Here is a 72,089-nt window from a genome sequence, read left to right as displayed (position 1 = left end):
TGCATGCTCCTATTTTCTGCTATGATCCCATCGATGTTCCCACTCACAACTGACAACCCATTCTGAATCCAACGAATACTGTCACCCGACAGCCTAAGAGACACATCCATCATACAGAGCATTCAATGGTCTTCCCGAGGCAACTGAACCCAACAAAGCAAGACTCTCCAAACCCGATGAAGGATAAATCCTTACTTTCATACAAAAAACCACTTCTACCTTCCCGAGATCCGAAATCTATAATGGTCTGTCTCCCCGACAGACCGCCTAAGCTAAAAAATACCATGCCAAAACCTCAACGAATAACTGACCAACCATAATACTTGCAACCCTGATTATCTTGATGCAACCTACGAAAACCAAGCCACTGACCATAACCAGCTGCAAAATACTTATACTTGACAGAAGGCTCAGATAATCCTTCGAGTAGAAGATTCATCCCTGCAACGCTTAGACTCAGACGAGAGTTGCGCCAGGGTCAAATTAATTACTCTAAGATTATTTAATCCAACTACAAGTGTCTTAGCATCTTCCTGTCCACAAGCTACTCTACACAAATCCCAAATCACTACCGCTATCTGGAATACCGGATTCCTACCCGGTTGCTGAGCCAAAGAGCAACCTCACAGTCACTTACCGCGACTTCCAAAAAGAACTTCGGCTATCGAAATCTGCCCTAACCATATTGCCACTCATGGATCCATTATTCCTTTTGATCATCCCAATCATAACAGTCCGACTACCCGTTGCCCCCGAATCTAATACGAAAAATGAATGCTACCAGAACCACCATAGCCTGACATCACGCCTAGTCTCCAACGACCTACCATTCCTAGAATCTGATCATATTGTGGCATACTTGTAGGGTTTTGAGCATTCTAACACTCCTATGGTGTACATGCAACCCTAGAAACCTTGGATCTATGTTTTATCTATGATACATGCAAATTTGTTTTTCCAAGGTTCATAACCTATCTAGCATACATGGGGAACTTTTAAACATAAAAGATAGTAAGAAATACATACCTTTAGTTGCTTGAATTCCTTGAGAACCTTGTGAGCCTAGCACCTCAAGTGTGATGCCTCAAATGTCTCACACAACACCAAATACATTTGGAATAACCGTGAGAGAAATAGAACACTTCTAAAATCGGATATGCCCTCTTGTTCTCACTAGTGCCGATTTTGGTCTACAACATGTTGCTTATATAGTGTGTGTGTCATAATTAGGGTTACACCATGTAAACCCTAATTGACATGACTCTTCATTTCTTGGATCCATGGGTTCAAAAACACTATGGAGCCTCCACAGAGCATCCTATGGGTTTTAGCCCAACTTGATAATCCATGAAGCATTAGCCCACTATACAAGTATGAGTGATTTACACAATCAACCCACATATTTAATTAGTCTTCTTTTGATCACTTTATTAATTCCAAATTAATTCTTGATCAATACTAATTAAATAATATTATTAATATATTAGAACTTATAACATATTAATAAACCTTAAGTGTTATTTCTCTCATTTTAGTCTATCCAAATGCATGATGCCATGCAACCCAAATGGACCATGCTAATCGGGTCAAGTACATTCCAGAAATAGTTATGAACTTAGACACCTAATCCAACACTACTCACATTCGTGCAGGTTGTCCCAGCCTGGTCTAAACCATCTGAAGGAATCCGTGAATGAATCATAGATATGTCACATTCTCACTGCCGAATAGGGACCGGTGGATGCTACAGGCCACCCCGCAGTCTTACTACTGCCCAACTGATTCTCCACTTCCTTCTTGAACTCTTTGAATCTATCAAAGGTCTCTGACTTATGCTTGATTAGGTAGACATATCCATATCTACTAAAATCATCAGTAAAAGTCACATAGAAGCGGTTAGCATCTCTTGTGGCGGTTCTGAAGGGTCCACACACATCAGTGTGTATGAGGTCCAACAAACCCTCACCCCTAGCACAAGTGCCAGTGAAGGGTGACTTTGTCATTTTCCCAAGAAAACAAGATTCACAACTATCATCTGACTTTAGGCCAAACGACTCCAAGACTCCATCCTTTTGGAGTTGGCCTATGTGTTTATTGCTTACATGTCCACGACGACAATGACATAAAGATGCTTTATCCAAGCTAATGGAAGAATCGATACACAATACATTATTTCCTAGGTTATGAACAACCAACACAGTTTCATATACACCATCACAAGGTAATGCTTTAAAATAAAAAACATTATTAAAGGAAGCATTAATACCACCACTATGATTATCAAATGAAAAGGTAAAACCTTGTTTGTACAAACCATGAAAGGAAATAATATTTCTCACCATTTCAGACGAGTAACAACATTTATTCAAATCTAATACTAATCCACTACTTAGCAATAAATAATAAACTTCAATCTTGGTGACAGGTGAAGCTTTCCTATTCCCCATGATCAAGTTTATTTTCCAATGCTCCACATTCTCACTTTTTCTTAGTCCCTGCAAATCAGTACATATGTGAATACCACATCCTGTATCAAGGACCCAATAATTAGAATGGGGTGAATTATTAGACAATATAGTGTATATACCTACATGGTTGGGTTTAACTTTCCCATCCTTCACATCTTGCTGGTACTTTGGGCAGTTTCGCTTCCAGTGCTACTTTTCATGGCAATAGAAGCATTCTGCCTCTTTAGGGTTAGCAGAAGGAGTGACGAAACCTTTCTTGGTTCCACTTGAAGAGGAGCCATCAAGGGTATTCCCCTTTGTGCCCTTCGAAGGGCTCTTCCTCTTCTTTCCTTTGCCTTGCCCGATTGCCAAGACAGGGGCCGCGGTAGGAGTAGAAGTGGTAACAACCGATTTACTCTTAAGACCAGTTTCTACGGTCTTCAAGAGTCCTTGAAGTTTTCTGAGTGTAACTTCCTCCTTGTTCATGTAGTATGTCATATGAAATTGATCATAACATGAAGGTAAGGAGTGCAAAATGATGTCTATTGCTAACTCCTCAGGGAAATTCACATTCAGTTTCAGCAAACGGTCCACATACCTTTGCATTTTCTGCATGTGGCCCATGATGGGTTCACCATCCTTCATCCGGGTTGTTATCATGGAGGAGATGATCTCATATCGCTCTTGACGAGCACTCTGATGGTAGCGGTCCATCAAATCCTTGTGCATCTCAAAAGGATAGTAGTCCTCATAGGACTTTTGGAGCTCGGCTGTCATAGTGGCCAACATGATGCATGCCACTTTGGTAGCATCTCTTTCATGTGCCTGATATTCAGCGATCTCCTCATGAGTAGCAGAAGGCTCGAGTTCTTTAAGCTCCTTGTCGAGGACATATTCTTTGTCCTCATACCGAGTGACCATCCTGATGTTCCTGATCCAATCCATAAATTTGGATCCATCAAAGATGACTCTCCCACAAAGGTTCATGAAAGAGAAGGAACCGGTAGGGTTTGAGCCAGAAGCAGCATTGTTGGAAGACATCTGAAAAGAAGAAAGACAAGTTTTTGATTAGATATAAAGATAGTCCTTAATAAAACACCCAAATGTAATATTAAGGCTAGGACCCAACACAATATTTTATAACTTAGAAGAGGGATGCCGTAATCCAAACTATAAAATATTTGAACGTAGGTGAATAACGATTCACCACCATGAAAAACGAAATAAATTATTAGGTTTTAATTGGTTTTGAAACTCCTATATTTTTTGAGATTCATTGAACTTTTCAATGGCATGTTTCAATCTCGAGTGTGCCCTTCAGGTTTTGTGACTAACCATGCAAATTACTTGGTACCCTTAATATTTACCCCTCAATCGATGTGTCGGTTAACCACACGCGCTCCACCGATACTATGATAAATATTAAGTTACCCTTTGCCTACCTTGTTACGTCCAGGTTAGTGTGCCGATTAACCACACACGCTCCACTAACGACTTAATCAAAGTGTAAAGTGTAATTTCATGGGTTAGCACCTTATTCACATTTTCCTAAAGTAACTAAAATTGGGAATTTATAAAAACATTTAGTTACTTTATATTCATCATACTTTTAATGAAGATATAAAGTCCTTGTCTTACCCGTTTAGCTAACGACCCTCCACCGATCAAGGAAGCGGTGGGTGAGAGTGGACACCCATTAAGCTGCCATTTTATAGGCAGCAACATTATACACCCCCCCCCCTTATAGACCGACTTCGTGAATGAGGCCTACTAACGGTAAAACAACTTTTTCTTATACATATATAATTATTATTAAAATTATAATATTATAAAGTATAAGGGTTGAATTTTAACTTTTAAAAATTCTAGGGGTTGGAACTAAAGGCTTTAGAGTGACTTTACATGTTCCAAAACTTGAGGGCAAGTTTTGTAACTTTACAAAACTTTTCATTTAATAACTTATGAGTTAATGGTTTAATAAAATGAGTGACTTTTCATTTTATGTAACCTATGTGTTTCTTTAATGGTCTTTAAAAGTGTGACTTTTGGTAATCCATAACTTGAGGACAAATTATGGATTCCACTACAACACATAATTGATCAAGAATTAATCATTAACAATTTAGCAAGTAATTCCTATGATCTAACAATAACTCATAAGAACATGAATATCATATCAAAATTTCAAGAATCATATGAACACATATAAAACATGGAATTTTGATATTAGCCATTGTAAATGGATCATTACACCATCTAAAACAAGTTTTAAAACACCAAAACAGTTTAGGGTAATGTTTCGAGTCCATTTCCAGCAGCAAAAGTCGAAAAACTACATTCTTGGGCTCCTAATCGTCGAGTGCATGAACCTACTCGACGAGTAGGATGAGTTTCCTCATGGACTCGTCGAGTCCCCCCCCCCATGGACTTGGCGAGTTCATGCTTCATAGTGCAGAAAAACTAAGTTTTTTCACAATTTTGCATCAAGTATCAAACAAACAAGCCTATGCTCTGATACCACTGTAGGGTTTTGAGTATTTTAACACTCCTATGGTGTACATGCAACCCTACAAACCTTGGATCTATGTTTTATCTATGATACATGCAAATTTGTTTTTCCAAGGTTCATAACCTATCTTGCATACATGGGGAACTTTTAAACATAAAAGATAGTAAGAAATGCATACCTTTAGTTGCTTGAATTCCTTGAGAACCTTGTGAGCCTAGCACCTCAAGTGTGATGCCTCGAATGTCTCACACAACACCAAATACACTTGGAATAACCTTGAGAGAAATAGAACACTTCTAAAATCGGCTATGCCCTCTTGTTCTCACTAGTGCCGATTTTGGTCTACAACATGTTGCTTATATAGTGTGTCATAATTAGGGTTACACCATGTAAACCCTAATTGACACGACTCTTCATTTCTTGGATCCTTGGGTTCAAAAACACTATGGAGCCTCCATGGAGCATCCTATGGGTTTTAGCCCAACTTGATAATCCATGAAGCATTAGCCCACTATACAAGTATGAGTGATTTACACAATCAACCCACATATTTAATTAGTCTTCTTTTGATAACTTAATTAATTCCAAATTAATTCTTGATCAATACTAATTAAATAATATTATTAATATATTAGAACTTATAACATATTAATAAACCTTAAGTCTTATTTCTCTCATTTTAGTCTATCCAAATGCATGATGCCATGCAACCCAAATGGACCATGCTAATCGGGTCAAGTACATTCCAAAAATAGTTATGAACTTAGACACCTAATCCAACACTACTGACATTCATGCAGGCTGTCCCGGCCTGGTCTAAAGCATCTGAAGGAATCCGTGAATGAATCATAGATATGTCACATTCTCACTGCCGAATAGGGACCGGTGGATGCTACGGGCCACCCCACAGTCTTACTATACCCTTATACTAACGGTTAACTAACGAATGCTACGGGCTACCCTGTAGTATTACAACATTTCTACTATATCTACCAACTAGTGAATGCTATGGGCCACCCCGTAGTCTTACAACACTTCTACACTATCTGCTGATTAATGAATGCTACAGGCCACCCCGTAGTCTTACCACATTTCCCATGCTATCTGGCCGCTGGTAAATGCTACTGCTATCCCGCAGTCTTACCACACCTTCCATGTTGTCTGGCCGTTGGTGAATGCTACGACTATCCCGCAATCTTACAACACTTCCCATGTTGTCTGGCTGCTAGTGAATGCTACGGCTATCCTGCAGTCTTACGATACTTTCCACGATGTCTGGCTGCTGGTGAATGATACGGCTATCCCGCAGTCTTACAACACTTTCCACACTGTCTGGCTGCTGGTGAATGCTAAGGCTATCCCGCAGTCTTACAACACTTTCTATGCGGTCTCAACTGCTGGCCATGGTCTTACTGCTGATTGCCAATCCAATCACATCCAAAGTCGAGCACACACATGATCTAACATCCCAAACTGAATTCATGTCCTATGCTCTCACGTCGTAGCAATGATTAGGTTCTAACACTTATGAAATTTTTAATTAGTCTTTTTTCATTCAATTTCAAACAAGTATTTACAGAAAATATGGATCTAGGGTGAATGTAATCATGAACCAATGGTTGTGATACCACTGTTGGGTTTTCTATGCATCAAATACACTCTAAATTAGGTAGCGGAAAAATCGAAACTACAATATACCTAAATGTACATGCAACCTATGGATATATGGATTCATGCTAGTTACATCTACCCTAGAAAACATAAATAAAAAAAAGAAGAAAACATACCTCTTACGTAGCCTTTGATCTCCATACTTGAGATCTTGATCCTCCATGAAGTTGCTTGGATGAGAGGACCCACACCAGAATCCCTCTAATGGTATCACACCCAATGACACCAAAGAGCGGAATAAAAATAACTAGGAGAATGGTCAATTTTACAAACCCTAAGAAGGTTAGAAATCGTCCCTAATAGGGGAAGGAAGAAGAGTTGGCGAAACTTCAAGCCAAGGTGCAAGGAAGAATGAAATCCCTAAGGCCCTATTCATAGCCTTGGATCCCTTCATAGGTTTAGTACTCCTTCCCATGTGGGACAATGAACCTAGAACGAAATTCACTCATTTTCCCATTTGGGATGGAGTGATTTTCATCAAATCCTAATCTCATAAGGGTTTTGGAATATTCCTGATTAATTAACTATCGATTAATGAATATTAAACCCTTTAATTAATTAAACTGTTAATTAATTCCCAAAATATATTTCAAATTAGTTTCTAATTAATTATTAACATAATAATTAATAAACCAATTTCTTTTTTATTTATTCTACTCAATTTGGGTCTTGAGGGCAACCTAAAAGGACCATGTTATTATTAGAAATATTACTAATAGTTAATGACCTTGGACACACTTTCCAACATAGAAAACCTAACACCTTCATTGGAGTAATTTTGTCTGTTTATAACCATTTGATTATAGTCAGTAAGTGGTGAATAAAAGGCGTTACAAGTTTGAAATGAATTAGATATGAAGTTATTGAGGTGAGTTTCTACCTGGAGACACATCCCTACATGGTTTTATACTTATCTTTAGAACATGTTTGTAGAATAATACTTTATAAGTTATATTATATGTACATGTTTTTGCATCCATAAAAAGAAAATTTCAAGAGTTTGAGTTATGTGTGCATTATAGTTTTTTTGACAAAAAAGTTTTCTAGTCTGAGTGTGTACACCCATACTAGGTTTGACTTGAGAGTTCACTTGGATTGGGATCCTGAAATTTTACTAAGGGTTTGTGATGACATTCCATTAATGTCTCACTTATGTGTATAAACTTAGGTGCTGTTTGTTTTTTTAATAAAAAAAATCCATAAAGTATGCGGACCACCTCTGCAACCCTCTATAGTAGAAGAGGTGGACCAAACGGTTGCAGACTGTAATAAGAAGTGTGTTTGTTTTTTTTAACATTTGCATGCTGTTGCAGATATTAAAAAGTTAAAATAAACTGATTTCATAATACAAAAATAGTTTTTTAATACCGAAAATTTAATAATGTATGACATTTCGGCAAGAATTAATGATATTTCAACAAAAAATAATGATATTTTAACAAAAAAAAATAAAGATATTTTAGCATAAAATAATGATATTTCATCACCAAATTATTATTATTCAATATAAAAAAAGAAAAAAAATCAACAAGAATAAACAAAAAAAAAACAAAAAAAAAAATATGAAATAAGATTTCAGCAATATATAATCAATATTTTAGCAAGAAAAAAAGAAGAAGAAGAGGTTGGAAGAGGCAAAACAAGTGTTGCGCCATGAAGAACACGCACAAATGTTTTTTAATCCGAAGACTTCTGAAAAACAAATAGCTGCGAGATGAAACGTGTTGCGCGTGTGCTGCGCCGCACAACAATAAGAGGCCTGAAGAGACTTTTTCCAAAAAACAAACAGCACCATACACATGTGGGTAAAATACTAAAACTTAGTATGTAATGAGCAAGAGGGAGTGTACATATGTCATTAAGTACTACGGTGAGCTCATTGGGATTTGATGAGAAAGAAGACGTGTATTAAGGTTGTGAAAATCGTTTGACGGTAGCTCGACGGTTGACTGATGTTAAGGGATTAATCAGTCTTGGCGGGGATTAATCGAGGATTAATCGGGGACCATAGATTATTAATAAAATATTAAAATTAATTAAATATTAATATATCTTAAGAAAAACAAGTACTTCAAAATTAGAAAATAAGAAAAATTATAATTTGGAAATTTGGAAATACGAAAATATGAACATTTTGGTATAATATTTGAAATTTTGAAAATTTGAAAATTTTGAAGTAAAAAAAGAAAGTTGGTTTTTTGAATTTTTTTTGACCTTTTTTTGACTTTTTTTTGACTTTTTTTTACTTTTGTTGACTTTTGTTGACCGATTAATCCCGCCAAAGCCGATTAATCCTAAATTTCCGATTAATGCCCTAATCCTCGACGGCTGGAGAACGCCAAGAGATTAATCCACGATTAATCCTGATTTCTACAACCATACGTGTATATGTGTGGTAAAATACTATAACGAGTTTATTAGGTTAGGAAAAAAAAATGTGGGTTACCATACGGTGAACCAATTTAGGAAAGATGACGTGGTACATCACAAAGTGGGTCTAGGGTTGTTAACATGGTAAATTGGATTAGGAGATTGAATCATGTTAAGAATAATTGTATCCATACATTACATTCCTGATTTATGAAATATGTAATATATATTTTATGTGGCATTGACTTTTAAATGGCTGGAAATTGATATTTAACTTCCTAATGTGGGAACTTATTTCCTTGTGATTTGAAAAACTCTTGGGAGCTGATCTTGAAATTGGATACTCGATTTATCCACATTCCCTTAACAAGTCAACTTCATTTTCTACATTTTCTTCAATTTTAGTATCGTTAGCATCTGCAAGCGTGTACAAATCAAACATTTTATCTTTGTACTATTTGTTGGGTCAAGTTGGGTAATGCATGGTATATCCAAGTGTTGGGTATTATGTGTTGCGTCATGGGCTATTCTTTTGTATATCCGGTATTGGGCATGTCCAACCGTGATTATAGTTAGGGTTACGTATTATATATAGTGCATGCATGTATGCCTTAGTACATTAGTCATTGATTATCTTTTGCATTGTAACCCTAAGCAGCTCTACAGTAGAAGTTCTTCATCGAGCTCTTCTGAGGTGTTAAAGTTTAATCATTCGACATCGTTCAAACCATTCTTGTGTTCTTTTTTTGCTTCATTTATTGTTTTTCTGCTTGAATCTATCGATCATTAAGGAATATAATTCCAGCAATTGTTATCAGAGCAGGAGACTGTGTTTCTCATACGCATTCCTTATGTGTGAAGAATTCTGTAGGGTTTCCTCTTTTATCAACTATATAAAGGTCCTCTACTTTCAGTTGACAACTTTGTCTAGTGTTTGATAAAAACCCTAATCTTTAGATTACAAGTCTGATTCTAGCGGATCCGAAAAACAAGCTCATCATGTCACACAACGACTCTCAAGCCAATCCCATTAACATCTCAAACAACATTGGATCCACAACAAGGGTTCCTATTCTCTACACTCAAGACTACGAAGTATGGGCGCATCACTTTGAAGATTACGTGATTGGATCTGAAGATAATGGCTATCTCATCGGGGAAGCTATTACGATCGGTCCATTCATCCATTCTGGAACCAACAGGACAGTCAAGACTCAAAAGGAATATAATCAGCTTTTATTGGAAGTAGAAAAGATACCACAAGACGAAAAAGATAAGCTGATGTGTAATCTCAAAGCTTTAAGGATGATCCGGTTTTCCCTACAAGCTAACACCTTCCGTCTGGTCAGTTCATGCTCTATTGCAAAAGAGATATGGGACAGACTGAAAGAATTGTATTCAACCGATGAAGATCTAGAGCACTCAATAAAAACCTTGTTGCTCTCTGAGTTCGGTGCCTTTGCTCAAAAACCTGAGGAGACTCTTCTTCAGACGTTTGATCGTTACAATCATCTGCTCAGCAAGATGATGAAGCATGGTATTGAAAGAAAGAAGATTGAACAGAAAGTCACGTTTATGAATGGCCTAAGACCTGAGTGGATGGCAGTGGTCTCAACTGTAAAGGCTCATGAACAGTTTAAGTCTTACTCGTTGGCAAAACTGATGGGCATCCTAAAATCCCATGAAAGCACAGTAACAAAAGAAGCGAAGGTTGTGTCTGGCATGGGCTCTTTAGCCCTTATCTCGAAAGGGAAGAATGTGACGGAAGAAGAAGATGACTCAAATTTGTCTGAGTGTGACCTTACAAGTGAAGAATATGCAATGATGGTCTCCAATCCTAAAAAGTTTGCAAGAAGGAAATTCCCTGCCAATAAGAACCGAAACTGACAAGGGAGTTACAACTCAGAGAAGGTGAAAGAAGAACTGAAGAACGTCTCTCAAAAGGATGATGATAAGAAAGAAAGCAAGCTAGCAGGAGATTCTGGATACGATTGCAATTATTGTCATGGCAAGAACCACTTTGCCAAGGACTGTATGCTGAGAAAGATGGCTGAGAAAAAGGATGGTGAAGATGATGAAGCCTATCACCTGCGAAAGTTGGATGAAATAAACAAAAAGAAAGCAACAAACAGTTCAATGAATGCTTTAATTGTGCAGGAGAATCTGGACGATGATGAGTTCGGTGGAGTTGAAGTCTGGTCAACCGACTATGAAGATGAAGAAGTAAGAAAGCCCTCGCATGGAAGAGCATATGTGGCTAGAGAGGGAGTCAGCAGTTCGGCTGGGAAGTGTCTGATGGTATCTGCAGAAAGATCAACCGAAGGTGAGGATAAGGAGCCGAATCTGAAAAGAGACAAGTGTTTTGCAGCTAAACCCGTGAGCGAAACGATCAACGACTACGATCGATTGATCAAAAAGGTACAATCCATCCTAGAATCATTGAAAGTTCCTGTCACTAATTATGAAGAAGAACTAACCGAACTAAATTTTAAATTTTCTAACTTAAGTCGTAGTCTCATGCAAACCCGACTAGAAAATTCTAACCTAACTGATCAACTCAGCAGGGAGTCTTCCAAGAGTGAGGAAAGGAGAGCATGGATACAGCTAAAGGAGCAAGAGTTAGCTAGGGCTAGTGATGAGATTATTTATTTGCAAAGAGACAATTTGAAGTTTTTAAAACAACGAAATGTTTTTTGTTTAATTGCAAAACGCTTATATACTAACATAACTCAACTTCATCTAGATTGTGAAATAGGGAAAAAGATTCATAAGATGATTTTACCATTCCTTGAATTTAAGGAGGATGAAGTTATTGCTGAATGTGAATCAATAATGTCCTCTGACAAAATTTCAGTCACTTACAAATATGGACTGGACAAAATTGAGACCTTTATCGACTCCAAAGAACACAAAAGTATGCTTAAAAATCTGTTGGATGAAAATGATAGGTTGAAAATTAAGTCCGAAACCATACGAACATTTGACTTGTCACATGCCAAACTTTGTTCAGATCATAAAATTAATGTCGAAAACACATCAGAATTCGATGAGGAAAGTGAATTGAGCGAAATATTAGTGGAAGATGTAGTTGATTGTTCTGAGTTCTTAAAGAGCGAAACAGAGAAAGAAGAACCCCTTATATCTGAAAACTCTGTTGAGTATGCTCGCTTGATGAATGACAAGTCCAAGAAACACAAAGAGAAAGCAGTGGTTTACCAGAAAGTTCAAACCGAGCCAAATCAGGTTTATGCAGTCACAGGAGTCACTGGAAAACAAACAGCAGAGCTAAAAATCTTGGTTGACAAAGACAATGCTGAAGGATGTGATAACTATTTCTGGTCCGCTCCTATTGATAATGCAGACGAGACCGTCGGTCTGTCAGAGCAAACCTCATGGAGGGTAAAGGGCAGATATGTAGCCGAACCAATCAACAAACCCTCCAGCTTTAACAAACCAAGCACAAGTGGAACCAAAGAGATACCGGAAGAACCGGGAAAGAAAACGGAAGAATCAAAGAAAACTTCGAATTTCTCTCCTAATTCAACCGAAGCTCAAAAGGAGAAGCAGAAGTCAAGCTTCAACATTCATAAATCTCAACAGCAACTGGCTGAACAGAAATGGGAAAGAAAACGGAGATACATGAAAAATCTGAGTGAGCGAAAAAGGTTTTGGCAGTCTCAGAACCCTAACCACATCCCTACTCAGAAAGAAACAAATGTCAAAGGAAGTGACAAGTTCAAAAACAAACAGCCGTCTAGTTTCGGTCCAAACTCTTACTATTCACGAAACAATAAGCCCAGTTTCTGTACCCATTCAAATCAGAACCAAACTTCAGGTTTCGGTTCCTCTACCAAGAATGAGAACTGAAAGTCAGGTTTCGGTTATACTCCAAGTCGTCAACAGACTCGTTCAACGAAGGACGTTAAAGGAAAGGGAAAGCTTGACTCGAACACTAACATAAATAATACGAAAAAGTCTGACAAACCCATAACTCAAAAGAACATTTCAAAACCATCTAACATTACATCATCTGAAACTCTAAAATTTAAACAAGACAAAAATAAAATTAAAGTGTACACCATCAAAAGAAAAGATGAAACAACTTTAATAAAAAGAACTTATTTAGTTGATCTTTCTGTTGTTATTCCCTTCTCTGTAAAAGACTTACCTGGGCCCAAGAAACTTTGGGTTCCTAAATCTGCTTGAATTTGCAGGTTATCAGTGACGAGCAGTGCGATGATGAGTGGTATATAGACAGTGGCTGCTCGCGTCACATGATAGGGAGAAAGGAAGAATTAAGGGAGTTTTGGTCCCTTAAGGATGGTGGATGTGTGAAGTATGGAAACAACTCTTATGGTACAATCAAAGGTTATGGGATGATAACCAATGGAGATTTCACAATTCGAAAAGTGGCATATGTTGAAGGATTGCAGCACAACCTCATAAGCGTATCTCAATTGGTTGTGGGAACGGGACTGAAAGTCTCCTTTGATGATGAAGGTTCAGAAATTATTGAAAAACAATCAAAAAGAGTCTTGTTAAAATCTGAACGAAAGGGTGAAATGTACCCCCTTAATCTCAGTCCAATTAAAGGGAAACCAGCTATATGCCTACTGTCCAAAGCTAATTTTGATGAAAGCTGGTTATGGCACCGACGGTTATCACACCTAAACTTCAAAGACATTAATAAATTAGTGCTTGGAGATCATGTTCGAGGCCTCCCTCTGCTCAAATTTAACAAGGAACACCTATGTCCAGCTAGTGAGAAGGGCAAACAAAGCCGAAAGAGCCATCCTACACGTATCAACACCAAGATCGTTGAAGCTCTTGAACTTCTGCATATTGATTTATGTGGACCTTCGGCTATCGAAAGCATTGGTGGTAGTAAGTTCATACTTGTCATTGTCGATGATTTTTATCGTTTCACCTGGGTTCACTTTCTTAAACAGAAATCAGAAGCAACTCCCAAGTTAAAGATGTTTATCAAGCAAGTGGAACTGCAGCTACGAAAAGTGGTAAGAAAAATCAGAAGCGACAATGGGCTTGAATTCAAGAATAAAGAGTTTGAAGACTTTCTGGCTGACAAGGGAGTATCTCATAACTTCTCTGCTCCTTATACTCCACAACAGAATGGAATCGTTGAAAGACGGAACCGTTCCCTATGTGAAGCAGTCAGAACCATGCTGAGCTTCGCATCTCTCTCATTATACTTCTGGGCTGATGCTGTTGCTACTGCTTGTTATACTCAAAACAGATCCTTACTTAACAAGCGATTCTCAATCACTCCGTATGAGATTATGAACAACCGAAAGCCCAACGTCAGGTTCTTTCACGTGTTCGGTTCCAGGTGCTTCATATTCAACTCTAAAGAGAACCGCAACAAGTTCGATGTTAAAGCAGATGAGGGAATCTTTCTGGGCTGTTCACTTACTTCAAAGGCTTATAGGGTTTTGAATAAACACTCCAAACGTATTGAAGAAACCTATTACGTAACCTTTGATGACCTCTACATAAAGAAAGCTCGAGCAAAAGAAAGTGCCATGGGTGAAGTTTTTCCTAAATCAAGACAAGTCTCGGTTCCCATTTCAAATTTGTTCGAAGAGTATATGAGGTTATTTGATGAACCTGAAAAAGCTATACACTCAGAGGCGAATGCAGCAGACAACAAAATCGACCATCTGAAAAAGATTATTGAAGATGCTGCGAAATACATGGCAAAGGATCCTTCAAACCAAGCTAATGATCAACCCTCAAATGAACCTCCAAATAACAGCGCAGTATTCGAGGGGGAGAGCTCATCTGTGTATCATCCAACCGAGCAAGAGAATCCAACTCCAACCAAGCAAGAGAATCCAACTCCAACCGAGGGGGAGGATCTTGAACCTGACAAGGAAAACACTTCGCCATTTGAGGGGGAGAATGAAAATTCAACTGACGAAGATGATCGATCGGAATTTGAAGAAGAGGTTAATGCAGAGTTGGATCCTATCTATGACCCGAACTACCCTCCTTTAACAAATTGGACTAAAGATCATCCCAAAACACAAATAATAGGAGAATCATCTGAGCGCATTCTCACACGTTCTCAACAGAAAGCGAAACAAACTGCGTTATTCTCTCACGTTGAATTTTGCATGTTTAATTCGTTTGTCTCTAAAATCGAACCAAAGACGTTCAATACTGCACTTGATCATGCTGATTGGGTACAGACAATGCAAGATGAACTCCATGAGTTTGAACGCAATCGAGTTTGGAGACTAATACCCACTCCAAAGGATGCGTCTGTGGTAGGATTGAAGTGGGTCTTTAGGAACACGATGGATAAAGAAGGCAATGTTATTAGGAATAAGGCTCGTCTGGTGGTAAAAGGATATTGCCAAGAAGAAGGAATAGACTATGAGGAGACCTTCGCTCCTGTAGCTAGATTAGAATCGGTTCGAATCTTTCTAGCATATGCTGCTCATAAAAACTTCGAAAATTTTCAAATGGATGTGAAATGTGCATTCCTCAATGGAGAACTAGAAGAAACATTGTATGTTGAGCAACCACCCGGGTTCGTGAATGAGAAATACCCTGATCATTGCTATGTATTGGATAAACTTGTATATGGACTGAAGAAAGCACCAAGGGCCTGGTATGAAACACTAACTCGCTTTCTAAAAATGTCTAAGTTTAAACAAGGTTCTGTTGACCCAACCTTCTTTCGCAAGAAAGAAGGCGAACATCTTATGATTGTTCAGATTTATGTCGATGATATCATCTTCGGCTCCACGAATCCAAGCTTAACAGCTGAATTCCGAAGCTGATGGAGACTAAATTTGAAATGAGTGCAATGGGTCCTATTAACTTTTTTCTTGGATTAAATATAAGACAGGGACCGGAAGGCAATTTTATTAACCAAGAGGCTTACACCAAGAATCTATTACAAAATTTTGGGATGAAGGGTGACTCGAAGGTGAAGGTTCCTATGGCGTTTGGCACTAAGTTAACATCATCTCTGGAAAAGCCTGCAGTCGACATAACTCTCTATCGACAGATGATAGGATCGCTCATGTATCTAACTGGTAGTAGACCAGATATTATGTTCTCTGTCTGTTATTGTGCCAGGTTTCAAGATAATCCAAGAGCACCTCACATGGTGGCAGTGAAGAATATTTTTCGCTATTTGAAGCGAACCTCGTCGCTCGGTCTCTGGTATCCAACAAAATCAGGTTTCTTTGTTCAAGCCTTTTCTGACGTTGATCTGGGTGGATGCGGTCTGGACCAAAAGAGCACAGCTGGTGGATGCCAATTTCTTGATGGAAAACTTGTTAGCTGGCAGTCCAGAAAGCAAACTTGTGTGTCTCTCTCAACAGCCGAAGCTGAGTATATTGTCGCTGCCTCATGCACCTCACAAGTGATCTGGATACAAAGCCAATTAAGAGACTATGGACTTAGTATGAAGAAGATACCTCTTTATTGTGACTCTGAAAGTGCAATAAGAATATGTCACAATCCAGTGCAACACCCAAAGACCAAGCACATTGCACTACGATATCATTTCATCAAGGACCATATTGAAGAGGGAAACGTAGAAGTTCATTTTGTTCGATCCTCAGATCAACTGGCTGACATATTCACTAAAGCCTTACCTGAAGCAAGCTTCAACAAAATTTTACAAGGTTTGGGAATGATGGAAGTAGAATCAGTACCGAATCCTCAAACCTCTTTCTAAAAATTAAGTTAAGCGAAATAGAGCGAACTCTCGGTCTATTTCTGTTCCAGATTTTTCGGGAACCGAAATGAACCGAACGCTTGGTCTATTTCTGCTCCAAACTTTTCGGGAACCGAAATGAACCGATCGCTCGGTCTATTTCGGCTACGGAATTTTAAGGAACATAAATGAACCGACCGCTCGGCTTATTTCGCTTCATTTCTTTAAGGTTTGTGTTCGGTTGTATACTTCGTAATCTTTTTCTTATTCATTTTCTCTGCTTTATTTTTAAGACTTTCTTATTTGTTTTTTTTCTCTGTTTTAATTTTTTTTAGAAAAATCAAAAATCCAAAAATATTTTTTATTTTATTTTATCATTTTTTTTAAAAGAGTTTTTTTGTTTTTTTTGTTTGTGTGTATGGTTTGCTTCTTTTTGTCCATTCTCTAGGTGTCGTGCATTTCATAGCTACACAAGTTGGGGTGAGGCAGGTATGATTTTCGTATCTTGAACTAGTTAAGCGACCCTAGAAGCATGCTGCTGCATGTAGACTGAAGCCTCAATGACTATGAGTGAAGCCTTAATGAACCGATTCTACCTATCGGTTCTTCCCAATCAGGCTGCTAAATTCAGTTCAGTCCTGAACTACCTTTTTTCTCTCAAATGAGTAAGGAAAGTTATGTTTTGTCACTCTTATATAGCAGAGGTACTTTCGGTTCTTTCATCCCCCCCTCCTCTACAAATTTCTCCATCACATATCATTTCATAAAAGTAACCCTTGAGACTCTCAGACATAACCACTGAGGTTTATGGTTACTCAAACTCTGTGTTTATGATCTTGGATGCGTACACCACGTGCTAAGTGAAACCCAAAATCCAACACGTCTATAGAATTGACGGTGAATTTTATTATTCAAGCTTTAACTTGTTACCTAAAGAAGTCTCATTTTATTTTCTTGCGTGATCTTTATGAAATTGTCTGACACCAAGACATTTCTTCCCAAAAGATCCAGTTTAGTTTTTGTTTTTGAGATTTCTGTTCTAAATTCTGTTACTTCCCATCTATACGACCTACTTGTTCAACAGACCACATCGGTCTCACAAGTACTTCTTCCAACGTTCGGTCTTATGTTAAGCATCGAGGTTCGGTTGAAGCTTAGCCACACTCTAAAGCCTATGATTAAAAAGAAGCCTTTCAATGTTTCTTAACAAACATTTGATCGTATTCTCACGGGAAACCTCACAAGCACTTCAAGTCTCTCTTGAATTTGAAGGAAGAGATTCGTGACCGGGATCCTCAACTTTATGTCATATTTGACATCACTCACAACTCATACACTTATTGCTTTCTTTCTTTTTCTTTGGCACACTAATGCACGAGAATCTTCATGATTTTCCACCAGGCTTGTACGTGTTGCTTATGAATTTTAATGATGTTGTTGATCGGATAAGAAGTTCAAACGTATTTTTGGATAAGTTCAAAACAGGGCGCGTGAATTTGAAACGGCTCCTAATATCACGCCTGCTGACGTCTATCTGGGGAAACCAAACTGTCACATCCCTACTTTCCAGGCACCTTTTCACAGATCGTATCATCATTATAACAAGATTTTTTTCTCTCTCCTGGGAACCGTATATAAAGAATTTGTTGCACTCTTGCATCTTATTACCTTCCTCACAACTCTCTTAAGTATCACAGGCGACATTCAACTGTTCATCTTCTTCACAAAGCTCGACAATGGCAGATTCTTCATCTATTCAGCATCAAAATGCATCATCATCCCTGCTTTCGATCAAGCCCAACCAAAATATGATCATTCAGATGACTCCATTCTTGTATGATCATTACATGCTTCAAGTTGTAGAATGTCTCAAGTATTCCCCTGTCGTAATCGCTCTAACTAAAGTGGAATCCGTTCCCATGTCACTCCTGTCTCAAGTATACTCCACAGCACATTACGAAAAAATCAAAGAGCGCATCTACTTTCAGATTCATTCTCACAAAGCTTCGATTTCCAAAGGACAATTTTGCTCTCTTCTAGGGCTTGCAGTAGACGCCTCAGTCATCCCATCACCACAACTTAATTGTTCAAGATGTTCTATGAGATGGGATACACTGAGGTCCTTACCACCTTCACCAAGTTCAAGAAATCATGCTTACCTCCACAGTGGAATGGGTTGCTCACCCTTCTTCACAAGGGATTGGCTGAGCGTGTTGGTGTCTCTGATGGATCAAACAAATGCTTCATGACGATCCTGTACGGTATCTACAATGGAATCAACCTGGACTACGGGTCATTGATCTGGTCCCAACTGGTCCACAGTCTGTCCTCCTCGATCAAGCATTCTGAAATTTCATGTGGTCGTTTTTGGACCATCGTTGCTTAAAGGGCAATAACCTCCCTCAATGTTCCGGTCATGACGGACTCTCTGCTCTCCTCTATTTCCTCCTTTCATACCAAAAAGATCATTGTGACTGATCCAACCAAGTTTTTGCACAAAGGCTCTATTCCGGAAACTATGTACCGGTCTGTCTCTCAGGAAAGTAAACTCATCTCGGAGTACAAATTGCTTCCTCCAAAAAGTCCACGACAATTAACTCCCGAGATGCAAGCTGCATTAGACGAGGTGGAGAAACCTGCTAAACGAGGGAAGAAAGCTGTTGATAAGAAAGACGGAACCGAAGAGCCCTCTTCCAAACCCTCTAAGTCAAAGAAAAGAAAAGCTGACAAGGGTGATTCCTCTACTAAAAAGAAAGTCAAGAAAATGGCTCGCAGAAAACTCACTCCTTCACTTTCTCATTCAGAACCGAAGGATGAGCAGTCTGCAGGTGACGATGAGGAAGAGCAACATGCAGGTTCACCTCGGGGTAATACACCTCCTCGGTCTCCAACTCCGGTGGATATTGTTAATGATTATGTTCCAACACCCCCTCCATCTCCACCCAAGACAACCGTTCAGGTTACCATTGCTCCTCCACCCCCAGCTTCATCACCACTTGTTTCTACTATTGCTCCACCACCGCCTGTCATTTCTACTCCCATCACCACTGCCCCATTACCACCACCTATTTTCTCCAACACAACCTTCACCACTACACCTATCATCACTTCAACCATAGATTCTTCTTTCAACGTCAACACATCTGATGTGGGGGCGAAGACTGAAGAACCTCCTAAAGTCACAACAGAGCCCCTTTCCCCAACTCCTTCTAGTGATTCTAATCCAGTTCTTGGAGGAGCTGAATTTGAATTTGATTCTACTTACTACAGCCCCTACCAAATTCCAAGTGAGGAAGATAAATCTGCTCCGGCAACCAAGCAGCAACTCGACAGTGTTCACGAAAAACTTGATTCACTGCTCGACTCGACAACAAAGTATAATGATGTTGTTCTCAAAGCCTTCATAGATACATCCCTGAACCAATATACAGAATCCATCGACAAATGTACTGCTGCAATCGATGATTCTACTTCTCTGTGCAAACGAGCCTCCTCTGATGTTAAAGATCTCATCCATTACTCCAAGGTTTTTCTTGACTCTTTCAAGGGTCATGCTGATTCAAATGCTGCCAAGCTTACAGAGTCCATCGATTCGCTTTCTCAATCTCTTCAAGCCGAGCAGACCAAGTTTGAGACTGTCCGTTCTGACATCTCTGCTGACAACAAGACTTTCTTGTCTTCTATTGACTCTCGGTTCGAAAAGCTTACTGCTGATCTTCTCATGGAAAGGCAACTCAAAGATGATCTTGCTTAACAGACGGCGATAAATGCAGTGCAGCAAGCAGAACTTGCCAAGGCCGAACACGAAATTTCCCTGCTAAAAACCGAACGAGCTGTGTTTCGCAGCTGTGCTGGGGATGTTCTGTCTCAGTTACATAATGTGCTTCAGGCTCATGATCCCATTCTCATGCTAACCATTAGCAATCATTTGACCTCAAAACTCCTTCCCTCACTTGAACTCTTACGAGAAATGAAGGGTGTTTCGGAGAGAATTGTTCCTCCGCAACAAGGGGGAGAAGAGAAGCCACAACCTATTCCAATTAAACCGAAGGTCAAAACTGAATTGAAGGATAATTTAGCTTCGGGTTCTGGTGTCAAAGAAAAGAAAAAGCGTGTTATTGGAGAAGATGATGAAGATGACGAAGCTCAAGAAACTATTTCTGAGATCCTGAACCGAAAGAAAAGGGATGAGGAGATAGATGAAACTCTTCAAGCTGCTAAGGAGGCTGAGGAAAAAGAAAAGAAGAAGAAAGAGGAGGATGATGCATTAAGTTGCAAGAAGATGTTGTTCTCTTCCTGGACAAGAGAAACATGATGGGTTTTGGGCAAAACATCATTCCTATGGTGTACATGCAAACCCTAATAGCTTTTGGATCTAGTTTGTCTAATGAACATGCAATTGAATATCCAAAGCTATAAACCCTAGATCTAGCATACAATTAATCATATTAACATAAAATAGGGTTTAGATCTAACCTTTGATTGTTATATAGCAATAACAATCTAATCCTTGGCTTCAGAAAGCTTAGTGCCTCAAGTGTTGCACCTCTAATGGAGTCACAAACACCACTAAGCAACAAGATGAAGAAGAGAAGAGAGGGGAGACACCAAAAACGGCTGGAAACCCTAATCCAAGTGTTAGCCACGTTTTTGGTGCCTAAGGGCTCCTTATATACTTAGGCAATTAGGGTTATCTAACAAGGAAACCCTAATTTGACTGTTTAAGCCCTAAGCAGCCCATGGACTCCTTCTTTAGAAGCCCTGGACGATTTCTAATGGGTTTCCCCATAGAATTCGTCCACTCCACCTTCTAAGGAGTCCATAAGCCCATCTATGTAATTATCTTATAATTACACAATAAGTCCCTTAAGTTTAATTAATCTCTTTTAGCCACAAAAATTAATTCTTAATTAATTCTTGACTAATATTAATTAAACAATATGATTTCTCCTTTAATATATTATTCTCATAATATATTAATAAATCATAATTAAACCTTTCTCTTCTTAATTCATCCTACATATTGCTATGGTGAAGGCAACCCAAAAGGACCATGCTCATAATCGGGTCAAGTACATACCAAAATAGTTATGGACTTAGACACTAATCCAACAGTCCCCCACTTGGATAAGTCTAATAACTATTTTCCGTATGACTTCAGAACCTGATCATCAATCGTAGCTTTCATAAGCCGTTGTCAACTCTGATCTTATCAGATATGCGTGTCCTTTAGATAAGGGATCATATAGTCCTCCATTCTCAAGATATCGTATAGACACAAGACATGAATTTCGATCATTCTCTCTATATTGTTTCCCGACTTCCAATTTATGACGACTGACAACAGACTACAATTGAACACATCAACTTAGTCTCGGCTTGGCCAAGCACTTAGGTGTCATCACTAAATCATCGAGGGGCCCACAGATATCGCTTCTATCCCACTTTAGGTAAAAGGAATGGATAAACCTCGACTCATATGCTTGCTTGCATTCACTCATCGAATCACACACAACAATAAGTTTTATAACACCAAGTTACTGGTGCGTTTACTTATCATCAATGTGTAACCGACCAGCAAATAACAACTCACACGTCTCGGTTTCAAGAATATACAATATTATCAACTCACAATCACTCGTGATAAAATCCATGAAGTGATTCTCGTGAGCGTGGGTTTAATCCAATACTCTAATCTTATCAAAGCACTCATGAACTCTGCAGCAAACTTGTGCTATGTCTAAACTCTTCAGACAATCTACAGACTCTTCATGACAGTCTTCCTTCATACTTACTTCCAACGTATGACCGAGTGTGGAGGTTCGAATAACCCAGTTATTCTGGAAGTCAAAACATGCAAATTGAAACACAATAATAATACTTAATCCTATATGGCCCCAAACTTGTGAGAGTAAATAAAACACTTCTATTTAAACACCATATTGATTACTCATTATTCATCGTTTACTGTTTCAGAAAATCAACTTATTACTCAAATTACAACAATAGTTGTCCCATGCACAAAGCATGCACACTATGTTTCCTATGGTCCTTACTTTGTGAAATAGATCAATTGAAAAACTTTTCCAATGATGCTCATTTCACAATTTCCAATCTTTATCATTAGTGTTAGAACACAAGGTTCTAGCTACTACTAGAATATGCTAGATTCTAACATTTTATGCAACGATCCTTTCGCAAAATCATAGCACAAAAGTCACCAAGATTTGGCCAATGAAATTACAAAGTACTCTATCGGAAATTGTTACAAGACAATTCCATTGACGTGAAGTTTCACATTCAAAGTACATTCCTTTGAACATCCTTCTTGCATAAAATTTTCTAATCTAGACATAGACTCTCAATCTCCAACTCCTAATATGGAAACATTTCCATATTTGCCATATGACAACTCATTCTTAATAGAATCTTATCTATTCATAATAATGTCGATATGGTCCATCCAATACCATACTTCCAACTATTCACAAGCGACCAATCCTCAGCGAACTTTGGATCGTCCTTTGATAGTTGTTTAATTATTTTAGTCAAAACCGATTCTAGTCCTTTTTCCCTCTTAATGCGCTAGACATTTGGAAAATTTAAGAATGGTCAAATATTATAGCATTTGCAATCGATCTTATACCCGAAGCGTATGGGACACGATGCATAATGTCTTACATAAAGATATGATACTTTATCAATCTTTTGCCATAATATTTTATGTGTCACGTTCTCAAAATTCGAACTATGAAGAGGGATGCCGTAATCATAATCGAAATTTGAGAACACACTATGTATCCTTTGACTATATTTATTAAAATTTCTCAATCTAAGCTTTAGATTTTGAAACGAAGTATAATATTCTCTCCCTTAATTATAGCAAAACAACTTTTCAACCCATGCAACTTGCAAATTGAATCTTTGTTTTTCTATAATTAATATTGTTAACTTGCAATACTTGCTATAATAATTATACAAGCATAACACTTATGCTCCCACTATCATGATGATTATTATCATATAAGCATAACACTTATGCTCCCACTAGCTTTGACATGTATTCAGAAAACAGCTGAACTTCCAGAAAACAATGCCTATTGAATTTCTGAAATTCATATTTCTAATACCAGATGCTTCGATAAGCCTTTATCTAAGCTTCTTAAACTTATACACCTTTGCCTTAGATAGCTCACATGTGTGTCTAAACAATTCAAAGCTTATATCAATAAGTCCCAAATGTTAGACTAATTGCCAAATCTCACAATTTGAACTATGGAAAGGGATGCCGTAACCATAATCGAATTTGAGAATACAATTTTCACAATTGCTATCTTCTTAAAATCTCTCTTAGTGAAAGCATTTCCTCACAGTCATTTTCATGAAGGAGGGAATCTTATGACACTTAGATTTTATGGTGTGTGAGTTCCTATCCATGTGAATTTGCCAAAACCAAAGTTTGCAACAAATCCAATCTCATATTGACTGAACTTTCTTAATCTTGATTTCTTGCCTTATGGTAACACGAGTGCCCACCATGTCTTCCAAGTAGTTTAGCAACTTATCCTTACATATCAATGTACTTTCCATCGATCAAGGTGCTTTGTCTTTATGCATTCAAATGAGAACTCATAGAACTCACATACATAATTAACTCAATTGGAATGGCACAGAAACAAAATAATGTCAACACGATAGGTTGTAAACCTCAAGTCGTGTGCTAGTGATGATTGATAAGGTTTATTCTTGATTTGTTCTTGAAACCTTTTTCAAGATCATTAAAACTCCCACTGACCTCTTGACATATATGATTCTCTTGTCAGGAAACTTTCCTAGACAAAACAAATATTCAAGAGTTAGTGTAGTTCTTATCAAGACAAAAACACTTCACATAATTGGTTCTAGTTGGTCTTTGTCTTATCCAAGACATCACAACTTACCAATTTCAAATGTGCAAGAATAAGAAAACTTTTCCAAATTCCACATTTGTTGAGTGTTATAAACCTACTAAAGACGTGTCACTCAATTCGCAATCTTGGAGTATGACTCTAAGATTCGATATTGGAACGAAGTATGATTGACTTCTTGATTTAACCATTTCCACAATTCCTGATTCCTCTTCTTAGACATACAAATGTACTAAGACTCACTTAGAGGACCAATTGAGATATGGTTCTTAATCATTAAGACTTTATCATAAAACACAATAAAAGGTACTCTCCCTTCTTCTTAGAATAGAGAAACTTTTATCTTTCTGCCTACTTGATCCTTCTTTATTCGTTCTGCTATTCATTGAAACTCTTCAATCAACTCAGAGTTACACTTAATCTTATAAGTATAATCATATTTACTAAACTTTAGTAAATCATGACAAATATCTTTATCACTCTTATGGTGGACTTGATTGATGCACAACATTGCGAACTCAATCTCCTAGTCCTTCACTTGACTCTTTGTCAATGAATTAGTCTTGAATTTCCAATTATAAAGTTTCTCATTCATCACACAACCAAGTTGTATGATTCCAAGTTTCTGTCCAATTGAAACTTGGGTGATGAGAAACTCTCCATGTTTGGCAAATTCTCGACATTTCCACAAATGACATAATTAAGAATCAAATCCATTATTGCTAATAATAGAAACCTTCAAACATCAATTTTTCATACATGCCATTGCAAGGATAAATAAATAAGATAAAATCAAAATTTATTTTATTGCGGAAAAACTTGTCCTTACAATGCAATTCAACTGAAAAACTATGCTATTACGTTTTTCTTAGCAATCTACCCTAACTCTAAAGTAATAGCTCAAAAATCCGATCTTTGAATCCATGCGATCGAAATCCATTTCTTCGTGATCAGATTCAGCACGCTTCTTCCTTAAGCTTCCTTTCTTTTCTTCGATCCTGAAGTAGAGCCATACGTCTTGACTCTCCAATCTCTTAGATCTCTCAGGTAAACAGGACAGCTTCGTCTCCAATGCCCATTCTCTTGGCAATAAAAGCAAATGGACTCCCTTGGCACATTACATGGGACAATCTCATGCTCAGTCCTTTCTGGACTTTCAATGTTGCCAGTGTCCAATGAATTATAGGAGTTTGATCGACCAATCAAGTTTGCTTGACCATTGAGCCAAATCATCGCTGATTCAGCAGCAATAAGCAAATAGGTCAAATCAATGAGGGTCACATCGTGAACCATCGTATAGTACTCTCTTACGAACTCACTATACGAATCAGGAAGTGACTGAAGAACCCAATCAACAGCCAACATCTCTGAGATATCGACACCCAACATCCTTAACCTATCAATGTGTGACTTCATCTCTAAGACGTGTGCACACACATGTTTCCCATCTTCGTGTTTACTTGCCAAAAGGGCTTGAGTGAGCTTGAACTTTTCAAGCCTTTGAACTTGTGGGTCAGGGAGAACAATTGGAGGAGGTGGAGGAAGTGAAGCATGATCTCTTGTTCCTCGATCATATCGTGGAACATCATCTTCATTTGGAAAGCTTGTTCCATGGGATTTGGGAAGACCATGATTGTCAGAACTAGACATCTACAAAACGGGAGAAAATTCAAGTTAAGTTGATTAGAATTCTTGATGTAACACCCAAATGAAACATCAAGGCTAGGATCCAACACAACACTCTACAACCTAGAAGAGGGATGTCGTAATCTAGTCGCAGAATGTTTGAAGGTAGGTAAATGACGATTTACCAATTTCCACCATGAAAAACGAAGAGGAAGTTTAAGTTTTAAATGAATTGAAACTCCTAGATCTTTTGAGATTCATTGAACTTTTCAATGGCATGTTTAAATCTCGATTATGCCCTTCTATTTGTGACTGGGATGCCGAGGATCACAAATAAGGTGTGAATAACCATACGAATCACGTGGTGCACCCAATGCTACTATCACCTAATCAATGTGCCGGTTAGCCACACACGCTCCATTAATCTATGACAAACATCGAGCCACCCTTCGCCACCAATGCCAACCCCAAATTAGTGTGGCGGTTAACCACACACGCTCCACTAACGTCTCGGCAAGGGTACAAAGTGTCATTCCATGGATTAGCATACAATTTCACATTTTGCCTAAAGTAACTATGATTTGGGAATTTGAAAAACATGTAGTTACTTTGTACTTCATTATACTTATAATGGAAGGTTTCGTCATATCCTACCCGTTCGGCTAACGACCCTCCACTAGTCAAGAGTGCGGTGGGTAAGAGTGGATACCCATTCAATCGTCATTTTATAGGCAATTTCCTTAAACACCCCTTATAGACCAGCTTCGTGAATGAGGCCTACTAACGGTAAGACTGACTGTTTACTCATACATATATATAATATTAGACTTTTAATGTTATATATAGTATAGGGTGTATTTTACACTTTTAAAATACTAGGTGGTCTAATTTAGCAAATTATACTTTTAATTTATTTAAATGTAAACCAAAACTTTATGGGTTTATTAAATCTCTTTTAATTATACACTTTAATTAATTAATAAAAACATATGGTTGTAATTTGAACTTTTCAAAGTACTAGGGTTTTAGAATTTAACATTTCAAAATTAAACTTTTAATTAAATTTTAAATTCCAAAACTTGAAGGCAAGTTTTGAACATTTCAAAACATTATGGTTCAACTATTTAAATTTCAAAACTAAAACTATTAAACTCAAATTTAAACTATGAAACCTAAAGGGTTAATTTGAAACTTTTTCAAACTTTATCAAGAACATTCTAGATCACAAAATTCAAATAAGGCAATTATCTAATTTTGACCTAGTCCAATTTCTTGCAAGATAATTCACCAAATAATTAAAATAATTAAATTTTATCATATAAGGAAATAATTATTTAATTAATATGAAGTTATCTTTTATTTTGGCAAGGATAATCACCCAATATCATAAAAATCTGATTTATATCAATAAAAAACGTTTTGGAAACTATCCCACAGCTAAAGAAGCACAAAATCCCGAAATTACCTCTTTCTGACCAGCTGACTGGTCGAGTCAAGCATGGACTCGTCGAGTTCACCATGGACTCGGCAAGTTCAGCCATGGACTCGGCGAGTCCAGCCCCCAGAAACCCTAATTTTCGATTTTAAGCAAGAATAATCAACTATAGCATCAAATACATCAAACAAACAACCCTAGGCTCTGATACCACTGATGGGTTTTGGGCAAAACATCATTCATATGGTGTACATGCAAACCCTAATAGCTTTTGGATCTAGTTTGTCTAATGAACATGCAATTGAATATCCAAAGCTATAAACCCTAGATCTAGCATACAATTAATCATATTAACATAAAATAGGGTTTAGATCTAACCTTTGATTGTTATATAGCAATAACAATCTAATCATTGGCTTCAGAAAGCTTAGTGCCTCAAGTGTTGCACCTCTAATGGAGTCACAAACACCACTAAGCAACAAGATGAAGAAGAGAAGAGAGGGGAGGCACCAAAAACGGCTGGAAACCCTAATCCAAGTGTTAGCCACGTTTTTGGTGCCTAAGGGCTCCTTATATACGTAGACAATTAGGGTTATCTAACAAGGAAACCCTAATTTGACTGCTTAAGCCCTAAGCAGCCCATTGACTCCTTCTTTAGAAGCCCTGGACGATTTCTAATGGGTTTCCCCATAGAATTCGTCCACTCCACCTTCTAAGGAGTCCATAAGCCCATCTATGTAATTATCTTATAATTACACAATAAGTCCCTTAAGTTTAATTAATCTCTTTTAGCCACAAAAATTAATTCTTAATTAATTCTTGACTAATATTAATTAAACAATATGATTTCTCCTTTAATATATTATTCTCATAATATATTAATAAATCATAATTAAACTTTTCTCTCCTTACTTCATCCTACATATTGCTATGGTGAAGGCAACCCAAAAGGACCATGCTCATAATCGGGTCAAGTACATACCAAAATAGTTATGGACTTAGACACTAATCCAACAAAACACTCACCAGGGAGGCAATAGAGTTTCCAAGCACCTACTGGCTGGAGCCTGTAACCTCCTTTGACTGTGAGAATACAAGGGCTTCGCAGTTCGATATGCCTATTACTCGAAAGGCATTCGTTTTTCACTGTTTTGAGCCGACAGTTGAAGTTCCTTCACCCCATCCTCAGGTCGACCGTGAACTTATTGATTTTTATCTTGAGTTTAGTCAGCCTCAGTACCTGACCTGGAGTGCTCAGAAAATTACTACGGTCAAGGTGCTGAAACTATCATCTGCAGGGAAGTTTGTCAATGTCTCTTTTAGGATAAACCGAGGTTCAAGTAACTCAGTTTCTATTATCTCCCTGGCAGATCTTCCTAACTTGAATCCTCATGATTGGATTCTGCTCTTCAATATTTTGCTCACTAATGCAACATAGTATGAACCAATCTTAGGACATCTGAAAAGGATGTTGGCCTCTTATATCCATGAAGTTGCGCAGATGGATCAAGAGGTGTCGAATGTCATGAGGAAGAAACCGACGGTGAAGCCAACTGTAAAGCCAGGAGATGTCAACAAAATGACTCTCGGTCAAATTGATTCTGCTCACCTCAAAGTGATGTTTACAAGAGCCAAAGGTGAAAGATTCTTGTTTGCTCTGGTGGACAAACATTTGTTCTCTACTGACTGCCTAGAACACATCATCAATATCATTCATCGGTGCAAGGCAAATTCCGAGTCTGATAAGAAGAACTTCACAGACATGCTTCGGTGGTACATCACTTTTCGACAAACTCTTTTAGCCATCATACCGAGTGTGTTCAAGACTATCAAGAAGTCTGCTGCAGATAAACTGAAGTGAGCTCTCGGCTCCATTGACACAAAGGGGGAGATTGTTGGGTATTATGTGTTGCGTTATGGGCTATTCTTTTGTATATCCAGTATTGGGCCTGTCCAACCGTGATTATAGTTAGGGTTACGTATTATATATAGTGCATGCATGTATGCCTTAGTACGCTAGTCATTGATTATGTTTTGCGTTGTAACCCTAAGCACCTCTACAGTAGAAGTTCTTCATCGAGCTCTTCTGAGGTGTTAAAGTTTAATCATTCGACATCGTTCAAACCATTCTTGTGTTCTTTATTGCTTCATTTATTGTTTTTCTGCTTGAATCTATCGATCATTAAGGAATATAATTCCAACACCAAGAAAAATATTTGAAATTCTTCTCTTCATCAAGTAGGTTAGACCATTACATTCTTTAAAAGTAAAATCATTATTAAAATGTGCAAAGTTTACTTCCTTTGCCCTTAAATTAGGGCAACCAAAGAGTCTACATCATTGGAATCCACGAAACCCATTTTGGACATTGATATCCACAAGTGCACCTACACCTTCCACAATGACAAACTGATCAATTTGCACTTCATGCGCTTCAAATTCCCACAAAAGAAGATGGTTCCATTTTCCCTCCTCCTTGTACGACTTAGGGTTGTCGAGATCATCAAATAAGGTGCATTGGGTTTCAATATAACCCTACCAGCCACCTAAGCATCTAGTATACTCACCTGACATTCGGTTCAACAAATCAATCCATTGAATTAGAGTTAACTCGGTAATATCCCAAAAATGAATAAATTACTTGATTTCTTGTTTTTTCTATTAAAAGAAGACATAATTTTTAATTTTTTTCATAAGTATGGTAAAAGTTCGGGATATTCTTTTTCCTTTTTTAATACCCTAAGGCCTTTATAAATTTAACAATTTAGTGTATATTGGATTTAGAGAAAATGATAAAAGTCATTATTATACTTAGCGTGAAAAAAAACCTTTCTTTTACCATTCTAGACCAAATTCCCAATTCTAAGGTCACAAACAGGCAGCTCTTGTATGACTGGACAAGCTTTGTTTATCGCGCTCGTATCATCGTACATCAGAAATTATCTTATTTTGAAACAATATTTGTGATTTTGTTTATCGCGCTCGTATCATCGTACATCAGAAATTATCTTATTTTGAAACAATATTTGTGATTATGCTCGCAAGATCCAGATAAGATCGTGAGATCTATGTGCCATCCAATACACCATTTTCCCTCTAGAATCAAAATCAGTCAACGAGGGTTCGAAATCAGAGCATCGTAGCAGAGCAACCACGCACACATCATCGTCACCTCCTCACACATCATTGCCTAGGTGATCTCCTACTTCTGTATTCTTGCATCATTTTGGGTATTGTTCATGTGCATCTAATCTATTGTTAGATTAGGAGACAAACTTGTGAGTTTATATTATTTTGCAAAACCTGCAAATTCAGGGCTTTGCCATGGAAAAGGCTATTGATTTTTACTGATCGATGGGTTTTATTTCTCAGTTATGAATAACATAAATGTAAAAATGGAGCGTGTTCTGGTCTTTATCTGATCTTTTCTTCCAGCTACCTTATGATCATCTGTTCTGTTGGTTGATTGTGCCTACAATGTTAAGCTAATGTTTGTGTACACAGCAATGAACAAATGGATTTAGCTGCACGAGTAGGTGCAACATAATATTATTTGATTGCAGTTGAATTAGTGTTGTTGATGATATCTTTCAAAGTTAGCTTTTAGAAAAGGTAAATGCTAAAATCACCAGGGGTTAAGTTGATCGATTGTTTTGGATGAGAGCAAATGTATTCGGCTTCTCATTAACACCATAATCTACTACACTTTGTGATAATTTGTATTGTGACTTTGATGATCATACATTTGGTCAAATGCAAATGGGTTAAATGTAAGAAATAGCAATGTACATTCATTATAGCAATATTGTATATTCATTTATTCTCTATTAAGACATTTTAGTATTGTGTTGATGTCTATATGAACAGGCCCATGAGGGTTTATATAGTCTCCATGAAGATGAATGATTCTAAATGGGTGGAACACACAATGCTTAATTTCCATGAAATTAGAACCTAAAACTAGAAGACAAATTAAAGATGAAGAGTTATCATACACTGCCCCAAATTAGACGTTCAAAGACTTGCAAGTCTTGGCAATTTGTATTTATTATCAAGATCTTTTCCAAACTTGTGATATTTTCAAAGATACATAAAAAAGTGATGTGATGAGAATTGTTAAAAGTGGGCTCCACAAAAAGTAATTCTTGGTCTGTGTTAGAAGGCCCAAACATGCTTCTGGGCCCATGAGGGTGGTCTCAAATTGGTGGCCACTTATATGGGGCATACAATATTTCCATCAATACTTAATTTCCATGAAATTAGAACAAGACTATAAGAAAAATCATAGTTACAGAATTGGAATTAATTGCCCTAAATTATACGTTCAAAGACTTACAAGTCTTGGGAATTTGTCTTTATTATAGATATCTTTTCTCATCTTGTGATATTTTGCAATTTGTATTTTTTATAAAAAAAAAATTGAAATATGAACTGGAGAAGCTACGTAGTTTAGTTGATGGATAGGCTAATTACTAATTACTTAATGTGTTCTTCTAACATAACAGCTATCATAGAGAGTAAAATGAAAGTTTTATTGAATATACTTTCATGTATTTTTTTTTTTAAATTAATGCATGTACAAAGAAAATTATCTATCATATTGTAATGAGCATCTCAATTAAGGTTTAGTAACTAAAACATCATTATACTTTCACGGTTTTTTACATTCAATACACGATTAAAAATAAATTTTCATATAATAATACTCATATCAGTTAAGAACTAGTTATCTACATACCTGTATGAAGCAGAATCTAAGTTGATCATTTCAGTAGTTATTATTAGTAATTTGTATCCTGTTTAACGCCTTCTTTTTTTTGGAAAAAGTATTATCCTGGATGTCTTTAAATGACCAACATACCCCTTGTATTACATGAAGAGGTAGCAAACTATGAAAGTAGGATACTATAATAATTAATACATCAATATTTTGTCTTTCTGATTAATATTAGTAACATGATTTTCTTAAATTTTCTAAATGAGTAGTGCAAAGTGCTAAAGGTGAATGGAGTGGAGCTTCAGAAGCTACAAAATGTTGATCAGAAAACACAGTGGCAGAATTGGAGTCTTTAATATGTGATTTTTGATTGACAGGAGTTTAATTTAGGTAAACAGAAGGTAAGAATTGCTGCAAAATAAAACTGCTTCTGTATGTGCATCTTATGTTTATTTTCAATTAAAATAAAACGTTTTTGGTCCCTGAGTATAGCTGAAACTTTCAGTTTTGGTCCTTATTTTTGGTTCTTGATATGCTTTGGTCCATGTTTCAGTTAAAATGACTATATTTGGTCCCCGATCGAGTATAGCTGATATTAATTATAGTCATTTTATTTGGAATATGGACAAAAAACGTTGCAAAAGTTGTAGTATTAATTATCATCGTAATGTGTTTTTAGTGGAGTCATTACTAATGTAGTGTTATCTTAAATATCAATTTTAACAATGGAAAAGACCATGATTAATCTGTAATGGATACACTTGGTTTCATTGATATAAGTTCATGATTTAGTTAATTCAAGTGACAAAACTTCATTTCATAGTCATGATTAGATTGTTAGGCCCAAATAATATCATTACTGTTTTGACTGGTAGATTTGTATTTGACTGAAAGATTTCATTAGTTTTACACTTTGGGATTTATATCATATACCAAACAATATCATATCAGAAGATGGGAAAAGATATCTACTATAATAAAAGACAAATTGCCAAGACTTGCAAGTCTTTGAAGTTTAATTTGGGGAAAGAAATTCCACACAATTTATGGTCACCCACTTATAATCATTCATCTTCACAGTGGAGACTATATAAACCCTCATGGGGGCAGTTGATATATGTGTCAATACAAACCAAAAATCAGCAATTAAGATTTTGATTTACATTATGAATTCTTGTGTTTTTATAATTATCTCACTTCTCTTGCTACTCCTTGTGACTACAACTGGCAGCCAATTGGTAGCAGCAGGAGGAAATGATATGAAGCAGTGTTTGGATGATGAGAGACATGCTCTCCTTCTTTTCAAAGCTTGCCTTCATGACCCTGATGAACATCTCTCCAAATGGACAGCTGAAGGAGATGACTGCTGTAACTGGAAAGGAGTCACGTGCAGCAACCAAACAGGTCATGTCACAGGGCTTGATATCAATGGATATTGGCTTGAAGGTGAGATAAGCCATTCACTGCTTAACTTAACCTACTTGTATCATCTTGATCTTTCCTTCAATTTTTTCAATGGAACCATTCCCACTTTCATTGGTTCCTTGACTCGATTAAGGTACCTTAGCCTTGGCTCGAATGATTTTAATGGGACCATTCCCAGGTCAATTGGTTCTTTGACTCGATTAAGGTACCTTCACCTTGGCTGGAATCATTTTAATGGGACCATTCCCAGGTCAATTGGTTCTTTGACTCGATTAAGGTACCTTAGCCTTGGCTCGAATGATTTTAATGGGACCATTCCCAGGTCAATTGGTTCTTTGACTCGATTAAGGTACCTTCACCTTGGCTGGAATCATTTTAATGGGACCATTCCCAGGTCAATTGGTTCTTTGACTCGATTAAGGTACCTTAGCCTTGGCTCGAATGATTTTAATGGGACCATTCCCAGGTCAATTGGTTCCTTGAGAGAATTAATCTTTCTTGACCTTTCCGGGAACTCTCTTTATGGAACCATTCCCACCTTCATTGGTTTTTTGACCAAATTAAGTTACCTGAACCTCGGTGGCAATAATCTTAATGGAACCATTCCCACCTTTATTGGTTCCTTGACTGCGTTAAGTTCCCTTGACCTTTCTATTAACTCTTTTTATGGAACCATTCCACCAGAGTTTGGAAACCTCACCAACTTGCAAGTGCTTTCCCTTAGATATGTTGGAGGCTGTAGGGTTGAAAAGGTAGAGTGGTTGTCTCATCTCTCTCATTTGGAGGAACTTGATATGGATGGGATTTCATTAGCAAAAGCAGATCATTGGGTAGATGCAATTTCAAGTCTCCCAAAACTATTTGAATTAAGGTTAGATGGATGTGAACTGTCACAGGTCATGTATCCATATTCTTCATTTCTCAACTCTTCTTCTTCATCTATTCATACCCTTTATCTCAGTGACAACAATCTCACCTCATCCATGTATCGTTGGTTGTTCCCATTAACCAGTAATAAACTGCATCTTCTTGATCTCTCAACCAACAGGTTAGATGGAATACCCAGATATCTTGGTAACCTCTGTAGTTTGGAACAGTTGTACTTCAATGACAACTCTGCTGTTATCAAATTTCCTGTTTTTCTCAACAACTTGTCTGGATGCACATCCCTTTCATTACAATCCTTGTATGCTACGGGAAGCCAATTTACAGGGTCACTGTCCGATGACATCCAAAAGTTTTCATCCCTCGGTACTTTGGACATATCTCATAATCACTTAAATGGAAGTATAAGTGAGAAACTGTGGGAACTACCCAGGCTCCGAACTCTTGACCTTTCTTTTAATAATCTTACAGTTCCTTCCCCAGATCACTTGTCAAACATCTCTTATTTTCAGTATCTTGATCTGCGCTCTTCCAATATAGGGCCTCTCTTCCCCAAATGGATTCAGACACTCAAAAATCTTACCTATCTTGATCTTTCCAATTCTGGAATTTCAGACACAATTCCTCTAGAGTTTTGGGACAGCTGGCCTTCTCAATTAGAATATCTGAATCTCTCTTCCAACAACATTAGCGGGAACGTACCAGATTTATTATCAAATTTTGCCAAACATTATTCAGTGATAGATTTGAGTTCCAACAACATTTATGGTCCAATACCGGATGTTGCTTCCACTTTGGCATCATTAGATCTTTCCAGAAACAAGTTTTCTGGAGGAATCTCGTTTATATGCCAAATTGTTGATGGGTTATTATCATTTCTTGACCTCTCTCATAACTCATTAATCGGACAACTCCCGGACTGTTTGTGGCGTTTCAAAGGACTACAAGTTCTTAATCTTGGACACAACAATCTCTTTGGACGGATTCCTCCCTCTGTTGGATCTTTGATACAACTCAAAGTCTTGTATTTATACAAGAACAACTTCTCCGGAGAATTGCCTTTGTCCTTAAAAAATTGCACGAGTTTAATCTCTTTGAATTTGGGGGCCAACAAGTTTTCTGGTAATGTGCCTGTCTGGATAGGGAAAAACTTATCGTGGTTGTATGTTCTTATCCTGAGATCAAACAACTTCTTTGGAACCATCCCTTTACAGTTATGTCAGTTACCTAATCTTCATGTTTTGGACTTGGCAATGAACAATCTCCATGGAAGCATCCCCTCATGTTTGAGTAATCTTACGAGCATGCTTCACCAAGGAGGATTCTCACAAGATGTATACTTTCAAAAAATTGTAAACAATACTTCATATGGATGGGGGAGATATGTTGACCATGCAATGATTCAGTGGCAAGGAGATGAACGTGAATTCTTTAACACTCTGAAATTGTTGAAGACCATTGACCTGTCCAGCAACAATCTAACAGGACAAATCCCAAATGAAATTACCAATCTTGCAGACTTGATTGCCCTGAATTTTTCAATGAATGCTCTATCTGGAGAGATTCCAAAGAAAATTGGTGAGATGAAAAACCTTTTGACTTTGGATTTATCCAGAAATAATTTCTCAGGGCGGATTCCATCAAGCATGTCTTTTATGAGTTTACTGAATTACCTAGACTTGTCATTTAATAACTTGTCTGGGAGAATCCCAACCAGCACTCAACTCCAATCCTTTGAACCTTCAAGATACAATGGAAATGCACGTCTATGTGGACCTCCTCTTACCAAAAGTTGTCCTGGAGATGAAGAATCAGATGCAACATCGGTGATTGGTAAAAGTGAGGGTGATGGGGAAGACACAGATGATGAATTCGAACTCTGGGGATGGTTTTATATTGGTGGGGGAATGGGTTTTGCTACTGGATTTTGGATAGCATGTGGCGCTTTACTTCTCAACCGTCGAGGGAGACGTGCATTTTTTCAGTTTTATGACAGCTTCAAAGATTGGGTTTATGTGAAAGTGGCTGTGTTCATTTCAAGTATGCAAAAGGCTAGACACACGTAGTTTGTCAACTAGTTTTTATTTTTGATTTCTTATTTTCTAATATGTAATGTAATGTAATTTGGTTGGGGTTTTTAAGTCCCCCATATCAATATATTTGCCACCAACACCATGGGTGGCCATTTTCCCTGTTTTGTATGAAATAAGATATCCTAAAAAAAATCATACATTCGTAGCATAAAAAAACACAATGAAAATTAGAGGTACACTAAAAAAAATTGGAAACCGAACCGGACCATTGTGGAAAAAAATAGTTTGATACAAATCAATTTTGTTTGAAACGAACAACCTGTTTAGTAATGGTGTAACAGTAAATCCATTAGATATCATAGTAATTGCACTTCCATTACATTTCGCAATGGAAAACATGATTAGCATCACTATTCCAAAATAAATGAGCTACCGAAAATTACCCCCCCCCCCCCCCCCCCCCCCCCAAAAGAAGTTATAAATGGAAATTGAAAGTGTAATTTACTCGAGTTTATCATTTCTATTATTGAGTTCTCTATTGTATCTGCAGCACATGGCCCCTGGATGACTATAGATGAACAAGTTTTCGAGAAAGTAAAGTTTGAGATTAAAAGGTAATAGATACCGTTTGAAATTGCACTTTTGACCCATGTCCTCCTAAAAGATGGAACATATGACTTACCAATGTTCCAAATTTAACTGTGAAATCTCTATCCAAGGTTGTAAATTATGAGAATCATGTGATGATTCTAAATTAAAAAGCAACGCAGAAAATTTAGTTAGTTCCTTTATAGATAGTTTTGAGTTTTTACTTCGTATGATATTCTATTTTCTACTCACATGGTGGGTAAATGGCTGCAAACTATCTTTTGGGTTCTTAGGTGTCGTGTGAGAAGGCATACACCTCAGCATCATCAACTGAATCGATTAACTAGGGTTCCATCCAGTGACAAATCTTCAATAAGAACATTACGACCTTTAATGACCAAAGTACATTTTTGAGGAACAGAGTTGTTTCCTTTGATTTTCCTTTTAACATCAGATAATCTTAGCATTTTTGGTCCTTATTTGAGGTTATTGTAACATTTTGTGTCATTGTTCCAAGCAAAATGACTATTTTAATCCCTAGTTATATCTTATTTTTTCCACTTTTTGCCATAAAACTATACTTATTTTACTTTGAACAGGGACATATGTTTACTCGTTTACTTTGAATAGGGACCAATGATTATAGCTTATTTTTCCATCTTGCAATTTTGGTCCTTATTTGAGGTTATTGTAACATTTTATTCCTTGATTATAGCTAATTTTTCCAATATACCTTAAAATACGCAATTAGAACATAATGTTTACTCCTTTACTATCAACCCTCCTTCAACCTCACTTATCTTTTTATCCTCTTTCCTTCATTTGTCATTTAGTAAAAGAAAAAAGCCACTAAAACTATACATCTCTTAGAGACACTAATTGTCCAATTCAAATATAATAAAGGCTACAAATTTACTAAAAAATGCAAACAGAAAAAATAATACAAGATAATATGATATTTATAATGGGCTAATGCAGATAGATACAAAGTAATATATATATTAAATGTGTAGAAAGTTTAACCTCTCATGGCTTTAAGGAGTGCTTTTCGGGTTTAGTGTAGGATTTTTTTTTTCCAACTGCTCCACCTTGTTTATTTTAAAACTCATGATCCTCACTTCTTCAAGCAATGTGTTATTGTCTTTGTCAACACTTTCAAATGTCCACCATATATAACGTTATTAAGATTAAAGCAATCAATATCAATGTACTTTCATTTATATGTTATTATAGCGTCATACTTCCATTTCTTTCTATTAGAATATTGTAGTTTCAATTGTATGGTTAGGAAGGGTCGAGCCAAATGTACAATGTTATTGGGCTAAATGTAAGAAATAACAATATAATTTCATTTATTTGTGTATTATGGCATCTCACTTTCACTTCTTTCTATTACAACATCATACTTTCATTTATTTTATGAAGGCATTATACTTTGAAAATCTATAACATTATAGCAGTGAAAACTGATTTGTATTTAAACAACATCATATATTGGGGTATATTTTTCAAAGTAGAATGTTGTCATAGGAAGAAATGAATTTAACCAACTCCCAAATATTTTTTCGACCAACTCCATTTAAACACAACATGAAAGTTTTGGTTGTTCAATCCATGGCAATCGCGAGTAACATGGTGCCATTGAAGTCATCCTTAGTTTGAGAACTGTACATTATGACAATTCACCTATACCAATTACGAAACTGGCACAACTACAGAATATTGGTGAGAGATTAACAAGTATTAATGTACAAATATACCTGAATAAATGAAGCTTACCACCATCATATACTTCCATGAATTCAATGTAAGGATTTTGAGTTTCATCCAGAAATTATTTTCATAAAATATCCATGACTCTTTGAAGTTTGACATCGGCTGAAAATAATCAGTCTACCTCAACACTTCCCTACTAAAACCCTTATGTTGTTGTTTCTATGGGGGTTTAAAGCTACATATCTGAAAATTTAGGATAATTAGGATAACAGATTTTGATGTCCAAATTTGTATATGAAATTTTCGAACTTTTCCGAAAATTTGGACATAATACAGAATAATGTAACTTGAAGAAAAAAAAATAGATGACTCTTTTTAACATAAATCAACCGTGTACACATTTATTTGCTTGAGATCTCACTTCATATATGGGATTAGAAGCCATCGGATTTGAATTATCCATTTTATACTCAAAACATATATAAAAAACTGCTAGAAATATACATCTATAAAGTCTCTCCAATTGTTTAATCCAAATATCCGAACGATTATAAAATCATGAAGAAAAATTTTCAAAAACCAAAAATAAAATAGGATAATCCAAATATATGAAACATTGGAAACTCAATGTTTGAATGCATATACGAAATTTTGGATATGCAACCTTCCCTCATCAAATGCAAGAAACCTGTATTAGGGTTTAGTTTGTTTGTTTGTTTTTTGTTTTTGTTTTTTTTTTTCACAATTTTAGAGTTGATGGTGAGGGAAATTAAAATCAAACAAACAACAGCAACCATAGATACCATCATACCATCTTCATTAACTTGTCATCATTGTCGTCTTCATATCTATCCCACCACCTGCAGTTACCTTCATCTTCATCCCTAAATAAATAAATAGAAAAGAACAAAATTCAAATCTGAAACGAATGTTTTGTGAAGAAGACGAAGTACTTTGGGGTGATGAAATCATGAAGATGATGTTGGTGAAGGCAATGGTTCTCTATTTTTTTTTTCAAGAGTAATTACAATTTTAAGTGTTTTATTAAAATATAATATAAATGTTAATTATTTTATATTAGTTTAAAATCAAATAAAACTAGAATTAAATAAAAAAAAGTCAACATCAACACCATATCAGCGCCACAGGGATGCCCCACAGACATTAAATAAAAAAGTAAGCTAGTTGTGGTGTGCCAAACATAACCTAAGTTGATATGGATATAAAATGTGCAAAGATTTTTGCCTCAAGGCTTCAATCAGTGCTTCCCTGATTCACTGTAGCATTTTTCCAAGTGTTCCATCCAGTGACAAATCTTCAATAAGAGCATTATGAAACAGAGTTGTTGTTTCCTTTGACTTTCCTTTTAACATCAGAAAATGTAACAGCCCATTTTGGCTTCCACACAACACGTAACCAAACCTCCACCTCTTGGCCATTAAACACTTTTAAAACTGGATCATCTATCTTAACACCCGCCTGAAGAAAAAAAAAATTAGATTATTCTATTAGAGTAAATTACATTTTGGCCCCTGAGCATAACTAGTTTTGGCAATGTTTGTCCCAAAAGGTTTTCTCTTTTGTCGTTTGGTGCTTATTGGAGGTTTTTGTAATGTTGTTGGCCCCTATTCCAAGTAAAATGAGTATATTTTTGGGACCAAAATCGAAAAAAATCAGCTATAGTTAGGGACCAAAAGATTCATTTTAATTATGACACCGACCAAAAACATTACAAAAACATAAACTAAGGACCAAAATTGCAGAAAATAAGCTATACTAAAGGACCAAAAATGTAATCTACTCTATGATTATTAATTTTATAGTAAATTACATTTTTGGTCCCAAAAAGTTCTATTAGTAATTTAGTCCTTATTTGAGGTTCTTGCAACATTTTTGTCCTCTGGGTATAGCTGATTTTTGCAATTTTGGTCATACAAAAATATGATAATTTTACTTGGTAAATTACCAAAAACGTCAAATATGGAAAAAAATTACAAGAGAAAACTTTTGGGACCAAATTTGAAAAAAACCAGCTATACCCAGGGACCAAAACTGTAAATAACTCTTATATATCTAGATAATTATCAAATTAGTTTGTCTGACCTTTCTTAGAATCACGCTATTAGATCTGTAAACTGCTGTTTCTCCAGAAGTGTTAGGCACCTATCATTTTTATATAAAGTAATTAATTTAAATACTCCTTGGAATATTGTGTTAATAAATTTGTGTAGTACCTTTGCAGCATCATCATCAGGATTGTTCTTCACAGGTGCATATGCAAGCCATGGATCTGTCACCAAACAAGTCAAAAGATGGTCAGAATGGCAACACTGTAATTGATGGAATAATCACTTTACTTACAGTAAATCCAACTCTTGCTGATGGAGGCAATGTTTTAGGATAATCTTGCATCATACATTCTATCTTTTAGGTTCTCAAGCCTTGTGTGAAAAGGCAAACACTCGGAGTCCGATCATATTATCATAAGAAAATGAAAAGATGGAGATGGGCGGTGCAGTTCTAAAGTTGAAACCGTGAAAGTCAAGAGTTACAAAGAATGTCATTTGGTGATAGAACATCACAGTCCAATCTTATAAGAACACTTCTCTCAAAATAAAAATGGGGTTTTCAAGATTGTTAATTTATCTAGTATTTAACTTGCATTATTTATCATTTATACATAAGATGATGTCAATATTTAGCCACATTGTTGGCATTTTGGTATAAATTGTAATCTAATGTGTTTTTGCGACATAAATAAATCAGTTATAAGTATGATGTGGGGTCAACATGATCCTTCTTGCAAAATTTTGTGCACATTACATCCATCAATACAACCACCACCATCATATAGCACCATGAATTCGTTAGGATTTTGTGTTAAATAAACAAAAAATTATGCATAAGATCATTAAGATGAAAGCTTTCACGGGTTATGAAATCATGTAGACAACATTGATGAGGGTGATGCACATTGATGAGGGTAATGCTGGTGAAGGAAATGGTTATTTGATTTTTTTTTCATAATATCAGTTTTAAGTTTTCAATAAATAAAAATATACATATTAATTATTGTTTTATGTTAAACTAAATTTCAAGTTTAATAAAATAAGAATTAAATAAAAAATAAAGTCCACATGAATGTCATATTCAGTGGCGGACGCAGACTGTTTTAGTAGGGGTGTCCCTCATACTTCAAGCGGGTGCACCTAATAGAAAAACCCAAAAATAAAATAAAATAATTTACACTGCGTGCCGGAAATTGAGCAGTGGTCCGGGACCCCAAATGCCCCACTAAGGTCCGCCACTGGTCATATTAGCACCATATGGTTATGATCAAATATGCAAACAAATTTAACTATAAGATGTTTCCAGTTGCTCCATTTTGTTAATTTTGAAATCCCTAGTCTTCACTTCTTTTGAGTAACACGTTGTCTTTATCAACACTTTCTATCATCCACCTTTATCTAGGGTTGGCACTCCCAACCCAACCCAAACCCAACTTAGTAATTAATAATTAGTAATTAGCAAGTTGGGTTGAGATCTCAAACCTGTTTAATTAAATGGGTCAAATCATCTGACATGTTTAATTAAATGGGCTGGATTATGGTTGAATACCTGAAATTCTTAAAATGTTTACAAACCGTTTAAAAATTAGATATCACTATACTTACATGCTTCAAATTGTATTATCTTGATGAATGATAGCTTCAATCTAATGTTATGTAATACATGTGTTTTGGGGATACAACGAAGATAAATGTATAATCATTTCCTTATATCTTTCATAAAAGATTAGATATCACTATACTTACATACTTCAAATTGTATTATCTAGATTAATGATAGCTTCTAAATTACCATTGTAAGTGCATGAGACTGTGTTAGTTTGATCTCATTGTACTAAGACAATTTTGTACAAGGTATGAAGTCTTAACAATATAGGCTTTTAGTGTTTCTTGTGGATCATATACGACTGGTAACCAACTAGACAAAGTAATTCCATCAAAGTGGAATAAACACTTTATGTAGAGCCCAACCGCTATGCATCCTTGTATTTATTTGGCATTTTTCCCTATAATTTACTTTCGTATCGTGTGCTTGTTTAGATCTCATATACTCGATTGATTATCTTAATTCTTTAATTATCATTTGTTTAAAAATCCATTAAAATTTGATGTGTGGTTAGTTTGTATATTCTTATTTTTCGCCTAGATTTTTTGTCAGTCTTAGTAAAATATAAATAAATGAATTAGATATAAATAAAACAAATAAAATATGTAAAAAACCCTTATATTTTTAGTTACCTTTCAGATTTACCCAAATATTTTTTTAAGAAGTACGAGTTGTTTCGTGTCGTGACAATAGTTTAAGCGCACAATCTCCCCGACAAAGGCGCCAAATTTTGATCGAGGTCGTTGTCTCGGTCAAAAATAAACCTCACACACACTAGATAGCTAGGGTAAGTAAGGGTCGAATCCACGAGGAGGTTGTTGTCAAACTTTGTGTTAAAATAGTTAATGAAAAACTACTAGCAATTGTTACGAAATTATTTAAATTAAAAGTTGATGAAAAAGCTAAAAACTTGGTAATGCAATAACTACTAAAACAAACTACTATCAATGAGAAAAAAAACAAGATAATTCCGGTTCAGTTGTTTAGATTGTTGGACTTATACGTTTTTCTTCCCTTAAATTCCAATTTAATTACCTAGACATAAGTAAGGTTGATTAACTTAAAACAAATAATTTTGAGCACACAATATGTTATCCCAACTAGTTGTCTTACTCCCTATGTCTAATTGGATTAGGAACAACTAGTGGTTTGGCGATAATATGTCTTACGATTACCTATTACAATGTTGAGTATATAATACTACAAATTCGGAATAATGTATGTGGGTTCAACTGATTATCTTAGTTCCTAAACTACTTGAATTCAGAATGATTAGTGAATTAACAATACACTATCTTAGTTGCAATATCACACAATAAGAAAAACCCAACTCCAATTAGTATAAGTAAAAATCATAACTTTAAGAATGAAACAGTAATTGAAATTAACTAGAATAAAAGTAATGATTAAACTCAAGGAAACAAAGTTAGTTAAAAGGATTCAACAAAAGTCAACCAAGATTAGTCAACCAAGATTAGTTTAGCCAAGCATGATTAAACTCAAGGAAACAAAGTTAGTTAAGATTGTACCAAACATTTAGCAAGAATTAAGAGATGAAATGGTGAAATTCTTGAGGGTTCTTGGCCTTCAAAAGTGCTCCAAACTCCAGAGAGAAAGTATCAAAATCGGACCTCCAAGATAAGGCTGAAGAGGCACACCAACCTTCCCAATATAGAGCTCTAAGTAAAATCTCGATATTGCCCTTGTCAGGAATCCACGCGGGCCGCGGGGAATCTTACGCGGGCCGCGTGACTTCGACGGAAATTTTTGGGCTTCTTCAAGTCTTGGGCCCACACAGCTAATCAATTGGCCCAGTTCGAGTCCAATCAGCTTCTAGCCCATTTTTCTTCACTATTTCTTCAATTTGAGCCCAAATTGTCTCTCCACATCACTCAAAACTTCCGCAAACTCCCCAAACATCGATCTTGCACACTCAAGAATTCTCCCGTGTCTTTCAAATTTAAAGTTCAACACTTCCACGCCTTCAAGCATGAAATCCCCATTTCTCTTCAAGTCCAATCGCCTCCCAAAAATCCTGCTCTGCTAGCCTCCAAAAAATCTGCAATAATGCTCAAGAAACTAGAAAGTACCCAAAATGGTCATAAAAATAACAAAAAGGAAAATATGCATGGAAATTAACTAAAATACGAATGAAATATGCTAAAATAAACTATAAAAAGAAGTAAATAAAATGAAGCTATCAATAGTTAATGAAAAACTACTAGCAATTGTCACGAAATTATTTAAACTAAAAGTTGATGAAAAAGCTAAAAACTTGGTAATGCAATAACTACTAAAACAAACTACTATCAATGAGAAAAAAAACAAGATAATTCCGGTTCAGTTGTTTAGATTGTTGGACTTACACGTTTTTCTTCCCTTAAATTCCAATTTAATTACCTAGACATAAGTAAGGTTGATTAACTTAAAACAAATAATTTTGAGCACACAATATGTTATCCCAACTAGTTGTCTTACTCCCTATGTCTAATTGGATTAGGAACAACTAGTGGTTTGGAGATAATATGTCTTACGATTACCTATTACAATGTTGAGTATATAATACTACAAATTCGGAATAATGTATGTGGGTTCAACTGATTATCTTAGTTCCTAAACTACTTGAATTCAGAATGATTAGTGAATTAACAATACACTATCTTAGTTGCAATATCACACAATAAGAAAAACCCAACTCCAATTAGTATAAGTAAAAATCATAACTTTAAGAATGAAACAGTAATTGAAATTAACTAGAATAAAAGTAATAATCAAAACGTGTTGATCCTAACATCCTACAACGTTCCCGGAAGTAACCTAGGTGGTTTAGCCTTCCATATGATTAACAAAACACACAACTTCAATATAAACAATGGAATTAATGCTAAAATTCACAAACCAACTTGAAATCATAAAATCAATGAAGTCTAATGATCAATCAACTATGGAACGATGAAACCTTGGGGATGAAATAATCAAATTTGGAGTTTGATTGAATTGATGTAGATCCGTCGGTTGAACGATCTTCAAACGTTGAATGATAATGAATTTAGTAATTTCTCGTCTTGGATTCAGAAATTAATGATCAAAAACATGTTTGGAGAAGCTTTGAACGTCTTTGGATACCTCCAAAAGTGGGGAAATCGTAGGGGAGAAGTCCAAAATCGATTAGGGTTAAATCTCCTTTAAATAGGTGCTGAGAAACTGATTTTCGGGTATTTTTCCGCGTCGGCGTCCTAGTAGGCATCTTAGACGTCCTATAGGACGTCTGGGCGTCCTTCGGGACGTTTTACATGCCTTCTGTCATCCTTGATTTGCACTTGAAAATGGCCTAAAACGGGTAGACGTTTTAGGGGGCGTCTTAGACGCGTTATAGGACGTCGTTCATCTTTGGTGCCTCTTTTGGTGATGAAAACGGTAGAATCAGAAAAAACACAAAACACGAAAGTTGTGGGAAATTGTTTCTAGTTTTCGAAACTTCTTGAATCAAGTCAATCGGAGCTCCATAGCGTACGATATGATCAAAACATTGACGAGTGGTCAATTTTCCCAACAACATTTCTTTCATTAATTTAGCAATTCGTCTCCCATGTTTGTTAGCCTTCTTTTTGCATGTTTTTCTTGTAGGTTTCGCCCACTTTTAGTCATATATGATTACCTGCACATAATGTTCAACATTTCATCAAAGTAGTGCCATTCTTGGACAATTATACATCACTTCAACAGAATTACGACATTTTAGTACATTCATAAAATATACTTATCAAAGACTGCCTTCACCTCTCTCCACTGTTGTTGTTCTACCACTACCTTGCCACTCTCGACGTCTAACTTCATTTTTTTCCGGCAACCTCCATATCTGTGATTTTCCGGCGGCCTCTAGATCTGTGATTTTCCGGCAGTCTTTAGATGTTTGATTTTCCTACCGATGTTGCACGGGATCTTTCAGATCTATGACTTTCCGACCACCTCCACCTTCCTACACCTCTCGATTATGCTCTGTGACATTCACGACCAGTAGCACCTCCCTGTATCAGATCTGTTGCAAGTTGCTCCGGTGAAACACAATGAACTCGCATCCATCTCTTTATGCATGATCTTCGGTGACAAGCCACTAGTGTAACGACATAAAAATTTAAAACAATTTTTCATTTTTCAAACACAACATATCTCATATAATCATCTCAAAACTGTTATCATGTTAGAACATATCCCAGAATCTCAAATACAAAGTCCTCTGTCAGTGTCTATAAATCATGTCGACGCCTTCCCGCGATCCTCGCTAGTACCTGAAACACATATCACATAACACGGTAAGCATGAATGCTTAGTGAGTTCCCCAAAATACCACATACAACAAATTCACCACTCGAGGCTACACTCTGTAGGACCCTCTGGCCCATTTGTCTCAGTGGGACCCTCTAGTCCCATAGCTCGTTGGACCCACTGGTCCGGTCTAGCTCGTTGGACCCTCCGGTCCGGTCTGGTTGAGCCTTCCGACCTCATATATCGTTGGACCTTCCGGTCCGGTCTACAATAACACATAACATAATATCACATAGACAAGATGCATAACTCAAGTAAGCACATAAGACCTTCCGGTCACACATAAATACCACTCTAGGTAACGTATAGTGAGAAGACTCACCTCGTATGATGTCAAGTAACTCACGTGCTCGATATCCCCGAACTCGAAACAATGACCTAGCCCCCGCCTAATTACATAAAGCAATTATCTCAAATCAATAACGTCTCTCAAGGCTAGACTAATCCCTTCCAATGTTCTCTCAAAAGGCTAAAAGACCATTTTACCCCTCTAATGGTCCAAAAGTCCACATGTTGACCAAACCTCAAAAGTCAACGAAAGTCAACTGTAGGGAGGTACGATGCGCGTACCAGCTCTGTACGCGGGGCGTACTCTGTGGTCATCCAGAATCGGGGAACTCGACCCCCTACGCGGCGCGTACTGGGATTACGCCCAGCGTAAGTCCCAGTTTCATACTTTCATGATTTTTGGTCTGAATAGATTAAGACATAAGCTCATATCTCAGATCCAAGCACTCTACTGACTCTTAAGCCATAAAGTCGAAACCTTTAAGCCTTTGCATAACTGTAAAGGTTACCAATCACTTCAAACACATATCCTCTTTCCCCATTAAGCCCTAATCTCATGCATGACTTAATCTTAACGTCCAAGATTGGATTTTTATGGATCTACAACACAAAATACACTGAAATGGGGTAGATCAAGGTCCATGGAGTTCCTTTGCTCAAAATTCTCCACCTTTGGAACTTAAACCCTAAAAATGCTCCTATATGATGTTCATAATAAAAGAGTGGTAAAGTTTGAAGCTTTTTACCTTTGTGAGAAGCTCCCCACTCAGTTTAGCTCAGATCTAGTAGCTTGGACTCCAATCTTTCCTCTTCAAGGTCTTCTCTTCTTCTTCACAAGCACACAATGAAACTTTCAAGCTCAAATACCCACACACAAGTTTAGAACGAAGGTTAGCTCTTTTAGGGTTCCACTCTCTGGAAATGGTGGCTGGGATGGAGGCCATAGCATTCCTTTTATAGTGCTCATGTCTTATTTAGGGTTTTGACTTTGGGCCCATTACGCCCAGCGTAACTATGGTACGCCCAGCGTACCTGGGTAAAGTCCGCGTCAAAGGCACGCCCATGGGTACGCGCAGCGTACTCTTCAGTACGTCCAGCATACCCACTCGTCACCATTTTCTATTTTGGGCTAATTTTGACAACTTGGAAAAGAAGAAGGATTAAAGAGATATACTTAAATTTCAGGATGTTACAATTCTCCCCCACTTGAATTAGATTTCGCCCTCGAAATCGCTCTTTATCAACACATAGATCGAACCGATAATCCGAAAAGCACCACCGAAAGGACCTCTTATCATACAACAATCTCTTCCAAAGACACCTGATCCCAACAGGAACTCCCGACCCCGAAGAAGGACAGACCCAACTGCTGTTGCGGTACTCGATCTGACTCATTCCGAACTTGAAAACTCCAGTGGTCTGTCTCCCTGCCAGACCACCCTCGCAAAATATCATGTTAATCTCTCATCGATTAATAGACTCTAAGAACACTCTATCAACCCTGATTCTCTAATCGATCCCGGTCGAACTCAAGATGAATGGAAAGGTCATAACCCACCAATGACCCACCGCCTGAACAACTATCAGAGCTTATCGGAAAGAATAAATCCCAAAAGTCTGACCTCAAACACGAGAAAAGACCACAGTCACTTGGAAGTATCCTCTGACTCCCATAGACATAAGCCCCAGCTTCCTCTCAGATTTTCCCTTTCAATACTTAGCACCGGGTCAGCTCCCGACCCAATAGATGAACCTCCAAAGGTTACTCATTGCAAACCAAAACATCTCACCGACTTCCCTCTCACGATGACTATCTCGGCTCATCGCGACACACGAGTCACGAAGTTCTCTTTATCCCAAGCGAGTGCTACAACTCATCTGAAATCGTCTCGCTTCCGACCCTTGGTCATCTTCCACCCACTGGTTCCATGCGCCCTGCGAGTATTCTCATACCAACGAACTGACGCACTCCGGTCAAATAAATCAGATGAAGATCAATATCCCTCAAAATGAAACCCATCTACAAAACCGAAACCTCATCTCGCCTACTCAACACACGCACGAATCCAGACTCAAGATCGAGAGTCTGATTCAACAGAAGGCTTGGAACCACTCAATTCCAATCTGGTACTCAAATCATGACCCAAGATTCGCGAATTTAAGCACACACCTTCTCCCCACTTCCTTCCGATTACGACAATCCCCACTCAACCGGGGATATATCAATTCCCAACTGACATGGAGACCCCCGTCTCACCCCTGGTTCGGCAACCAGGCTTCCGAAGACTCAAACGGTAAGGCTACCCAAGCCTAAGAACTCCTCTGCGTCATACTCTGACTAGTGAATACTACGGCTCCCCATAGCATCACAACACCCTCTCGCTGACTAGTGAGTACTACGGCTCCCCGTAGCTTTACAACACCCTTTTGCTGACTAGTGAGTACTACGGCTCCCCGTAGCATCACAACACCCTTTTGCTGACAAGCGAGTACTACGGCTCCCCGTAGCATCACAACACCCTCTTGCTGACTAGGGAGTACTACGGCTCCCCGTAGCATCACAACACCCTCTTGCTGACTAGTGAGTACTACGGCTCCCCGTAGCATCACAACACCCTCTTGCTGACTAGTGAGAACTACGGCTCCCCGTAGCATCACAACACCCTTTCGCTGACAAGCGAGTACTACGGCTCCCCGTAGCATCACAACACCCCTTCACTGACTAGTGAGTACTACGGCTCCCCGTAGCATCACAACACCCTCTCATACTAACTCATGGATGTTGCAGCTCCCTGTAGCCTTACAGTACTTTCTCTTACCATCCCACGGTCTCATCCTCTAGTCGACGCCATACTATGCATCCATTAACCCATGTTCCGCGGCCCAACATAGATAGATGCACACACCATCCAAAAGTGAGAATCACTACTCCTGACGGCAATCGTCATGACAAAACTCCTTTTCTCACTACAAATCTCATTCTTAAATAATCTCTTAACTCATAACTCAAAATAATCTGGAATTAAGGACATCATACCCGGATACCTCGGTACACAATCACAGAATCTCATGATGTTTTACCCAAACCACAGATCTCATACCTACGGCACCATACTCGGATACCGCATTGCTCTTTCAGAATCTCACAACCCACCTTCCTCTCGCACCACTCGAATCTCCGAGTATTCCATCTCCCAATTGAAAACACAGAGGCATCGCCAATGGCTCAGAACATGATGTCGAAAACCCGAAACTCCCCCTCTACTGATCATTACTCACACGGAACTACTCATATCGACCCTGAAATTGGTTGACGAATCAACGGTTGCCCTTCCGAGGGTATAGATTACAATCTATACCATCACTTGTAAATCTCAGCTATTGCATCTGCAATCCAGCGACCCAATCGCACTCGAACTCGACATATGCTAACCCCGAAAAGCACATGCCACAAAGAATCTTCTAATTCACTCATCCTTTCTCAAACACATACCACATGCATTATCTCGCTCTGCACCTAGCCTCCATCACCAATAACCCTGGACTCATGAACCCGCACCGCAGGTCTCTATATCTAGATCTTTAACCGTTCTCGAACAAATCTCTGATCCCCTCAATAAAATACCCGGTTCTCCCCCACTTAGGCTTCGAACCGTCACCAATTCGCGCACCAACAATCTATCCCACAGACTGTTTCCACTGGTAACATCGCACCTACTCTTGGAAGGTGCTATGCAACGCTCGATGATCTCCCCGACAGAGATCAAGCAACTCCCAATACCCCGAATCTCATATGAAATCCTCAGAACCTCCCATCATGACTGCCTCTAGTCATTCAGAATCTCACACCATTCCATCACCGGACCTCCCAACTGTCCAGTATCAACCCTGACTCTTAGTCTGGAGATAATGAACTATCATTTTCCTCCTCCTCGACTCCTCAACCAACGCTCCATCACGTCACTTATGATATGAGCAGAACCCATATTACCGCTCTCGATACCCATCAAGGACAATAAGAGCCACCGCCCTGATATACTCCTCTTGATCGTCCGACGTTGTAGCTAACATATGCCCTACTATACTCAAATAGGGTGTATACTGGTCCTTGACCATCTCAGTCCCCACTGACGACCTGTTCAATCTATATTTTTACCTTGCGGCAGACCTACTGCCATATACTCTGATTGAAGATCGCCATCAGTGCAATCCCACAGGGCTCACTCCCAAACTCAGAAACCGAGATCTCAACACCTCTTACGTCTCCCACAGGAAACGGAATTAGCACCACTCTGGTCACAGAAAGTGACATCTCCACTATCGGCCGGTCGCCCAGCCCAGACCGTATTCTTCCATAACGCACCATCCCTACTCATCCCTAAGTCTTGCGACTCCAACTGGTATCTCACCAACAATCCCTTGAGCTAACTCGATTTCCCTCTCAAGGTATACTCCACTAAAACTCGTTCATCATGGCCCTCTGGCCCCATACTCTTTCACATCTGATCTCAGTCTAGACAATCACCACGGAATAACCTGTGAAACCAGAAGCACTAACCGCCACATGTCGTGGTACTCAAACCATGTGGCCGCCTCTCGATCTGCTACAAATCATGGTACCCGAACCATGACATCACCTCTCGATCTGCTACAAATCATGGTACTCGAACCATGACATCAACTATCGATCTGCTACTTATCATGGTACTCGAACCATGACATCAACTCTCGATCTGCTACTTAGATCCTCCGGAATACTCCCTGCATCGAGTATGGGTCCTCTGCTTTCAGTAGTACAGGCCCATACTACCTGCCACATCTACCCATACTCTCTACACGGACCATCCAAGATTCCCTAAGTAGCTGCTTAACCTCCTCAATCACCAATCCCAACATGCGTGCTCGCTCCCCAGCGAAATGCTCTATTCTGACAGGACTAAGGTCACTTCCTAGGCTCTTCCTAGGTTCTCACACTTCTCCGCCATCAGCTGCTGAGAAACTCCTTATGATACCAGTCATCTACCTCCTGAATATCGTCATGTTCACTAGGTAGCTGACTCCCATCATCGGAAATTCCACAAAGCACGAAGCAAGCAACATTCAGGCATCGAATAAACACGTAAAACCCACTTTAGGTGATAATTCCACTTGCTCTACTCATACTCAAAAGATATCACCGAACTCTGCAACTCTACCCCTCGCGGGTATCTAACTACTCTCTCAATAGGCTCCACAAATGCTCATCTAGGTATCTCTCCTAGATTACTCCTCTACTCAAATCCCTCTCTAAAGGATTCCTGTTGGATACTCTCACTCAGCACATACTCGAAAGTGCATCACAGATAGCAGCAACTCCTGGGCTAAGGCATCACAAATCAGGCCACTCTAGTCCTAAATATGAATACCTAGCCTACTCTAGCATGCATAATATCTCATAACACATAACGTAAGGGTATTTTGGGAAATCACCGTTCGGGCGTTGGCTGATTGTACACACTGCTCTTTTCTGCTTTCTCTTGAAATCTTTTACTCGTTTTGGAAAAATCGTTTCTTTTGAAAACTTTTCTCAAATCCTCAGTTTGAGTCCACATATGCCCGAAGGTGTATCCGAATCCCTCAAACCAAGGCTCTGATACCAACTTGTAACGACGTGAAAATTTAAAACAATTTTTCATTTTTCAAACATAACATATCTCATATAATCATCTCAAAACACAAGTGTATAAAATGTTATCATGTTAAAACATATCTCAGAATCTCAAACACAAAGTCCTCTGTCAGTGTGTACAAATCATGCCGGTGCCTTCCCGCGATCCTCGCTAGTACCTGAAACACATATGACATAACACGGTAAGCATAAATGCTTAGTGAGTTCCCCAAAATACCACATACAACAAATTCACCACTCGAGGCTACACTCTGTAGGACCCTCCAGCCCATGTATCTCAGCGGGACCCTCCAGTCCCATAGCTCGTTGGACCCTCTGGTCCGGTCTAGCTCGTTGGACCCTCTAGTCCGGTCTGGTTGAGCCTTCCGGCCTCATATATCGTTGGACCTTCCGGTCCGGTCTACAATAATACATAGCATAATATCACATAGATAAGATGCATAACTCAAGTAAGCACATAAGACCTTCCGGTCACACATAAATACCACTCTAGGTAACGTATAATGAGAAGACTCACCTCGTATGATGTCTTGTAACTCATGTGCTCGATATCCCCGAACTCGAAACAATGACCTAGCCCCCGCCTAATTACATAAAGCAATTATCTCAAATCAATAACGGCTCTCAAGGCTAGACTAATCCCTTCCTATGTTCTCTCAGAAGGTTAAAAGACCATTTTACCCCTCTAATGGTCCAAAAGTCTACATGTTAACCAAACCTCAAAAGTCAACGAAAGTCAACTGTAGGGAGGTACGCTGCGTGTACCAGCTCTGTACGCGGGGCGTACTCCGTGGTCATCCAGAATCGGGGAACTCGACCCCCTACGCGGCGCGTACTGGGAATACGCCCAGCGTAAGTCCCTGTTTCATACTTTCATGATTTTTGGTCTGAATAGATTAAGACATAAGCTCATATCTCAGATCCAAGCACTCTACTGACTCTTAAGCCATAAAGTCGAAACCTTTAAGCCTTTGCATAACTGTAAAGGTTACCAATCACTTCAAACACATATCCTCTTTCCCCATTAAGCCCTAATCTCATGCATGACTTAATCTTAACGTCCAAGATTGGATTTTTATGGATCTACAACACAAAATACACTGAAATGGGGTAGATCAAGGTCCGTGGAGTTCCTTTGCTCAAAATTCTCCACCTTTGGGACTTAAACCCTAAAAATGCTCCTATATGATGTTCATAATAAAAGAGTGGTAAAGTTTGAAGCTTTTTACCTTTGTGAGAAGCTCCTCACTCAGTTTAGCTCAGATCTAGTAGCTTGGACTCCAATCTTTCCTCTTCAAGGTCTTCTCTTCTTCTTCACAAGCACACAATGACACTTTCAAGCTCAAATACCCACACACAAGTTTAGAACGAAGGTTAGCTCTTTTAGGGTTCCACTCTCTGGAAATGGTGGCTGGGATGGAGGCCATAGCATTCCTTTTATAGTGCTCATGTCTTATTTAGGGTTTTGACTTTGGGCCCATTACGCCCAGCGTAACTATGGTACGCCCAGCGTAACTATGGTACGCCCAGCGTACCTGGGTAAAGTCCGTGTCAAAGGCACGCCCATGGGTACGCGCAGCGTACTCTTCAGTACGTCCAGCGTACCCACTCGTCACCATTTTCTATTTTGGGCTAATTTTGACAACTTGGAAAAGAAGAAGGATTAAAGAGATATACTTAAATTCCAGGATGTTACAATTCTCCCCCACTTGAATTAGATTTCGCCCTCGAAATCGCTCTTTATCAACACAAGATTGAACCGATAATCCGAAAAGCACCACCGAAAGGACCTCTTATCATACAACAATCTCTTCCAAAGACACCTGATCCCAACAGGAACTCCCGACCCCGAAGAAGGACAGGCCCAACTGTCGCTGCGGTACTCGATCTGACTCATTCCGAACTTGAAAACTCCAGTGGTCTGTCTCCCTGCCAGACCACCCTCGCAAAATATCATGTTAATCTCTCATCTATTAACAGACTCTAAGAACACTCTATCAACCTTGATTCTCTAATCGATCCCGGTCGAACTCAAGTGGAATGGAAAGGTCATAACCCACCAATGACCCACCGCCTGAACAACTATCAGAACTTATCGAAAAGAATAAATCCCAAAAATCTGACCTCAAACACAAGAAAAGACCACACTCACTTGGAAGTATCCTCTGACTCCCATAGACATAAGCCCCAGCTTCCTCTCAGATTTTCCCTTTCAATACTGAGCACCAGGTCAGCTCCCGACCCAATAGATGAACCTCCAAAGGTTACTCATTGCAAACCAAAACGTCTCACCGACTTCCCTCTCACGATGACTATCTCATCTCATCGCGACACACAAGTCACAAATTCGCTTTATCCCAAGCGAGTGCTACAACTCATCTGAAATCGTATCGCTTCCGACCCTTAGTCATCTTCCACCCACTGGTTCCATCCGCCCTGCGAGTATTCTCATACCAACGAACTGACCCACTCTGGTCAAATAAATCAGATGAAGATCAATATCCCTCAAAATGAAACCCATTTACAAAACCGAAACCTCATCTCGCCTACTCAACACACGAACGAATCCAGACTCAAGCTCGAGAGTCTGATTCAACAACAGGCTTGGAACCACTCAATTCCAATTTGGTACTCAAATCATGACCCAAGATTCGCGAATTTAAGCACACACCTTCTCCCCACTTCCTTCCGGTTACGACAATCCCCACTCAACCGGGGATATATCAATTCCCAACTGACATGGAGAACCCCGTCTCACCCCTGGTTCGGCAACCAGGCTTCTGAAGACTCAAACGGTAAGGCTACCCAAGCCTAAGAACTCCTCTGCGTCATACTCTGACTAGTGAATACTACGACTCCCCGTAGCATCACAACACCCTCTCGCTGACTAGTGAGTACTACGGCTCCCCGTAGCTTTACAACACCCTTTTGCTGACTAGTGAGTACTACGGCTCCCCGTAGCTTTACAACACCCTTTTGCTGACTAGTGAGTACTACGGCTCCCCGTAGCATCACAACACCATTTTGCTGACAAGCGAGTACTACGGCTCCCCGTAGCATCACAACACCCTCTTGCTGACTAGGGAGTACTACGGCTCCCCGTAGCATCACAACACCCTCTTGCTGACTAGTGAGTACTACGGCTCCCCGTAGCATCACAACACCCTCTTGCTGACTAGTGAGTACTACGGCTCCCCGTAGCATCACAACACCCTTTCGCTGACAAGCGAGTACTACGGCTCCCCGTAGCATCACAACACCCTCTCGTACTAACTCATGGATGCTGCAGCTCCCTGTAGCCTTACAATACTTTCTCTTACCATCCCTCGGTCTCATCCTCTAGTCGACGCCATACTATGCATCCATTAACCCATGTTCCGCGGCCCAACATAGATAGATGCACACACCATCCAAAAGTGAGTATCACTACTCCTGACGGCAATCATCATGACAGAACTCCTTTTCTCACTACAAATCTCATTCTTAAATAATCTCTTAACTCATAACTCAAAATAATCTGGAATTAAGGACATCATACCCGGATACCTCGGTACACAATCACAGAATCTCATGATGTTTTACCCAAACCACAGATCTCATACCTACGGCACCATACTCGGATACCGCATTGCTCTTTCAGAATCTCACAACCCACCTTCCTCTCGCACCACTCGAATCTCCAAGTATTCCATCTCCCAATTGAAAACACAGAGGCATCGCCAATGGCTCAGAACATGATGTCGAAAACCCGAAACTCCCCCTCTACTGATCATTACTCACACGGAACTACCCATATCGACCCTGAAATTGGTTGACGAATCAACGGTTGCCCTTACGGGGGTATAGATTACAATCTATACCTTCACTTGCAAATCTCAGCTATTGCATCTGCAATCCAGCGACCCAATCACACTCGAACTCGACATATGCTAACCGCGAAAAGCACAGGCCACAAAGAATCTTCTAATTCGCTCATCCTTTCTCAAACACATACCACATGCATTATCTCGCTCTGCACCTAGCCTCGATCACCAATAACCCTGGACTCATGAACCCGCACCGCAGGTCTCTATATCTAGATCTTTAACTGTTCTCGAACAAATCTCTGATCCCCTCAATAAAATACCCGGTTCTCCCCCACTTAGGATTCGAACCGTCACCAATTGGCACACCAACAATCTATCCCACAGACTGTTTCCACTGGTAACATCGCACCTACTCTTGGAAGGTGCTACGCAACGCTTGATGATCTCCCTGACAGAGATCAAGCAACTCCCAATACCCCGAATCTCAGATGAAATCATCAGAACCTCCCATCATGACTGCCTCTAGTCATTCAGAATCTCACACCATTCCATCACCGGACCTCCCAACTGTCCAGTATCAACCCCGACTCTTAGTATGGAGATAATGAACAATCATTTTCCTCCTCCTCGACTCCTCAACCAACGCTCCATTACGTCAATTATGATATGAGCAGAACCCACATTACCGCTCTCGATACCCATCAAAGACAATAAGAGCCACCGCCCTGATATACTCCTTTTGATCGTCCGACGTTGCAGCTAACATATGCCCTACTATACTCAAATAGGGTATATCCTGGTCCTTGACCATCTCAGTCCCCACTGACGACCTGTTCAAGCTATATCTTTACCTTGCGGCAGACCTACTGCCATATACTCTGATTGTAGATCGCCATCAGTGCAATCCCACAGGGCTCACTCCCAAACTCAGAAACCAAGATCTCAACACCTCTTACGTCTCCCACAGGAAACGGAATTAGCACCACTCTGGTCACAGAAAGTGACATCTCCACTATCGGCCGGTCGCCCAGCCCAGACCGTATTCTTCCATAACGCACCATCCCTACTCATCCCTGAGTCTTGCGACTCCAAATGGTATCTCACCAACAATCCCTTGGAGCTAACTCGATTTCCCTATCAAGGGATACTCTACTAAAACTCGTTCATCATGGCCCTCTGGCCCCATACTCTTTCACATCTGATCTCAGTCTAGACAATCACCATGACATCACCTCTCGATCTGCTACAAATCATGGTACTCAAACCATGACATCAACTATCGATCTGCTACTTATCATGGGACTCGAACCATGACATCAACTCTCGATCTGCTACTTAGATCCTCTGGAATACTCCCTGCATCGAGTATGGGTCCTCTGCTTTCAGTAGTACAGGCCCATACTACCTGCCACATCTACCCATACTCTCTACACGGACCATCCAAGATTCCCTAAGTAGCTGCTCAACCTCCTCAATCACCAATCCCAACACGCGTGCTCGCTCCCCAGCGAAATGCTCTACTCTGACAGGACTAAGGTCACTTCCTAGGCTCTTCCTAGGTTCTCACACTTCTCCGCCATCAGCTGCTGAGAAACTCCTTATGATGTCAGTCATCTACCTCCTGAATATCGTCACATTCACTAGGTAGCTGACTCCCATCATCGGAAATTCCACAAAGCACGAAGCAAGCAACATTCAGGCATCGAATAAACACGTAAAACCCACTCTAGGTGATAATTCCACTTGCTCTACTCATACTCAAAAGATATCACCGAACTATGCAACTCTACCCCTCGCGGGTATCTAACTACTCTCTCAATAGGCTCCACAAATGCTCATCTAGGTATCTCTCCTAGATTACTCCTCTACTCAAATCCCTCTCTAAAGGATTCCTGTTGGATACTCTCACTCAGCACATACTCGAAAGCGCATCACAGATAGCAGCAACTCCTGGGCTAAGGCATCATAAATCAGGCCACTCTAGTCCTAAATATGAATACCTAGCCTACTCTAGCATGCATAATATCTCATAATATCTCATAACACATAACGTAAGGGTATTTTGGGAAATCACTGTTCGGGCGTTGGCTGATTGTACACACTGCTCTTTTCTGCTTTCTCTTGAAATCTTTTACTCGTTTTGGAAAAATCATTTCTTTTGAAAACTTTTCTTAAATCCTCAGTTTGAGTCCACATATGCCCGAAGGTGTATCCGAATCCCTCAAACCAAGGATCTGATACCAACTTGTAACGACGTGAAAATTTAAAACAATTTTTCATTTTTCAAACATAACATATCTCATATAATCATCTCAAAACTCAAGTGTATCAAATGTTATCATGTTAAAACATATCTCAGAATCTCAAACACAAAGTCCCCTGTCAGTGTGTACAAATCATGTCGGCGCCTTCCCGCGATCCTCGCTAGTACCTGAAATGCATATCACATAACACGGTAAACATAAATGCTTAGTGAGTCCCCCAAAATACCACATACAACAAATTCGCCACTCGAGGCTACACTCTGTAGGACCCTCCGGCCCATGTGTCTCAGTGGGACCCTCCAGTCCTATAGCTCGTTGGACCCTCTGGTCCGGTCTAGCTCGTTGGACCCTCTGGTCCGGTCTAGCTCGTTGGACCCTCTAGTCCGTTCTGGTTGAGCCTTCCGGCCTCATATATCGTTGGACCTTCCGGTCCGGTCTACAATAACACATAGCATAATATCACATAGATAAGATGCATAACTCAAGTAAGCACATAAGACCTTCCGGTCACACATAAATACCACTCTAGGTAACGTATAGTGAGAAGACTCACCTCGTATGATGTCTTGTAACTCATGTGCTCGATATCCCCGAACTCGAAACAATGACCTAGCCCCCACCTAATTACATAAAGCAATTATCTCAAATCAATAACGGCTCTCAAGGCTAGACTAATCCCTTCCCATGTTCTCTCAGAAGGCTAAAAGACCATTTTACCCCTCTAATGGTCCAAAAGTCCTACATGTTAACCAAACCTCAAAAGTCAACGAAAGTCAACTGTAGGGAGGTACGATGCGCGTACCAGCTCTGTACGCAGGGGGTACTCCGTGGTCATCCAAAATCGGGGAACTCGACCCCTACGCAGCGCGTACTAGGATTACGCCCATCATAAGTCCCAGTTTCATACTTTCATGATTTTTGGTCTGAATAGATTAAGACATAAGCTCATATCTCAGATCCAGGCACTCTACTGACTCTTAAGCCATAAAGTCGAAACCTTTAAGCCTTTGCATGGCTGTAAAGGTTACCAATCACTTCAAACACATATCCTCTTTCCCCATTAAGCCCTAATCTCATGCATGACTTAATCTTAACATCCAAGATTGGATTTTTATGGATCTACAACACAAAATACACTAAAATGGGGTAGATCAAGGTCCATGGAGTTCCTTTGCTCAAAAGTCTCCACCTTTGGGACTTAAACCCTAAAAATGCTCCTATATGATGTTCATAATAAAAGAGTGGTAAAGTTTGAAGCTTTTTACCTTTGTGAGAAGCTCCCCACTCAGTTTAGCTCATATCTAGTAGCTTGGACTCCAATCTTTCCTCTTCAAGGTCTTCTCTTCTTCTTCACAAACACACAATGACACTTTCAAGCTCAAATACCCATACACAAGTTTATAACGAAGGTTAGCTCTTTTAGGGTTCCACTCTCTGGAAATGGTGGCTGGGATGGAGGCCATATCATTCCTTTTATAGTGCTCATGTCTTATTTAGGGTTTTGAGTTTGGGCCCATTACGCCCAACGTAACTATGGTACGCGCAGCGTACCTGGGTAAAGTCTGCGTCAAAGGCACGCCCATGGGTACGCGCATCGTACTCTTCAGTACGCCCAACGTACCCACTCGTCACCATTTTCTATTTTGGGCTAATTTTGACAACTTGGAAAAGAAGAAGGATTAAAGAGATATACTTAAATTTCAGGATGTTACAACTAGATTTGTATCAGATCTGATGTTTTTGAGTTCTAACACCGACAAATGTCACCATTACATTCAACCGCCGCCACCACTGATGTCCTGACGCTCCTATAAAACTCTTCTAGGTCACATCCATCTCTTGCTATCTAATCTTCAAGTACACACCACCAGATCTGCATCAGATCTGATGTTTTTGATGTATTTCTGGTGTTGATCTAGTGGTTATTATGTAGTTTATGGTGGTCGACGGTGGTTCTACCACCAGATCTAATTTGTTTCACCTCCTCCTCCTCTTCTATTTCTCAGTTTTTTCTCTGTCGCCGCTGATCGCCCCATACCAGATCTACATAAGTATGATCAGATCTGACATTTAGATGTGATTTCATAAAGCCTTTTGTTTTCTAACAAGCTTCCTCGCCTCAGATCGTCTGAAAATCCACCAAATGTCATCAACCTCTTAGATCTAAAGCCAAAGATGCACCAATTTCTCAGGTGTAGTCAGATCACGTTGTGCTTGGTGCATTTTCAGGCATAGATATGGTGTTTATGGAGCATTTCATGGTGGCCAGTGTTGGTTCCACCACCACATCAGATATGTTCCACAACCACCGTCCCCTTCCCTTTATTCTCTTTTTATCTGATATGTTCACTGATGGTATTTTGAAAAATAAGTTCTGAAAATAATGTACACATAAGGTGTTTGATGAAAAACAATATTCCGAGACTCTAAGCAACACGAAAATCTCAGATCTGGAAACAATGTGCACACAAGGTGTTTGATGAAATGTCTTAACGAGATCTGTAAGTTTTTAAGTTATGAATAAGTGTTTAAAACTTTGTATTAAGCTGTAAACTAGTGTCTCGAATGTGTATTATACTATGAATTCTGATTTTGATGCATTAATTTGTGAATTAGTGTTTGAAATATTGAATTAAGCTTTGAATTAGCGTCTGAAATGTTGTATTAGACTGTGAATTCTGATTTTATTATCCATATCTGAATTTTATACTTGTAAATGAGTTATGAATGTAGTGTATTAAACTGTAAATATATGTTTTTATGCATTAATTTGTAAATATGTAAGTTATTAAGTTGTGAATGTGTATTTTTTTATGTACTAAGTTGTGAATTAATGTTAGAAATATTAAATTAAGTTGTGAATTAGTGTATGAATAATTGAATTAAGTTGTGAATTAGTGTGTGAAATGTTGAATTAAACTGTGAATTCTGATTTTTTTAATCCATATATGATTTTTTAGGGAATAATGTTGGCGGTGTTGACATTGATGCTTGGTGATGGCGATGGTTGATGGCAACATATAGTAGTTAGCAGTGTTGATGTTGGTGGTGGTGGTAGAGTAATAATATGTTCTATTCCTCACTAATCTTCTTTGCTGATTTCAGATAAGTTATCATCTTTTATGATTCATGTATATATTTTTCTTATAACGTTTGCTTCTGAAGTATGAGATAATTTATGTATGTATTAGATTACAAATGAGTTGTTTATACATTGAAATATGAGATTATATTTGTAAATAAGCTGTGAATGTATTGTATTAAACTGTGAGTTTGTTGTGTTCAGTTGTAAGTTTATTTACAACTTAGTATAATAAATTTACAATTTAATAGACAAAAAGGTCTCTAGATATGAACATATAATTGTTACTTTAAGTTAAAGTATATAGTTGTGCATATATAATTTTTTTGTATTAAATTATGAAATATTATATTAAGTTGTGAATTTTGTGTATTAAACTGTGAAATGATTGTATTAAGATGTGAATTGACTGTATTAAGTTGTGATTTTTTTTATGAATTTTTTTTTGCTTCTGAAATATGATAAGAAAGAATCATCATACAAATATGATTTTCTCTAACTTTAAATGAATTATATAAAATTTAAACTGTGAATATGGCGTAAATTAAACTTTGAAAAAACACCAACCTTTAGATCTAGAGGTATAAATATAAGTTTTAAGTTAAGAATATGACTTTTTTATATTTTAAATTGTTAATTTATTATATCAAGCTATAATTTTTATATATTAAACGATAATTGACTATATTCAGTTGTGAATTGATTGCATGTTGCTGTGATTTTTTTTATAATTTTTGTGTTAAAATATGAATGATTTATGTAAGAACTTTTGTATTAATTTCTTGAGAATATATTTATTTTTTGTGTTGTATAAGTATGTAAGAATGCCTTAGTTTTTATAATTATTTTGCATTAGATTCAAAATGGGTAAATCAATCAGTTTATTAAACTATGAATGTAGTATTTAACATGTCATTGTCTGACTTTATATACAAATCTCATTTGGAAGAAAGAATTGTTGTAATGTTGTCACAGGTGGTTGGTGGCGGCGTGTGATGGTGGTAGAGTTTGGGTTTGACTTGTCTAAATTTGAGAATTAGTGTAAAATAAGTTGTATTAAGTTGTAAATTTTGTGTATTAAACTATAAATGGACTATATAAAGTTGTATTTTATATATGTTTTGTGTTAAAGTATGAATGAATGCATGAATGAAAATATTAGACTAAAAAAAATTACAAACTTGCCATTTTCTTACCAAAAAGACAAAAATCAAGATTTTAACATACTTGAAAATATTCACAATACATATTTACTTATTAAACGAGGGTTCTTAGTCTTTTCTGGTTCTCATTTGAACCACTCTATATATATATATATATATATATATATATATATATATATATATATGTGTGTGTGTGTGTGTGAAATTAAAGTTGCAAGGTTATTAGAAGGTTTAGTTACGTTTAAAGAGAAAAATTTAAGTTTAATGGACTAAACTTGACAAACTAGATCACTTTATATTCGATCATGCCTTGACCTACCTAATAATCGAGGGACTTATTTAATTGGAAAGTTTTTAACTAGGGTTAACTTAGTAAACTATGAAAGTTATTTGGTGGTTAGACTTTATTTGTGGTCAAATGTAAATAACATAGAAATTGAGGGGTTGTTTGTGTAAAGACCGAAAAATCGTTACTTCATGATAAAAAAATTTAAGGAAAATGATGTGTTCGAATGCAAGAATAAAAGGTTAGAAAGTACATTGTCATTTAGAGAAAGTCAGCAAAAATCAAACATGTAGTAAACGTGGCGTGTGGCATAAAGATATGTAACATTTCATTTATAATTTGTCAAGTAACAATGAATAGATATATAGTTTGATAAGTGATAACCGAATTACAAACACCATAAACAAAAAAACGAACTAAATCCCAGAGAAAAGTATGCAACTATGCACACTATACCAAAAACTAACTACTATTGCACTCCCATTTTGAAGTCGTCAGACAGTTCAAATAACGACACCAATGGCAATGTTGGTACCCATTTTCCATGATACATCACTAAACCTGCGATAAATTTGCATTACAATTTACAATATCACATCCACATCATCTTGCCGTTAACAAATTTATAAATTATCGAATTTTGTTGTTCTTTTTTTTTTCAACAAAAATAAGTTGAAAATGAGTATAAACTATCATGGTCGGTGATAGGGGTGGGCAATAAGGGCTTGTGCATAGGGCCTAAAAATTTCAGGGCCCAACTTTTTTTTTTACTATATTCAGTTAAGCATTTTTAGCCCAAAGCAAAGATAGTCCATTTCAATCTCTTAAGTAGTCCACACGCGAGAAAAAGAAAGTATCGATCAAACGCAGCAGAAAAGATAGATCATCGAGATCGATCATTGACACTTCAGCCTTCAACGACAGAATCGACTAGCGAGGGCACTCCTACAAACCTGTTATTCTGCTATTTTGCTAAGTGCTAATCAAGTAAGTAATCGATTAATTGATCAATGTCATTGAAATCTTCAACTCCTGCGTAACTGTGTTGGAACAATTTGTAAATGTTCAGTTTGTAATTGAATGTCTATGTCATTAATTGATTAATTGATCAATACCAAAGGGCTTCTAGCCCAACGGTATCAGGTGTTGCCCTTCCTCCTTGAGGTTGAGGGTTCAACTCTCGTCAGAGACATATGTGGATTTAGGAGTAGTTTAGGATTATATTGTATTTGCCGTTCAAAAAAAAAGATTAATTGATCAATATCATTAATTGATTAGTTTGTAATCTCTTGAAACTTAAGACAATATGATAAAAATATTTATACAATGAGTGAGTCGTAATTGAATGTCTAATTGCCTATTATCATTTATCATTTGTAGTTTGTAATTTAATGTCCATTACCAATTTGCTATCATGAATACTAGGAGAGTTAATTACTTATTAAAATACAATGATTTTGTTATGTTTATTGTTATAAAGTTTATCCTCATTTAAAAAAAATAGTTTATGTAATTTAATTCGTTACATGTTAAGACCTAATGGTCATTTTATTCCTGGTCGTCCTGAGCATTTGAATCCTCAGGACCGGCCCTGTAAACTATAACAGATTATGAAAAATTAAAAACCCAATTATCAATCCGATTGATGGATTCAAAAGAATCCAACACGATTTTGGATTCACTAGTTACTGATTATAGTCTTTGTTTATTTTTTTTCAACGAATCCAACACAATTTTGGATTCACTTGTTAGTGATCATAGTCTTTGTTTTTTTTTTCAACGAATGATGGTTCCAAAAGAAATCCAACACATTTTTGTATTAATTTTGGAAACCATTAACCCATTACAAAATTTGGTTTTAAGCTCGATAGCAAATCTATTACAAGTTTACAACCGATTAAAAATAGGATATATACACTAAAGTCCCAATATTTTTATCGATTTGACAAGAAAGTCCTAAACTTTATTCTTTTGACAGTAAAGTCCAAATTACTGCCAGTTTTTGACACTTTTACCATTTTTTCCCGGTTAGCCGGTAATTAGGATTTTTTTGTCAAAAAAAGAAAAATAAAGTTTAGAATCTTCTTGTCAAATCATCAATTAGGACTTTACTGTAAAAAAATAATAATAAAGTTTATGACTTTCTTGTCAAATCGTTGAAAATATTGGGACTTTACTGTATATATTATTTTTTTTGTTAGAAATTTAATGGTATGATACTTTTTAAGCATAAGAGTTATTGAAACCTTCACTAGTCAGCTAGATCCTATTGAAATCCTTAACGTTTGCTTTTTGTTAAATCGTTTTTTTAATCTCAACAAACCGACATTGAAAAAAATGAAGATAATCAAGAAAGAAAGAACCAGAGTTGTGTTGTTTGTGTTTGTATAATCTGTCTTCACTTTTTAGTTCAAGATTTGGTGGCGAGGCAAGAAGAAAGTTTTACAAGGGTGACATATACATACCCTTAAATTTCTAACTGACTAGAGAATGTTTCAATAACTCTTATGCTTAAAGAGTATCATACTATTAAATTTCTAACAAAAAATGATATATGCACTAAAGTCTCAATATTTTCAACTATTTGACAAGAAAGTCGTAAACTTTATTTTTTTTGACAAAAAGTCATAATTACCGATAACCGGGAAAAAAGGGTAAAAGTGCCAAAAACTGCCGGTAATTTGGACTTTACTGTCAAAAAAATAAAGTTTAGGACTTTTTTGTCAAATCGATAAAAATATTGTGACTTTATTATATATATCCCATTAAAAATCCAATCGTGTCTATGCATTTCTAAATTTACCCGATGTTTTAACAATAATATCCATTGATCTATTGACTTCAAAATAGTTTAGCTATCCAACTTTTGTGTATTATAAAAATGTGATGTGTGACAATACTTGAATTATGTATGGCGTGACATGTAGTTGGGCCCATTATAAAAATGTGATGGATGACATTATGAATTTACAACTAATTTAATAAAAAATATGAATTATTGATCGAACATTTGAACTATATAAAATTAAAGACATGCATGTGTTATAATCAATCTACCTCTATAGTCTATACTATATTGCAAAAAAGCATAGATGTAAAATTCAAAAGTTAATACTAAGTATACATTTTTCACCTTCAAAAATAAAACGTGATCTAACTTATGTTATAACGAAAAGTTTGATTATTATTAAAAATATTTCAAATGTGATCTAGAAAACATAAAAAGAAAAAAAACCCCTCATAAACTACAACAAAACTGACAAATTCTAAGCAATAATAATTAAATAACCAGACGTGCACAAACATTAACATCCCTAAATGGCTAAATCTGGTTTCACATATGCTGGACGACTTTATATTTTTACAAATGATTCTCAATTAAATGAATCAAAAATTCTGTTTTGATTTATTTAACTCGTTATATTAAAAAAAATTAACAGTTTTTTATATAATAAGTTCATATATCTTTATCAAAATATGTAAAAAGTTAGATATCTACTTCATTACATAACTAAAAACATATAACCTCATAAAAAATTTAGGTATCTACATCTACCTCATTAAATTGACAGCATACCTTTTCTTTTTTATAAAAATATTAAATCCAACTTCTAATTAATCATCAAAAATTCAAAATAGAAGAAATAATAAGTAAATTAATATTTTTAATTAAAAAAACATTAAATAAAAACAGTATAATACATTGAAAACTGGTATGATAGTGTAAAGAGCGAGGGAGATATCGAGAGCCCCATGCTTTAAACACTGTTCAAACATTTTCACTTCTCTTCTTCGAATGAAGAAAGATTTGACAACATTTGTGCGTTTTGGGGGAAATTAAGAACCCTAATTTACGTTTTTGCAAAATCGTAAGCATAAATTATTGATTTGCTGTATGTCACATACATGAAAAGGTGAAAAAAGTTAAAAAACGCATCTTCTTCACCGTATCGCCGCTGCCTGTTGTCTGTCCCTTTCTTCACCCGCTGTGTACTTTTCGAAACTTACCTCTCACCAGATCCGTCGCTCTCTTCTTCCAAATCCTTAACCCTACATCTACACCTACTTCATCGCCATCAGTAAATGCAGCAGTCTTCGCGTATTCTTCAGGTAAACACTGCTCATTCACTCTCCTTTTGTTAACTGTAATCAGTACAGCATTTTTTTTTTTTTAACTTTAATTATTGTCGGTTTTGGAGCTTTTGCTTTTTTTGAATTTAGTATCTCTCACTCACTCCACCACCCCCACCAAATCTATCATTATTCATCACTAAAGTTCAGGTATTGTTCCGGATTATTTGCGCTTTTGTCTTGTAAACTGTTGCTTGGAATTGAATGGGGCCCGATTGGGTGTATGTTGTCTAGTCGTTTTGATTTGACATTTTGACTTGTTCAATGGATTTAGATCTGATGCTTAGTTGATCGTTTCCATTTGCAGAATTCTTAGCAATTTTCACCGGATAATCGATTATCGAATGATCAGCCTGACATAACTTTCAAATTCGGAATTCAAAAGGTCGATTCTTGCCAAGCATTCTGTAGTATAACAGGCTAGGGTTTTGATGGAGGGACGAGTGAGAAAGTACGGACATCACCATCAACAATTGAGTCCTGATAGAGCTAAAGTCTGGAAGGAGAGGTCTCCTAGGTATCAGCAACGGCAACCTGAGCCGGAGCCGGAGCTAGAGCTACGTCAGAAGAGTCGGAAAGTCCCTGTGGTTTACTATCTCTGTAGAAATCGACAACTTGAACATCCTCACTTCATCGAAGTTCCTCTTACGTCATCAGAGGGTCTTTTCTTAAGAGGTATACATAATACATATCATCTCACAATCAAATCCACCATTCTCTGTTTTAATGAAATAGTTAACCCGACGATTTTGTAAACATTTCTTTCAGACGTAATTGAAAAACTTAATGTTCTCAGAGGAAGAGGCATGGCGTCAACATACTCATGGTCTTGCAAGAGGTTTACAAACTTTCTTTTTCCTTATCAAATTCATATATCTGGTTACAAAAGTTTGATGGATAAAGATCTTATTTTGCTTACAGGAGTTACAAAAATGGATTTGTCTGGCATGATCTTTGTGAAGATGACCTAATTCTTCCCGCTAATGGCAATGAATATGTTCTCAAAGGCTCTGAACTCGTTGAAGAATGTAATTCAGGTACATATATCTTCATAACTCCTCTCATATCCTTCTTCTTCACCACTTCAAACACCCATCTTCATTCTTCACATCTGGAAACTCAAAAAATATCAATTTTTTCTTCATATTTCATAGGTCGTTTCACACCTCCCATAAAACTACAAGCCCTAAAACAATTACCAGAACCACCATCTTCAAGAAGTCAAGATGACTCATCATCTTCAACAAGCATGAGTGGTGTGTCCCCTGAATCAAGAGGTGAAAAATCCACAACATCAGGTGGTTGTCTAAGCTTAACAGAATACAAAATCTACAAAACCGATGGTCTTGCAGATGCTTCAACTCAAACAGACGAAAACATAAAAGGTAACAATAACAATAACAATAACATTAACAAACCCCAAGAAACATGCACACGTGGCGTTTCAACTGATGACATGGCAGTAGACTCATCTCCTCAAAACCTTAAACAAAACCCCGAGATACAACCAGGCCCATCTCCACCTTCTTCCTCCACAAGCTCTTCAATTGGAAAAACAGAAACTTTAGAGTCTTTAATAAAAGCTGATGCTAGTAAGTTAAATAGTTTTAGAAGACCAGAAATTCAAAGCAACACAAAGCTTAGGGCTACAGATATGTTGATGCAATTGATTTCATGTGGGTCAATTTCGGTCAAAGATCACAGCTTTGGGTTAATCCCATCTTACAAACCAAGATTTTCAGATTCAAAATTCCCATCTCCTTTGTTTTCAACATCTGTAATGTTGGGGGATCTTGATTGTTTGCCTGAAAATCCAAGATTTATGAGTATGAGATTAGAAGATAAAGAATACTTTAGTGGGAGTTTAGTGGAAACAAAAGTCATCAAAGAAGAAGGCGTCCCTACTTTAAAAAGATCATCTTCCTACAATGCTGACAGGTTTGTAATATTTGTAATCTTTAATTTATATTTCCAATTTTACCCTATCTATAAATATAGTAAAAGTACATTGTTATTATACCAATTTTATATGGATCTTGAAATGCAGGAGTGAAAATAGCGATCAAGTTTCAGAAACAACACGTACAAAGTGTATACCAAGATCACTCAAGGGTAAAAACGTAAAAAGTGAACCGATGAGATCTCCTATTTCTGATGGGCCTAGAATTTCATCAGAAGGCCCAAGTTCAAGAATTGTGTCACCTTGCCCTTCGAATTGCAGTAGTAAAAGAATGACAACCAAGAAACAATCAGGAAGATTGGAGTCTTTTCGGGAAGAGAAGGATAATATGGTCAAAATCGAAGAAAGTTAAGTTGTAGTCTGATTTCCGAATTTACCCTTCACTCTTTTCTATCAATATGTGCAATGTACTTTACTCTTTTTTTTTTTTTACTAATATATCTAATGTACTTTTTCTTTTACCCATGATATCAATATCATTGTATTTTTAGACAATATACAGAAAAGCCACTATATTTTAAAGTGGCTTTTCTGTAAATTGCTCTTATATTTTTTAACTGATAATAGCAACATGTTGACAATTTGTTATCCATAATATCAATGTGTTTACTTACGTTTTATTAATTATAGCAAATATGTAACAAATAAAGTAAATTGCATATTTTTATCAAAATGTAAAAAAACATTGTTATTATGTGTAAAAATAAAGTAAATGTGGTTGAGACTTGAGATTTTTAATTTCATGATAACAGGCTGGCTTCAGGAGCTAGGGTTATAATTCATTCAGAAGCACCATGTGATACAGAAATTTACTCGTAAGTTTGTTGAAATTCTTGTTGTATTCAAAATTGTTGTCTGATTTAGGCAATTAGAATTCTTCCATGGGTATTTTGGTAAATTGGGTCTGTGAAAAAATTTGAAAAATATCCAAGAAAAAAAAGGTGGGAGTAATTTAAGGAGAGGTGGGGTGAATTGAGTAGCCCCTCTCTTTTTGCCTTTTTATAGTCAGCTTTTATGGCTTTACAACTATAGATTCGGCTTTCATTATTGCATAGATTCTATTATTCTATTATACCTCCTTTTGGCATCCCTTAGGCTTTTAAATCACTTGCTTAAAAAGATGAAAGTTTAGTTATTTTATAAATATATAAAGACAAGAAAATGATAGGTTTTGAAAACAATTTGAAATAAAGATATATTTATTGGTGAAGATGTGGACAAATCATGGTGATTTTACTGCCACATATTATATGAGTGGTTATATAATATATATTCGTGAAGTTTTTGTTTTTATATGACATTGAAAGTAGGAAAAGAGATACATTGACTTGGGAAAGTCAACACATAGGATTCTCTAGTGACTTTGTACTTTTTTATATATGCTAAAAGCCAATCTCCAAGTCAAAATTTACTAAATTTGTTACTTTATTTTAGTTGTCGGAAGTTGATGGAGAACCAATGAGATTAAATAATCTCAAAGGACAAAAATAAATTATTTGATCACAATTGAATAACTAGCTTTCCTATGAACAATCCAAAAATAAGAATAAGAAACAATTATGTCGATAATACTGTCTTTCCTAGGGTTTTCGTTCCAAATATCATTTCGTCCTGAAACTTCAAAATGGCCAAAACGAAACACTAACAATAGCCAGAGGAGCTAATGAAAAAGCAATCCCCATTTCCGGATTATGAACTGCTTTAATAGCCGAAGCCTACATCAAATCTGGCTTATTAAAGAAAAAGTCACATGAACTTTAAAATAAGAGCTCATTTTAATGTAAATAAGTTTCGAACCCCAAGACTACCTTCGTATTTGTTAGAATAACGTTTTTTTTTTTTTTTGGAAACGACAAATATGTATTATATAAATAAAGACCCAAGTATATGTTACAACAAATAAAAGGAGAACAACACCAATCAGTCTATTTACAATTTACAATTTTCCTTTATACTTATGCCAAGAGTATGGCATTGAGATCACATCATCCGTAACTGCTGTGGGGGAATGAATCAGATTGTTATACTTCCAGATTTGCCAAATGACACCATATGAAATGATGGACTGTCTTTTGTTTCTTAGGAGAATTACCCCCATCTAGCTCCAAAGTCTAAGAGATCGTCCACACCTGAAAATTGCTTCAGGTGAATACCACACCAATTAAAGATCCATTTTAAATTTCTTCTAATGCATAAAACTTATTTTTTACTCATTTATCTTGGCTCCCCTCCAAATAAAAAATAAAAAATTCTACGTCTAATTTTCTCTAAGAAATTGAGAATGCATTATGGAGATTTGAAAAATAGAGAAGTAGTAAGTTAATATACCATCAATCAATAACATTTTAACTTTTACGTTATAAAGTTTTTTTTTTAAAAATGGACCACCACAACTTCCAACCTTCTATCCAACTCATA

General features: G+C 37.4%; 2 protein-coding genes, 1 long non-coding RNA gene and 1 pseudogene across 8 annotated transcripts; 3 read left to right on the top strand and 1 right to left on the bottom strand.

The window, feature by feature from the left end:
- Positions 1 to 13,704: 13,704 nt before the first annotated feature.
- LOC145121697 (uncharacterized) lies at positions 13,705 to 16,145 on the top strand (annotated as a pseudogene).
- A 14,336-nt stretch (positions 16,146 to 30,481) lies between these two features.
- On the top strand, positions 30,482 to 36,877 carry LOC145119256 (uncharacterized). 3 transcript variants are annotated; one of them, XM_079054879.1, is made up of 4 exons: positions 30,484 to 30,852; positions 32,645 to 32,776; positions 33,607 to 33,821; positions 34,485 to 36,877. In XM_079054879.1, the coding sequence occupies exons 3-4, from the start codon at positions 33,635 to 33,637 to the stop codon at positions 36,749 to 36,751; spliced, it is 2,454 nt and encodes an 817-aa protein (XP_078911005.1). In that variant the 5' UTR covers positions 30,484 to 30,852; positions 32,645 to 32,776; positions 33,607 to 33,634; the 3' UTR covers positions 36,752 to 36,877. The 3 variants fall into 3 exon arrangements, with proteins under 3 accessions (XP_078911003.1, XP_078911004.1, XP_078911005.1); XM_079054877.1 differs by having other exon boundaries at positions 30,482 to 30,852; positions 33,607 to 36,877; XM_079054878.1 differs by lacking the exon at positions 32,645 to 32,776 and having other exon boundaries at positions 30,482 to 30,852; positions 33,607 to 36,877.
- Positions 36,878 to 40,173: 3,296 nt separating this feature from the next.
- LOC145118754 (uncharacterized) lies at positions 40,174 to 41,445 on the bottom strand. Its single transcript, XR_013713436.1, has 4 exons — positions 41,384 to 41,445; positions 41,257 to 41,312; positions 41,126 to 41,185; positions 40,174 to 40,501 (listed from the first exon to the last, which is right to left on the bottom strand). It is a non-coding gene; the product is annotated as an uncharacterized LOC145118754 (long non-coding RNA).
- Positions 41,446 to 67,314: 25,869 nt separating this feature from the next.
- Positions 67,315 to 70,700, top strand: LOC145119718 (UPSTREAM OF FLC protein (DUF966)). 4 transcript variants are annotated; one of them, XM_079055429.1, is made up of 7 exons: positions 67,315 to 67,690; positions 68,019 to 68,386; positions 68,480 to 68,549; positions 68,633 to 68,748; positions 68,866 to 69,649; positions 69,759 to 70,019; positions 70,424 to 70,700. In XM_079055429.1, exons 2-7 carry the CDS (start codon positions 68,143 to 68,145, stop codon positions 70,488 to 70,490), a joined length of 1,542 nt encoding a protein of 513 aa, XP_078911555.1. In that variant the 5' UTR covers positions 67,315 to 67,690; positions 68,019 to 68,142; the 3' UTR covers positions 70,491 to 70,700. The 4 variants fall into 4 exon arrangements, with proteins under 4 accessions (XP_078911555.1, XP_078911556.1, XP_078911558.1 ...); XM_079055430.1 differs by having other exon boundaries at positions 67,315 to 67,861; XM_079055431.1 differs by lacking the exon at positions 67,315 to 67,690 and adding an exon at positions 67,909 to 67,932.
- The last annotated feature ends 1,389 nt before the right edge of the window (positions 70,701 to 72,089 follow it).

This window comes from Lactuca virosa, chromosome 6, assembly GCF_052849685.1.
Source record: "Lactuca virosa cultivar CGN04683 chromosome 6, Lactuca_virosa_CGN04683_v6, whole genome shotgun sequence".
NCBI classification, from domain to species: Eukaryota; Viridiplantae; Streptophyta; class Magnoliopsida; order Asterales; family Asteraceae; genus Lactuca; species Lactuca virosa.
This window is presented reverse-complemented; position numbering and strand designations above follow the sequence as displayed.

What these genes read in the sequence shown, in the direction of transcription:
- LOC145119718 (XM_079055429.1), top strand. Translation starts at nt 68,143, where the DNA reads ATGGAGGGACGAGTGAGAAAGTACGGACATCACCATCAACAATTGAGT. An exon ending in TCTTCCTACAATGCTGACAG is followed by an intron (nt 69,650 to 69,758) that starts GTTTGTAATATT and finishes CTTGAAATGCAG; the next exon opens with GAGTGAAAATAGCGATCAAG. An exon ending in ATGGTCAAAATCGAAGAAAG is followed by an intron (nt 70,020 to 70,423) that starts TTAAGTTGTAGT and finishes TCATGATAACAG; the next exon opens with GCTGGCTTCAGGAGCTAGGG.
- LOC145119256 (XM_079054878.1), top strand. Translation starts at nt 33,635, where the DNA reads ATGAAGCAGTGTTTGGATGATGAGAGACATGCTCTCCTTCTTTTCAAA.